The sequence below is a fragment of the Ceratotherium simum genome, chromosome 5 (genome assembly GCF_057802395.1).
Source record: "Ceratotherium simum simum isolate JZ-2026a chromosome 5, ASM5780239v1, whole genome shotgun sequence".
NCBI lineage: Eukaryota > Metazoa > Chordata > Mammalia > Perissodactyla > Rhinocerotidae > Ceratotherium > Ceratotherium simum.
In genome coordinates, this window is record NC_141904.1 from 7,764,250 (window position 1) to 7,836,338 (window position 72,089).

A 72,089-nucleotide genomic window follows, 5' to 3' on the forward strand; every position below is an offset into this window, starting at 1 on the left:
CATTCTTTTTATTTTCAGATTTTTCCAGTCACCATTCTTTATTTTAATAATTTTTTTACCTTATGTTCTTCCTTTTTCCTGCTTATTTTTTATTCTCTGGTGATCTGAAAGGTAAATAGCTTGTTTTAATTCTCCTGGAGTTTTCATTTACAATTTTAAAACCCAGATCATTCTCCAACTATATTATCTCAAGCTACTCTGCTCTCCATAAATGAGGAAATTTTATTATTTTTCACTACTGCCTTTCCAACTTTTGGATTTTGGTTCATATTAACTGGTATTTTGAGCCAGATTATTTTTTCCACTGATAAGATTTTTTTCCTGGAAGTACTTCACTTTTATTATAAAGTTCCATTAGAATTCCCACTACAAACTTGACCTTCTTCAGTCTTTTGACTTTTCTAATAAACAAAACATAAAGATGATAACAGATAATGGATAAATAAATTAGAAAGTGTTTTCTGATTTTTTCCAGCGTTCTGTGGGTGAAAAAAATTGACCACATATTTCAAATCATTTGTCTCTACCTTTTGGGTCATTCACGCTTTTCATTATCTTGTTCCAGATTTGTAGAACCTGTTGGTACTGCTCACAGAGGTCTTTGGGAGTTATTTGTGGTACTTTTTACTAAAATATACAGAAAAGATAGCAAAAAGAGTGAACAACCATTGACAGTTTTGATGTCAACAAGAATTTAAATCACAGACTACCTGCGTTTTTAATAATATACATTTTATCATGGAAAAGATCAATTTTTAGGAAAGTTGCTCAGGCTGTTTTTGTCGCAAACAGCTTCAGTAATTAAATTACATCTGAAATTTGTAGATGCAATGTCATCATTCTGCAAATTGGCCAGGCTCACTAAAAAGAAATATGAACTTGAAGCCATTAGATGCAATTTTGGTTCCACGAGCCCTTGTAACTATGGTGCCATAATATTTCTTATGGTGAACATAGACTCACTTTGTACCAATCTTGCCGAAGAAAAGACCAACCACTTTCTTTTTGGCTTCCTTTTTGCCACCTTTACTAAGGTGCTTCTTCTTAATGACCATTATGGTGCCACCCCAAGAGCCAAGGATCCCTCATTATTTTTGTTAAATTTATTTTAGAGAATGTATTTTCCTCTTCAAGAGTAATTTTTAAAAAATTTTTATGAGTGTACTTTTATTTCATTTTATATTCATCTACTTAAGTCTTTATTTTTCATGAAGGCAGAGACGGCAGATGCCTTATATTTATAATTTTTTTTTCTTTAAAATACAGTCAGTTTCTTTCCAAGCAAACTTTCCCTTCGACGGGTAATGTAATTAATTTCAATTTTGAAGATGGTGCTGTGGTCCACAATTCTTGGCCATCTGTTCTTCTAAGGGCTATAAGAACTGCTAAGAAAGTAACTAAAGTTCAATGAGATCTTCTGATGCGGGATTCTCACAAAACATAAAGCTGAGAGGAATGCAAAGGGATGACTTGCGTTTTACTTGAGAATTATATTTGCTTTGGAATTGTATTCTTTTATAACCCAGACCTCCTATTCTTTATTTTGGTTTATCTCCAGTACTACAGCAATGTGGTTTTTATTAACTTTTTCCATTGGGTAACAGAGTGGCATACGTTTTGTGTTCCTATATATGTAAAGTTGTCTTTCACTTAATTTCTCATGTGACTGAAGACTTAGATGTATGGAATTTTGAGTTATGCCATTTTCTTCACCATGAATTCTATAGACTTTGCTGAATCTTCTGGAGTTTTGGTTATAGAATAGATATTTGAGGCAAATTTGATCTGTGATTTCTATGAAGGCAAATTTTTATTTTATTCAGATGCCTATAGGATGTTTTTCCTAATAGGTTAAATCAAAAATTTAGCCAGGGTAAGCCCAACACTTCTCTAGGATTGTTAAAAGTTAGGTTCACTCAAGAGCACTGTGTGCTATGCAGGTTATTTATGTCATTAATCTATTACACTGAATTATAACTTCCTGCTTACTAGTGTCCCTGCTCACTAGCCTTTATCTCCTTGGCCACATTGACAGTGTCATTTTTCTTGTTGCATCTTTAGCGTGTTGCACAGTACTTGGTACAACATAGCTCTTTATAAATATGTGTTGAGGGAATGAGTAAACAAGCAAAAGAAATCTCCCTTCAAATTCCAGAACTCAACAAAATTTCTCTAACTGAAGTTCACTGCAAGCCAACAAACAGACATAAGTAGGAACGAGAATTGAGTCTACACATTTTTAAAGAAATTTTGAGAAAAAATTAAAATATTGGAGCAAATATTAAAACATTGTTGCAAATAAAACATTGAATATCAACTATTATGACTGAGTTCCAGTTGCCTTATCTTTGTTGCCTCTATTGACTCTTTCATGGATGTTTACATCATTATGTGGTTGGTAGTTTTTGATGGTATGATTATTTCCAGTGGGCATTGTCTTTCCTGGCTGTACCCTGTTTTTTAGATGTAAGCATACCCATAACTTTCAAGTTTGCCTCTGAGAGGGGCAAAATTCACTCTCAAAACACTGAGAATAGGGGCCGGCCCAGAGGCATAGTGGTTAAGCTAGCGCGCTCTGCTTCAGTGGCCCGGGATTCGCGAGTTCAGATCCCGGGCAGGGACCTGCGCACCGCTCATCAAGCCAGGCTGTGGCAGTGTCCCATATAAAGTAGAGGAGGATGGGCGTGGATGTTAGCTCAGGGCTAATCTTCCTCAAAAAAAAAAAAAAAAAACACTGAGAATAAAAATTCGAATCTCCTAGCTGCACGTAGGTAGGTTTGGGTTCCAATTTCTCCCAGGTCACTCTCTCCCACCAGAGCTATGGGTAGACAGAAAGCTTCCATGCCATATTCCAGGAGAATAAGCAGAGTATACCTCTTGGTTTCTGAGTTTATGTAGAGGCTTCATGACTTCCAAGGCATGAGGGCCTCATCTTGCATCCTTATTTGGGCATCAAAACCAGTGATCCAACACCATAAAGTTTAAATCTATAAACTTGGAAAACCCTGGGCCTACCTTGACTTCAGCTTTGCATTGACTTTGTGTTCTTGCTTCATTAATAGCATCTGACAACATTATTAAATGTGAATAAAGCATACATGTATATGCCCTAAGTGCTGATGTTCATTGGAAGGGCGGAGAATAAGCATCAAAATAGCCTATATTATATGAACAGGGAAAAAAATAATAGGAAGGATAATAGAAAGTAAGAGAGTATAAAAAAAGCAGACAACAGAGCACTATGGAATAACTTCTGTGATTTGCAAAATTTGCCTGAGACCTGACTTCTCAAGGCAATAAAACAAAAGCCACCATTATGACTCTAGTTTCTAGTCTAGGATCATCATTAGGACCCTAGTTTTGCCACGTTTACACTTATTTTATTATGTTAAGCTTCTGTAGCTCTTCGCAAAATACACACTATACAAATTCTGCCAAAAACGAAGGAAGATGTCATTGAAAATAAATAGTGAAAACGCTATCTAATGCAAATTTCTGATAGCAAATTCCTCTCCATGACACCCCCAGCTTGACAAATTTGGATCATGCTGCAGATGTATAATTTTTTTTGGCAATAATGCCAGTTTTCTCCCAAACAGAAACTATGTGTTCACTGCTTTCCAGATGTACAACTCCCTCTGGTTAATTCTTACAAAGATGGCTTTCATTGTTCAAAAAAAACCAAAAAACAATTTGAACAAGTTTCTTTGTGTCTTTATTGTTTCATTTGCTAGAAGGCAGTTTATCTACCCAGCACATACACTGCCTTCTCAGAGCGCCTTGTGGCAACCTAACTTTTTTTTTTTTTTATTTGCATTTGCTATATTTAGTACGAATGGTAGGATAATCCTGGCTAGGAAAGTGGATTATAAAGATAAAAGAAAGAAGCATTAAGTTCTTTCCCCAACCAGTTCCAAATGCGCCTTTCTGCCTATAATATCCCATAAACACCAGGGCAATTGCGCCAGCTGCTCTGGACTCTCAGAGGGCATGCTATTTCCTCTCATTCTGGCACCAGCCGCCACCCCAAAGGAAAGAAGCTCTCACAAGCCAGAAGTAGACAGGCGGAGCTTTCACCAGGGCTATAGATAAACACTAGGACCTGATAGCTCTCTGCTGACAGAGTTCCTATAAAAATAAAAAATTAAAATACAGTATAAAAAGACACTAAATCCAGACATAAAAACAGGCTTTTGGATATTTTTTCATTATATTCTTCTGATATTTTATAAGGGTGATATCCAGAATGCCTGGCAACGATGCATTAAACGAGAGTGAGGCAAAGAAAAAGAGGGATTTAATTCCCTGAATGGATAGATTAATACACGGCTTACTCACTTCCATTAGTATGGGCACTTTCTTTTGTGTTATTGCATTTTTGTACAGCTAAAAACTGATGTACCAGCTTATGTTAAAGCCAGAAACATTATTCAAGTACCGTAAAATATGAGGTGAACATCTTGCTTTATTTTATGGTTTTACTTCTTTCTATGAAATGGTGAAATTGGATATTTTCTTACTCTTAAAACAAACACAAAACAGAACTACACTCCCAAGAAAGATTGGGAAGTGTCGTCCTGAGCACTATTATGCCAACACTCTTCAACACTGGCCACAAATTACTATGTTGCTGTCTAATATTAAAAAAAGCAAAAATAGCAAATACAGGAGTACATCATCCCAAGCTTACTGAGCTACTAGTTGATGATTGTCCAAAGGGGCGTCCATATATTGTGGCAATACTTATCTTTTCACATATATTCTGTTCAACTCTTTGCTAAATTTCTGTCACACTCCCCACCTTGTTCTGCAGTGGAAAGACTGAGCCCGGCTGTGTGCTGATGAAGAGCAGGAAAATCACAACCCATGAGTCCCCATCCATACTGTATGACCCTCTGTTGGCCCCTGTTAACCTCTCTAAAGCAGAAAGAAGAAGCTTCAGGAACATTTTCAGAAGAAAACCCAGATTCAAATCTGAGCCCTGTCATTATGAGATTTGACCTGTTTATCTTAATTTTTTTAGACCTTTGTTTCTTCATCTGTAAAGTGAACACAATAGCCCCTGCCGTTTCTTCCTCAACGTTTTTTGCCACAATCATGTGAGATAATGTGTGTGAAAACCTTTTGGAGAAAGAAGTGAGATTTTCCTATTTTTGGAAGGTTTATATTTGTGTATACAGCTGACACTCAGAACTTCCTATGTGCCAGATACTGTTCTAAGTGATTTCAGAATTTAACTCATTTAATCCTCAAGCAACCATGAAGTAGAGATGATTATTATCCCCATTTGACAGATCAGTAAACACTGAGAGACGAAGTCACTGAGACACTGAGATACTAAGTCACTCATCCATGTTGTTAATCCTTACACCATACCAAAGTTTATGAATACCACTGATTGAACTGGTACCATACTTATGCTATGAGAACAGTAAACTGATGTCTAATTGGTTTAGCTAAAACATTTTGAGGTATAAGCCTTCAAAATACAGTACAAGCCGATCTCAGGATAAAGTTAGAATAGAGTCACCAAAGTGTCTGCATTGTCCACATGGAAACAATGGAGTCTAGCCATGGAGGGACAAAGGTTAATGACAGAGACCTGCTCCTGAATGGCTCATCATTGCATAAGGTTGGACACTTCAGTCATCATCACTTTGTTAGTACTATCATCATCCATGTAAGCAACAGTAGGAAAAAAGTGTGGCAAAGTGAATTTGGGAAATCCTATCCCACATCCGACTCCCACCACATCCTATTGGTAGGAGTAGGATGATAATGTGCGAAGATGTTACTAAATAAAATTGTCTGAGCGGAGGAAGGCTGGGAATAGGAAGAAATATCATTAAATTGCTCATATAATCCAGAAAGAGGACTCAAAGAGTGCATTAGAGTCATTCTACCCATTATGTGCTGTTTAACTAGAACACCAAATCCTTAGGAGCTGACCATAAGTAGTAATGGCACCAACACTTATGGGGAAGGGAGAAAGTTAGATGCATTCATGGGGTGTATCATGGGTGTATGTTACTCCCTTCAGCTATTTTCTCTCCTTTTATCTGACTACTTTTAAGAGGCTCTATTGTTGCCTCCTACTTAACAACTACCTAATTGCAAAATATTAGTTTCCAGCATTCATGTTAGTTTACAAAGAAATGAATGACTTTTATTTCCTTGGCCATAGATACTGCATTTGTTATCTACTGCTGAATAACAAACTGCACCAAAGCTTAGTGGCTCAAAAAACAACTTTTATTATCTCACAGTTTCTGTGGGTCAGGAATCTGGGCACATTTAGCTGGGTACCTCTGGCTCAGGGCTTCTCATAAGAGTGCAATCGAGGTGTTAGCCAGGGTTAGCATTTCAAGGCTCAGCTGGCAAAATATCCGCTTCACGCTCCCGTGAATGTTGGCAGGATTTACTTCCTTGTGGGTTATTGGGCTCAGAGCCTTAGTTCTTCACTGGCTACTGGCTAAGAGGCTTTCATCAGTTTTTGCCACATGGCCTCTTCACATTGCAGCTCAAATATGACAGCCAGCTTTCTGGGAAACAGCTTGGACATGAGGGTCTTCTAGATTTGGGCCTCTACTCGTGACATATAGAGGCAACGGAGTTTAAGGTATTGGTAAAATAAAAAGTTAAGATAAAAACACTGGAAGACAAAGGCTGAACTCAAGTCTAAGGGAAGGTCTTTGGGAACTAGAAGGTCCAGGAACTGAAAGTCCACATGTTTTTTGAGTCCTTCGTGTGAATGTTGAAGTCATTATAATTGTTGGCAGGATCTGGAGTGCACAGAAAGATTGTGAGACAAAGGGAAGCAGTCATAAATTTAGGATAGGGCAACTTAACGTGACACAGAAAGCAAGGAGAATCCTTGATCGCGCTGGAGCCGTCGAATGCGTGGAGTGTGAGGGATTGAGCTGCCTCTATTTAGGTGGACTGCACAAGAAGTAGTGACCTCTAGGGAGGGCCCAGGTTATTTCCCTCAATGAGGTGAAAGGCTGTATTCATTGAAGGTGTTGTGGATATAGAGGAGTTTCTTTATCATAAAATATTAACTCCAGAATTGCCCAAACAAGTGGCCAACTTGATAAAAAGTCATGGTAAATATCCCTTTTCCATTCTTGGCTCTCTCTCTATCTCATATCCCCTAGTGAGGTCTCACACATGGTCGTTTATCTCAGGCTTTCTTTTCTGGGGAACCTAAGCTAAGACAGAGGGGAAGGGAAACACATTTTTATCCAAAAGGCATATATATGTTATATCTATTTGAACATACATATATGTGTGTATGTGTATAACATATCAGAAAATGTTAACAAATTCTTGTCAAACTGAAAAGATTTAAGATATGAATTATCCTGTTTCTAGTAGTAACCACCACCACCACCCTCCTCCTCTGTCTCTCCCTGAGACTCACATGATTTAATTCTGGGATGCCTGCAGGAGGCGGCCACGGCCAGACTGCAGGTGGGAATGAGGATGTTCATCTTCTCATTACTGACATTGATTCCTTAAGGTGATGGAATGTTTATTTCCCTTTAAATTTGCATATTCTGTTCAGAAGTCCCAAAGGTTACTAGAAGTCTTTTAAGGTATGTCAATATTGTCTATAAGAAAAAATTGGGAACTGAATTTTTTTAACAGTGAGAAAATTAAAAGATTCTAACAATGAGTAGATAATTAATAATCAGAGAAAAATTATAGTTCAGAGTATGTATTAGTTTCCTAGGGCTGCTGTAAAAATTTTCACAAACTGGATGGCTTAAAATAACAGAAATGTACTCTCTCACAGTTCTGGAAGCTAGAATTCTGAAATCAAGATGTTGCCAGGGCCATGCTTCTCAGAAGGTTCTAGAGAAGAATTCTTCCTTGCTTCTTCTTAGCTTCTGGTGGCTGCTGGCAATCATTGGCATTCCTTGACTTGTAACTGCATCACTCCAATATCTACCTATGCCTTCACATGGCTCTCTTCCCTCTGTGTGTGTCTTTGTCCCCAAAACTCCCTTTCTTTATAAAGAACCCAGTCATCCAGTCATATGCTTTAGGGTCCAGTCAATCCAGTATGACCTTATCTTAACTTGATTACATCTTCAAGACCCTTTTTCCAAATAAGGTCACATTCATAGGTACCTAGGGTTAGGATTTCAACATAGCCTTTTTAGGGAACATAATTCAACAACCACTACAGAGTATTATCAAATAATTCTTGGAATTTCAACACTGATTTCCAAAGCATGTACTAAAGGAAGGGTTGAGGTAATGAACCTTAGATATTTTTTAGTCAGGTAAACTGCCAAATCTCATGACCTTGGAGCAGTCACTTAAAAGAAGTTATTTCCCCGACCCCAATTGAGCTAGTTCTTTTTCACGATGTTGCCCAGCCTTTAATTGTGATATACTCCCTTTTCAGAAAGTGTTGTACAATTATGACTGAATGCACATGGACAAATTTAGATTAGACATATCCTTAGCCCTGGTGATGTTTTTGCTTTGCTTTGCTTTGCTGTTCACACTTCTAGGGTTGAAAACACTGTAGGGGGCTGAGCAATTGAGGAAAACAGAGAGAAGAGGGGCAATACATCAGAGTTGTTTTCCCACTTCAAATGACTTGATTCTGAGCTTGCCCACTGCTCAAGGTCCTCCGAGGTGGAATGCTTAGCATCCAAACAACAGACAAGTGCATACTGGGAAACAGTACGCCGCCTCCTGACCATAAACACCACTGTGAAGAAAGAAAAGGGAGTTTTTCCATGTTGGCAAATGACTTTGGTACAAATGACGTGTGAAAGCAAAGAGATTTTTTTCCCTGGCCTTCATCACTGCAAATAGGTGCTGTCATGTAGACTGGCTCTTAGGTCTAAAATATAAGACCCTCTGAGTAGAGCTGCTATTCACAGCAAGTACAAAAGGCTGGGTCTTTTTACATGGCCAATTTAAACACATATTAGTTTTTGTCAAAAAAAAAAAAAAAGAAGAAGCTACCACTTTTATTATTTTTTTAAACCATTTGTGAGCAATAATTCTTGAGGAAATATGAATGTGGAGTTAATTCATTTAGTCTACAAAAAAATTAATTAAGACCAAATTTTACGTTTTTGTCCTTAACCTACTTTGTCGTCTTTGATGACAACTTTTTCCTTCTTTCTTTATTAAGGATTTGTTTTTCTTTTTGAAATTTTGACATGACTAGTTTCAATGCCGTGAGGCTATCCTTAGAACTTACTATGTGAATGTGTGATGCAATTCCAGTTGTGCTTTTCTTCAGCACATTTCCATCACCATAGTCTTTCTCCACATCGCAGTTAATTTACAAATGGATCAAATCCGGTCATATTCTCACAGATGTCCTCATCCCCATTTCTCCTGCCATTAGCCCATTTTGTCAGCCAGCACTGTCAGAAACTGTGTTAATTAAGCCGTATTGAACTTCCCCTAAGCCATTTCTCAGCTGACCTCTTTCTTCCAACACACAAAACTCCATCTCCCATTGACTTTAAAATCTACCACTAGTACCTCAACACTCCCCCTATTGAATTAATTATTTTTGGTGCATGCTTGTTTATCTGCAAGCACTCTTATATGTCCCTCAATGGTCCTGTCCAGAACACTTTTCTCAAACAATTTCTGAACCCAAAAATGAACCTATTAAATTTGAATTTCAAGTTAAAAAAAGTCAGTGATTTTTGCTAGTAATAATTGATGAATGATGGGCTATTTTACTTTTATAGAGTCAAGTGGAAAATAATCATCTGATTAGGCAGAATCTTGACAAGAATGTTGATGGTATAGTGTAATGTGCAAAAGAAGAAAATCTACAAAATTAGTGTTTCTTTTCCTTTTGTTGCTATGTGAAGAAGAGAAATCAGGAAATCTTAGAGCAGAGGAGACAAGGGGAAAATTCCTGATCTTCTAGCTGATAAGGAGATGTATAATGTTAAAAATGCAATAAATAAATGATAATACAACAGAGACTATCCATTATTAGCATAATGGTTTAAATACTTAAAGTATATATGCGTGATGCAGAGACCTTTTCTGCAGCTGAACTGAATGAGATGTTTTTACTTCAAGATAACCTGAAACTAGAAAGCCAGTCCAAAGATGATTTAGTGTTAATACAGGATTAAGGGTAATAAATATCCAATTCTTTTCTGGGTATGTGAACTAGGTCTGATTACAGCTAATAATAAAGAAGTGAGAAAAATACTCGATTCTAGATATTTACTAAAAAGAAAGAGACCTCGCTATATAAGAGTTATCTACTTAGATTGTAACATTTCTTAAGATCAAGTGTTTAATTAAAATATTCACTTTTAAATAATAAAGAGCGAGTGATTTATCAACTTGTATCTCAGCTACATCTCTAACTAACCCTTAAGTTTTGTTATTCAGATAGTATGATGATGACCATCCAAGATAGTAAACAAATTTATTCCTTCATTCAATCAATCGTATTGATTCCGTAAATGTTTATTGTTTGCCTAGATGGTGTCAGAATTGAATTTTGAATTATGAAGAAATAAATGAAATACTATCATCCATTAATGTGTATGGCATTCTGGTAGCCATTATGGGGATATTTGCTCATGTGAGAGTTTACAGTTCTCTAGATCCATGGTGTTATGGGCTGAATTGTTTCTCCCCAAAATTCATATGTTGAAATTTAACCCCCAGTCCCTTAGAATGTGACTGTATTTGGAGCAGAGCCTTTAAAGAGTGATTAAGTTAAAAGAAGGCCATTAGACTGGACCTTAATCCAATCTGGCTGGTGTGCTTATAAGAAGAGGAGATTTGGACACACACTGGGACACCAGCGATGCATGTGCACAGAGAGAAGACTGTATGAGGACACAGCGAGAAGGCAGCCATCTGCAAGCCAAGGAGAGAGGCCTCGCAAGAGACCAGACCTGCTGATACCTTGCCCTTCGACATCTTGTCTCCAGTACTCTGAGAAAGATTTCTGCTGTTTAAGCCATCCAGTCTGTAGTATTTTGTAATGACAGCCCAAGAAGACTGATACACATGGGTAAAAGCCTGCAACAACTCACAGGAGTGGCTTCAGAAACCTTTCATTTTGTAACATCGCAGCGCCAGGGTTTAACTCCAGGAAGTGAGTGCATCGAAAGGTATCTGCTCAGTTCCTTTGTTTCGGCTCTGCTGGTGACTCATTCTTCTACTAGAAGGATGTGCTAGCAGGGAGATCCTCCCACCCTGGCTGACCTCTGCTCTGTCTTCCTGGACTCCAGTTTGGTTCCACCAGTTTGATTCTCCAGGAGCTACAGAGGGTCTCACTGTGCAGCCCAACTTCAGTGGGGATCACTGCTGAGAACTAATCTTGCTGAACTCCAGAGGATCCCCATAAACTACCATCCACCAGCTGTGTGGTGCTGCCCGGGGCAGGGACTGGGGTGAGGTGACTCTGCACTGGCAGGACCCCTGGAGTGAGTGCCTCCTGAGATTTTGCACCTTAGGTACCTCACTCTCGTCCCCTGAATTCCAGGCCGGTGGTGCCACACACTTCCCAAGCATTCCTTGGCCCAGGTCCTTGGCATTCCTCCAGAGCATATACAATTTGGTAGGTACCCAGGAGATGTTTACAGGACATTTAAAAAATATATAAGTCTGAAAATCAGTGCTAAATGAATGATATAAGTAAGTGCTTCAGGAATTCAGGGGAGAATAGCCTTGATGTTATAAATATAGCTTTATAACACGAGGAGCTTGAAGGATAGGATTTTTGCAATGCCTGGAAGGTGGAATCTTCAAAGCAAACAATATAAGGAGATGGATAATAAATACCATCATATCTAATTTAGCATCTTCAGAGAAAACATGGTTTACAAGTCTGGCTGTGCCTCCTACCAGCTGTGTAACATGGAACAAATTATAGCCTCTTGGAACCTCTATGTCCTCATGGGTTTATTTAGATGATCAGAAATAACCGATATAAAATGACTGACTTTGTGCCAGGCGAATGGCCTTGACTCACTAAATGGTTCTACACTTATTACCATTGTTTCTTGATTAATGCAAATCTAACCACCATCATCTCAGCAGGCCTCATTTTAGCACTCACATGGCAGACATCAGAAATCAAAATTGACCTTAGCAATGATTTAGTCCAGTCTCCTCTTTCCAGAGAAAATTAGTGCCCAGAGAAATTAAATGGCTTGCCCCAGGTTACAGAACCAGTTGGTGGCAGTGACAGTGTCAGCCACAGAACATATGATTTCTTACTCACGTTCAGAATACTTTTCATTTCAAAGAACTTCATGAATAGCAGTACACATATCTTAATAAACACGCATTTGTAAATGTATACTAATTACATGTAGACAGTCAGTGAACCGAAGTAAATGGAATAATTATTAAATCTAAGTATTGTGGTCGTGCTTCACATTTACACTCAGGACATCTCCAGTGTACAGAGTAATTGAAGGTTCTTGATTGTCTCTAACAAATCTAATCTTCCTTATCAGCCCTGACCCTGTCAAACAGGGACGGGGTTCATGGTGGTGGTTTTAACTGGCTAATCTCAGACTCTGGCTTAACGGTTCTTTCAGGAAAGTGCTTTGTTTTAGACTGCCACCTTCAAGTCTCAAGATGGCAAATGGGAATGTGGGGAGGGAACATGCGGGGGCTTTTTTTGTTGTTGTTCTGCTGTTTTTACTTGTACACCCCTATTCATAGCAGCATCATTCACAATAGCCAAAAGACAGAAACAACCCACAAATGTCCATCCACAAATGAATGGACAAGCAAAATATGGCATATACACACAATGGAACATCACGCAGCCCCAAAAAGGAACCAAATTCTGATACATGCCACAACATGGATGAACCTCAAAAACAACACGCCAAATGAAACAAGCCAGATGCAAAAGGACAAATATTGTATGATTCCACTTACATGATGTATTAGAATAGGCAAATTCCTAGAGACGAAAAGTAGAAAAGAGGCTACCAGGGGCTGAGGAGAGAGGGAATGTGGAATTATTGTTTAATGGGCACAGAGTTTCTGTTTGGGATGCTGAAAAAGTTCTGGAAATGGATAGTGGTGATGGTTGCACTACATGTGAATGTACTTAAAGCCACTGAACTATACTCTTAAAAATGATTAAAATGGTAAATTTTATATTATGTATATTTTACCATAATAAAAAACACAAAATTTATACCTTTATTTTTCAATGAATCTGTATTAGTAGTATTTCAATTTCAGTAAACACATAGCTACCTCAATCTTTTAAATATAATGTTTAAAATTTTATAATGGAAATTTCAAACATATTCAGAAGTAAAGGGAATAATATATTAAATCCCTACTCATCGCCTAGCTTCAATTGTTATCAATACATGGTCAATCTTGTTTCTTCTATTCTCTCTCTCATCCACTTCTTTCCCCTTCTACCCCGTGTTATTTTGAAACAAAATCCAGAAGTCATAATATTTAAATTATGAATGTTTAAGTATGAATCTCTATAAGGACTCTTTTCTGAAAACCGTTAACTGCAATACCGTTATCACACCTAAAATATTTGACAAAATTCCTTAATATCATCAAACATGCAGCCAGTGTTCAGGTATCCCTGATTGTCTCATAATATTATTTTCACAGTTGGTTTGTTGAAATTAAGAATCTGTACAAGTTCTACACATTGTAATTACCTATATGTCTTTTAAGTCTCTTTTAGCCTATAGATTTTCCTTCACTCTTCTTTCAAATTTATTTATTTATTTATTTATTTATTTATTTATTTATTTTCTGTGTGAGGAAGGTTAGCCCTGAACTAACACCTGGTGCCAATCCTCCTCTTTTTGCTGAGGAAGATTGGCCCTGGGCTAACATCCGTGTCCAACTTGCTCTACTTTATATGTGGGACACTACCACAGCATGGCTTGATCAGCAGTGCATAGGTCCACGCCTGGGATCCAAACCCACAAACCCTGGGCCACCGAAGCAGAGCACGCAAACTTAACTGCTGCACCACTGGGCCAGCCCCTCAAATTTATTAGTTGAAGAAACTTGGTGGTTTGTCATGTAGAGTTTATCACATTCTGGATTTTTTTATTGAGGTAAAAGTGACATACAACATTATATTAGTTTCAGGCATACAACATAATTCGATATTTGTATACACTGCAAAATCATCACCACAATAAGTCTCGTTGCTGTCTGTCTCTATACAAAGTTGCAAATTTTCTTTTTCTTATGATGAGAACTTTTTAACATTTACTCTCTTGGCAACTTTCTAATATGCACTACAATATTACTCACTGCAGTCACCATGCTGTACATTACATCTCCATGGTTTATTTATTTTATAACTGGAAGTTTGTACTTCTTGACCCCCTTCACCCATTTGGCTCACCCTCCAACCTACAAGGGGACCTCTTGCCTTTGCAGAAGTGGAAGAGAGATCTGGGGCTCCCGAGGTGACCTCTAGGCTCTCTGGATCCTCCCAGGTCTCAGCTGCATGATGGCAGGTCTATCCCTGGGATGGATCTTGCACTGTGTTCTGAGGTGCAGCATAAACTTTGTGACTTGTTCTCTTGGAGGCTTCAGAGTTTGGCTGTCCTCCCCTCCTATTTTCACTCTCCATCTGGTGCCTGATTAGGCTGTTTGTGCTGTGGCTTCTGCACCATGGCCACTGTGCCTCTTGGCTGTGTAAGCAGGCCTCCTACCTCTGGGCTCAGCTATCTTCCATCTCCTCCGTGGGGCATACAGGCACTCTCAAGTCCTGTCCATGCCCCACAAAACAAGGGCAGCTCTGAGTATTCTCTCAGGTCCTCTCTCTGCTTAATGCTGCTGTTTCATTCCTGTGCCATGGCTGACCCCTGTTGCTACAACCGCACACTGTGAGGTTGCCTTTTCAAAGTTCAAAATAGAATGAGCAAAACCCCTTCTGATTTGGCTTTCCCATCAATTAGCTCCACACCTCTGACTGGGATTTCGGAAGAGCTGGGGAAAGCTACCCCCCTTACGCCTCACTCTGCTTTTTCCTCCACGTTGGTGTCTGCCTTTCTTCCCAGCCTTCACTGGATCATAAGGAACTCTCACTACCCTTCCTCTTCAGTCTACCCCAAACTCCTCTTCCGACATAATTTCTTGTGCTTTCTCTGCACTTTGGATAATAATAAATATCTATGATTTGAGTTAGATAGGCTAGGTTCTTGATATCAGAGTCTCAGGCATCCAGGAACTAGTGTTTAATTAGGACAAATAATATCTACGTCCAAAAATTGCTTAAAACTCTTCAAAGATTTTCCTTTTCACTTGGAATAAAATACAAACTTCCTACCACAACTTGTATGGCCTGGTCCCTCCCTCATCTCCACCTTTCAACCTCATCTAAACCCTCTCCCTTGGCATTGCATCCTAAACACACATGTCATATCCAGGAAGCTGATACCCCTGAGGGTCTTTCTTCCTCATTCTCTTTTTCTAGGTCTTTGCAGACTCAGCTTCTTCTTACCCTTTAGGTCTCAGGTTAAAAATCACCTGTCCAAAGAGGAATTCCCTGAGCTTCTTATTGAAAGATTTAACCACTCATTCCTCTCAGCCATTTGTTTCTCGCACAGCACCTTGCTTATATCCCTCGGAGTACTTAAGACAATTTGAAACTATTTTGCTCAATAGTATGTTTGTTCATTATCTGTTTCTCAATAGAAAAGAAAATGCATGGGATCGAAGACTGTGTTTATCTTGTTTACCATTTTATGCGTAGAAATAAATAGTGTCTAGAGCATAGTCAATGCTCAGCAAGTAAAGAAAGAAAGAAGTAATGAATGAATGAATTATGTTGATGTGCTAAGAGTCATCATAAAGTTGATGTTTCCTTACGTACCTAGATTATTTATACTTTTGAGAATATTATAAATTCCATAATTTCTATAGAATTATGACACATAAGAACTGTCAAAGTCCTGTGATGTTTTTACCTGACTAAGGATATAGTCTTCAAAAAAGGACTAAATAACATGTATTAAAAAAAGAAAGAAAGAAAGAAAAAATTTTAGAACTTGACTATATTTCAAACTGGCATCTTATTACCCAATTACTTTATCCATTTTATTACTACTTAACTTGAAATATTTCTATTCTTCATGGGACTTTCTTTTATATAAAACATCTATCTCTGTTGCACAAAACTTCTGAACATTCTCTTAATAAATGATAGTTAACAAAATGTTCTGTTTCTCTTCTATATAAACATATGCATATGCATACACATTTATGGAATTTTTACCAAAAGCTAAGTTTATACTAAAATGGCATAAGACTGACTATTCTGTCGAGGTATGCTGAGGCTGTAATAGAGGGTAATTGCCACCTGATGCTGTTGGTACCCTGTACTGACTCACATCCAAGCAGCTCTCCTTTCAGGTAAAGCTGACAGAAAAGTGACGGAACAATGGCTGTTTCTTCGTTATCTTCTAGGACAAAAATAGAAATCATGTTATTAAAATACCAATTACATTACTCAACTGGAATATACATAAAGATAAACTCACAAGGAGTAAGATTTAATAGAATTTTGTAGGCTTGCATTGTAATTTTCATTTAATTGTCCCTTATTCAGAATTAAACTTCTGTTTTTCTCCTATAGCTCAATTACCTATTTAGAAAGTCATTTTACTATAAGGCAGAAACTATTCATTTTTGTAGTTTTTTTCTTTTAATTAACCATTGCTTCATATGGTTTCTAGATTTATAATTTGAATCTTGAAACAATAGATTTTACATGTGTCAGCTTGCGTTGGAGGTTAATGACTTTAATTACCCAGTTATAATTTAGCTTTCTCAGTGTTTAACTTTTTACGGTGTTTTCTACTGGTGTTTTTCTGTCCCCGTATCCTCCCCTCCCCTTCTAAAAAATATCCCAATCTATCTTTTTTCCCTACATGATTCAACAGAGCTGAAATTTAAACAAGAAAAAATAACCATATAGAGACAGAGACTTGTCCTATTCTGTAACAATATTTATTCATTAAGGAAAATGTATCACATCTCTGCTTTTTATTTCTAGGTGTCTGATAGCTCCTCATTCATTTCCCACAATGTTGTTTGAAAACAGAACCTAAAGATATTAAATTTTTGATGATAAACATCATTGATAATTTAAATTGTCTTTCCAAACCATACTGATTAAAAAGAAAAAAAAGAACTTTGCTCTCTATTTCCTTTCAAACTGTATAAACATGTTTATTTTATGAATAACACATCAAATCCTAATTTTTTCACAACCTTCCATAGTCAGTTTTACTGGGAGATGCGTCATATTACCTGCCCTCAGTGAATGTCCGGACTATGGTATTTATAGGCTAATTCTCTAGGTTTTTGTTTTATACATGCCTTTTGTATATTATAAATTTTATAAATTGTAAAAAAATAGGTTTACTAGTTTTCTCTTCATGATTTCTTTAACTCTAGCCAAACACTGACGCATAATAGGAAAACAGGCAAAATCCATGGTAGATTGCTTTGTACTTGGAAGATTTTCTTAAAAGAAGTTGAAATTACTGAATATACTAAAGCTCTAATGCTATATGCTATTATATTAGTAAAGTTCCATATTTTATAAAAGTTTTCACTTGATTGATAAAACCTTTAATCCCATCAAGAACACACGTAGTCATTTTGTTCACTAACTGAATAATTGATACACTGGCCACTGAGGTTCACCATTTTATTCTCAAATAATCTCTATCTGAGATTAGTAAAAATCTGATTATCTGTTATTCCTCATCCCTATTTTTTCACTCCTCCTCGTTCCTCCTTCTCTTCCTTCTCCTTCGTCTTCTTCCTCCCACTTTTCCTTTGTGCTCTTCACAACAAGGAAGGCAGCACCTGTGCACCCTGGCTTACAGTTTGTCAGTGCACCCCGACCATCACCTGCTCTAGTCTTACTCCTGCTCTCTTGAGTATGGAGTAATCCCTGATGGCTTACTCATTATTGCTTTGATGCTCTGTATATAGGGTTTGTTTGTTTGTTTCATTCAGCTATATTTTAACCAGATAAAAGTTAATGACAAATTTAAATAATTAAAGTGCATTTAGTTGTATTTATGTCCCCCAATTTTGGATATTTTATTGCTGTTTTTGATGGGCTCATATAAAATTGTTAAAGAAAATTTTACAAAGATTACAAAAGTTTTAAATTTGCATTGAAAAATTCAATTAATACAGGAGTATAGAAAGAAAAAAGTCAAAGTTCTTCCCTTATCATCTTTAATTGTTCTCCCAGAGGGTATTACTGAGAAGTGTGTACTTCCATAATGACTTTATTTGAATATACTTGGAAACATCCACACAAATATACACAAACACATAAATATACGTTTTTAAACAAAAACTGGATCACAGAATACATATTGTTCTAAAGCTAGATTTTTTAAATCGATAAATTTTCATGGATATATATATTCTTAAATTATTTTAAAGTTAAATTCTTAGAACAAGTAATATAGATATAACAAGTAATATGAATATGATATTCATATTATTAACATTGTATGCTTTTTATCTTTAACTACAGAATGGAGAAGCAAAGCAAAACAGAAACCTAAGCCCTGTTCAGGTGAAATTACATTAAATTGCAAGTTAGGAGATTTATTTAAAATCCCAGATTGAATAGTTTTGGGACTTAGTTTCTTCATTTGACAAATACGGGATGGGGACAGGACGACACTGGTCTGGTTGATAATCTGTAGATGGCACTTTCTGGTTCTATAATAAATGTTATACACACAAAAGTAGCAGTGGTGATAGAGATAGTAAATAAGTCAATTGTATTGTGCTTTATTAAAATATCATCTTAACTGCTGTTACCCACATCAGCAGTATTCTAAATAAGACGGAACTTTTTCTTTCCTATACAATTCTAAGCTGGTGTGGTGGCTCTAATCCTCAAAGTTGTCAGAGATCTAGGCTCTTTCTATTTTGTTGCTCCACCACCCTCAACAGGCAGCTTCCATCTCATGGTCCAAGAAGGCTGCTCCAGCTCCTGCTATCATGACCACATTCGAGCCAGCCAGGTGAATAAAATGGGAAAGGGAATGCTAGCTCGCTCCCTTTAAAAGCACTGTCCAGAAGTTGCATATACTTCTTCTGATCTATTCCGTTAGCCAGGCCTTTTCCCGTGGTTATACCTAACTTCAGGCAAAGATGGGATGTGAACTATTTCTCTGTGTTTAGTGAAGAATTCTACTGCATAAAAACAGAAGAGAATGGGTATGGGGGACAGCTAACACTTCTGTCACATATTAACATGATCATAAACAGTTTTTAAAAGATTTTGAAATGCTTTATCTTATTTGATGCAGAGAAATGCTAGACAGCCATATACGGATACCTTTTAAAACTCATGAAATCTATGATGTTATAAAGAAAAATGATGTGTCTAAGAAATTCTTGGATTAAATACTAGCTCATCCTCTTTCACCCTGTCAATTCATCTCTTATGTCAATTAGAATTTGACTCTTTCAGGCTTTGTGTATATCAGCACCCCCCATTAATAGAAAGAGTGTAGTTGTGATAGAATTGTAGCCCTGTCTTTCCTACTCTTCTTGGTTAAACACTTACCTTCATTTTTTCTGAGTTTTCCCACCTGTTAAACGCTGAGCACAATGCCTGTGCTATTTCTGTAGATAATGCATAGAAAACTACTACATTGAAAAAATAAAAGATAATTACAAATATTAATTAATTTGATAGATATGCTTAAAGTAAATAACTATAGCCCCTAATTATTTATCGCCTGCTATGAGCCAGGTACTTTATTAGATGCTTTAAATATATCTCATTTAATTTAATCTTCACAACTATATGGTGCATTTCATAGTTTCTCTATTTGAGAGTTGAGGAAACCAAGGCTCAGGAGAAGTCCGATGATTTACCCAATGCCACTTCCACCGTGCTCAGACTTGGCTATTCCCAGCTTCTGGGGTTTTTATCCTTTTGCGCTTGTAAGTAAAAGACTAGAATATCCATCTGAATTGTTTTAGTGCCATGGGTAACTGTATGAAATTGTCAGATATTCATGAAAAGAAATAACTAAATAGGGACCTTTTCTAAGACTAATGATGTTAAAATCAAATACTTTGGTTCCTTTTCCTGAAGGTCATCTTTGTTGCACTATTTCTGTCCTCATTTAATGACTGACGGGGGATGTTGCTTCAAGGCCACTGCACTCATCTTTAACTTGAACTGTCATCCATCTTAGTTCGCCCCTCTGTGAAGTAAGCTTTGAAACCTAGGGATAGCTCGGCATGCTCTTGGTCTGGTTGGGTGAATGCTGGGGCCTATAAAGACAGGGAGGTTGAATTCTCATTTCTGTGGAGTATTACCTTGTAAAGTGGGCAGTGTGCACTGACATGGAAACCCGGAGATGGTTTCATCACGGCTAATGACGGTGTAGCTAGCTGGTGCGTAATTACAGGCCTTCAATCTTCAGTACTTCACTCTTCATGAGATTAATGTTTATTCAGAACAATAAATATAAGGTCTATGACACCTTTAAAGTTATGCTTAAATGTAACTTGATGACGACCAATGAATGACTGTAGCTGTTTCATGCCTTGCTAAGCATATTTGGCTTTTCGCAAGCAATAGACTCTGAAAGAAGGAGCATTCAGGTGGGTGCTAGGAAGGTACACATGTTAATTCTGTAAAATCTAGCTAAGACTTGCGTCCAGTTCTTCGGGGGCTCACATTAACAGAGTTTTGACTCTCATAAGTGCTGAGCAGCTGGGGGGACGGTGTTTCTTCCATGGCAACCTCTGCACGATGGCTGGGCTTTGTTTCTGACAAGAAAGCTAAAGAATGTGGCTCTCTGGTCCTTTAGGAGATTCTGGGAGATACTTTTAAAAATTCTTTTTCTGTCTAAATTAATCACAGTAGATTCTATTATTTGCAACTAAGAACGCTGAAGATATAGCTATGAAACCTGCTGAAAAAGCTTAGAGAGAAAGTGAAATCCATTCGTTCAGTGGATCATTTGTTTACTGTTTCCATTTATTCATTTTCTCTGCTGTTCTTGAATAAATAATTAACTCATTTAAAATGTTCATTGTGCAACAACTGCATGCATGCCATTTTACTAGTTTTTGTGGGAAGTGAAAAAATAAATAAATTACACAGGGACCCTGCCCTCAAGGAATTTGTGTAAAGTTGATTCAACCATGTTAGAAAACAGAAAGTGGTCAGTGCTATGAGAGAGGTACAGAGGTACTTTTCTATGAAGGTTCAAAGGAGAGAGAGCAATTGGGTACAGCAGACAAGAGTCACCTCTTTCAGAGAAGAGATGGCATAGGAGATGGGACTAAAAGTCAGGGAATATTTGGACAGAAAAATGGAGAGATAGGTGTCTCTTGGGTAGAGAAGGCATAAAGGGGAGAAAATATGTGGCATATAACAGGCACACTTAGTTTTTATGCAGCATGAATAGACCCAGAAAGGGACAGAATGGGAAAGGCCAGATCACAGTTCATGCATAGTTATTTTGACTTAAATTTGTAGCCTTTGAAGGATTCTGAAAAGGGAGAATTTCAAGAAGGGTATTCCTTCATATATTTATCAGCTTTATTGAGATACAATTCACATATCATAACATTCACCAATTTGAAGTGTAAAATTCAATGTCATTGTTTTTTTGTATCCACAATATTTTGTAGTTCTCAGACTATAGGTTCTGCACTTTTTGTTAAATTTCTCCTAAGTACTTTTTTCTTTTTGATGGTACCATTAATGGAATTGTTTTTCTTAATTTCACTTTCAGATTGTTTATTGCAAGTATATAGAAATGCAATGAACTTTTGTGTATTGACCTTGTATCTTGAAACTCTGCTGAACTCATTTATTAGTTAATAGCTTTTTAGTGGTTTCCTTAGGATTTTCTATAGACAAGATAATGTCATCTACAAATAGAGATATATTTATTTCTCCCTTTCTAGGATAGATGCCTTTGATTTCATTTTCTTGCCGAATTGCCCTGGCTAAACTTCCAGAAAAATATTGAAGTAGCAAGAGAAAACCTCCTGTCATGTTTTCCACCATTAGGTATGATGTTAGCTGTTGGGTTTTCATAGATCCATTTATCAGGTTGAGAAGGTTCCTTCTATTCCTAGTTTGTTGATTATTTTGATTATAGTGCAAGTCAGGAAGGTTATTCTGATGTCTGTTTATAAAAGGAATCGAAAATTGAAGATACTGAAGATGTTATGCAAATATCAAGGCAAAATGTGATGACAGTCTAAATGAGAGCATAGAATACAGCATAGCTATAGATGAGAGAGATATTGAGGACGTGCAAATGACAAGTACTGGTGACAGAGCTGACAAGGGAGAAAATGTAGAGGGAGGTGCCCGCCTGGGTACCTGAGGGTGTTAAACGTAAGAGAACATGGCTAAGAGCCTGGGTTAAAATCTCAGCTTGACTTTTTCATAGTTATGGGTCCTTGCCCAAGCAACTCAGCCCCTTTGTGGCCTCATCTCCTTAGCTACAAAATGTGGATATAATAATAACTATCTCACAGATTTTCTGTGACTATTAAAGGTATTACTATATGTGAAGCCCTTAAAAGAGTGTCTGGCTCTTAGTGTTACCTGTAATTATTATTATTTCAAAAGAACCTATTTTTTTCTTAGTTTATGAACAAATACAAACGTATTGTCATCAAACTGGTATTTTCCAGCCAAAGAGAAGACATAGAAATAATTTTCTACTAACAGTGAAATGGGCAATGAACTGATTCTGTTGGTGCAAAATATTATTTATTATAGGTGAGGTAAAGAACACATTTTTTCAAATGATGGGTTCACATTTTCAGGGAAACAGCTTGTAATTTTATTGGAAACCATGACTATTAATGAGTAGACAATAGAAAATAAAGGCTTAGAAGTTTTTAGAAACAGGTATCCAATTAATATACAATCAAATATAACATAAAATCTGTCTTTATAGAGTAAAAATGCATATTAAGTAAATCTAATCAAACAACCATAGCTAAATTGTCTCACACTTGCCTAAGACATGCACACACCTGCCAAACAAAAGGAATAAACGTCTCGTCTCCAGGAAACAACTGCAGTTAATCAGCTTCAACAATGTTTTATTTTTGAACTTTTCTTTTATCCAAATCCAGGGTAGCATCTAATTATAACATAGAATATAGTGATGCCGTGGACTATTTTACTTAAGATGGCTATATCTGGTCTTTATCTCAACCTTTGTGTTCACATATATAACTGCTTAATAATGTAGAATAGCTCTTTAATAAATATATTTAAATATTATTCTGAAATAATTCTTTATGAAATGAACTAAATAAAGCCAATAATTCCCCAAAGAAATGGAGTAGTATAAAATAGAATAAAGCTCAGTTCATTTATCTACATATTTTACTTTACATTATATACCCAAATTTTTACAAATCATTGATATTACAAGTCTAAAAGTCTCATGTACTCTATGCATTAATAAGTATAACTTGCTTTTATCTCAAATTAATAGAGATTAAAACCTTAATAATGTTTGCATCAATAGGTCAAAGTTTTCCCATCATAGTTTAAGATTTTCTTAAATTTTGTCAATTTTAGTCCAGTTTGGAATACTTAAATAAATAAAAATAGCATGCTAAATGAATTTGTTTATTTGTTATGCACCACACTGTTTATCTAATTGTATTGCATCTTAATGGAATACATGATACCATATAATATATGATGCAGTTCTAGTGTTTCCAATTTCAAATTATATGTAATAAACTTTTATAACAGAAATGTTGAGAATGAAGAATGATCAAGTGGGCGCTGCTATTGGAAATAGCAAGAATAAAGTGGTTCAACTTTCTATAAGCAATTTAGATCTAGGTTTCAAAAACTTTAAAAAGGATATATTATTTGACCCAAGACCTCTATATTTAGGAATCCATATCATAAAAATAATCGGAGACATTGACAATGATATATGTGCAAAATTGCCTAGTAGAAATTATAATAGATAAAATATTTTATGTATTTGTACTACATCTGCTTTAAATATACTCATATATAAATATCTATATTATATAAAAGTTGAAATTAGCCTATATATCCAAAAATAAGGACTTTAGAGTGCAATCGTAAGATGAAATATTTAGCAACCACTCAATAATGTTGCATTTCAAGAGATTTCACTGACTTATGAAAATGTTCACAATATAAAGGTAAGTGAAAAAAGAAACACAAACCTATAAAAATTTTCTTGTTTTATTACATTCATATATTTCTATCTGCATATGGTTTCTCGATTATGGTTGGCTATAACGAATCTTGTTCTCTGAAGCCTAGGGCTCCTCAAGCAAATGTCATGTTATAATGCAAATTTTTTGGTCACTAGACAATTAAAGAAGTTTAAGCCTAGAAGACTTAGATATTAAATTGGTTTAAGCAACTTGGTTACCGTACCACCAGTTGAATTTAAAGAGCAGTGCAAGTTTAGAAACCTGTGTGTGTGTGACTGGCTCTAGCTTTACGTGCTAGGAGGCCTGGGAGACTACTGTTGCTCTGGAATACATAGTTCCTGGACCACCTCTGATGTGACCAGGGAGTCTATTTCCTGTACCTTGCCACTTTTGATGAGTGTAAGAACTAAACCTAGTTGTCTCCATAAAACGGAAGACTCCATGACCAACTTGCTGTGACAATCAAAATCAAGAGGAGCTGGGACGGGCCCCGTGGCTTAGCGGTTGAGTGCATGTGCTCTGCTACTGGCGGCCAGGTTCAGACTCCGGGCATGCACAGACACACCACTTGTCTGGCCATGCTGAGGCGGCGTCCCACATGCAACAACTAGAAGGATGTGCAACTATGGCATACAACTATCTACTGGAGTTTTGGGGAGAAAAAGGGAAAAAAAAAGAAGGAGGATTGGCAATTGATGTTAGCTCAGGGCGGGTCTTCCTCAGCAAAAAGAGGAGGATTGGCATGGATGTTAGCTCAGGGCTGATCTTCCTCACACACAAAAAAAAGAAGTAAGAGGATCTGCACTGGCCACTGGACTCAAAACACCATCTTTGTACCCAGACCTGCTGATGGCAATGCAGCTCCTCCTTCAGTCAAACAAGAACAGAGAAATGTGGGGGTCCCTCCACTCACTCTTCTCTGCCAGTAGTAAATTGGGCTGGAATAGTAGGATATTGCAATTGCTAACTCTCTTCTTCGACTAGATGTCTTAGTCAGTTCGGGCTACTATAATAAAAGACCATAGACTAGGTGGCTTAAACAATATACATTAATTTCTCTTAGTTCTGGAGACTGGAAAGCCCAAGATCTGGGTGCCAGCCTGGCTGGGTTCTTAGTGAGGGCTCTCCTCCCAGCTTGCAGACAGCCACCTTCTCATTGTGTCCTCACTTGGGTGAGAGTTCTAGTCTCTTCCTCTTCTTATAAGGACACTAATCCTATCATGAGGTCCCCACTCTCATGACCTCATCTAAACCTAATTACTTCCCAAAGACCACACCTCCAAGTACCATCACATTGGGGTTTAGGGTTTCAACATATACATTTGGGGGAGGACACATTTGGTCCATATTACCAGGGATCTTCTTTTTCTTCCCTACTCCGTCTCAAAAAGATGGGAGCTGTCAATAAAGCTTGTACATGTTTCAATAATAGTCTGTGAGATCAGTGTGAAGGCTCAGGAATTTTGAGAAAAAGAATCTGCTTCTGATTATACTTCTAGGCCTATAAATCATACACTTAATCAGATAATACATACACACATATAGATGGATGTGGAAACAACAGGAAGAAATAATCGAGCTTGAAGTCAAGATGGCGGCGTAAGCAGACTCTGAACTCATCTCCTCCCGTGGACACAGCCAATTTACAGCTACTCGTGGAAAAATTACCCCTGAGACAGAACTGAAAACTGGATAAGTGGAACTCCTGCAACAAAAGACAATCCTAATCGAGGTGGAAGAGGCAGAAACTCCCTTCTGGAGAGGAAAAACGCCGCCTTCACAAGCCACCAGCTTCACAGCCGCCCGGGAGCAGCCCAAAGGTCCGCAGCCCTCCCTGGAGGAGCGGGGCCCGGAGCCGGGAGCGCTCCCGCTGCAGACATTTTGTGGACCCAGCACAATCGAGACAAGTGGCATAATATCTGACTTTGCCTGCTACTAAAACATTGGGAAGTACCCCCAGAAAAGCTGGTTCACAAAGAAATTAAAACCGGCTCTTAAAGGGCCCACGTGCAAACTCACCCGGTTCAGAAAGCAACATAAAATCACCAGAAAGAAAGGTGCACAATGCTTTGGTGAAAAGAGACTCACTTGATAGGCTCTGAATGCATTGCAGTGAGAGGTGAGACCTCTTCAGGGACTGGGACATTGGCGGGAGCCATTGTTGTGGCCTGGTGCCTGCTGACACAGTTGCCACTGGAGTTCTCCCTGGGGCCTGCTAACCCAGGTCTGCCCCACCCACTAGAGCACCAATTTAATCCAGCTCAGCCAGGGCAGGCAGCCCACCCTAGACACTGGCCCCACCCAACAACAAGCCCTCAGGCAACTTGTGGGCCTGCATAGATTGGTGACTGGATTCTCTGCGGCCTGGCAACTGAGTCCACTTCAGTGGGGCAGGGCGTGCACAAGGAGCAGGTGGAGAGTGTGGGGCAGTGGTGGAGTGTGTGGGGCTCCCACCATGGAGAGACTGGGTCCACATCAGAAGGTTGGGGCGTGCACACGGGGCAGGACTGTGTTGACTGTGTATGTGGACCTGTGGGTGGCAGGGTTTGTCAGCTGCAGAAGACTTGTGCTTCTCAAAGACCCACATAGGGGGTTTGCCACACCTTCCAAAGCCTGAAACAATTGGGTGCTCCTGTGTCTGAGGCCAGCCCCACCCAGCTGCTATCCTTAGAGAGCTGACAAGAGACCTAAAGGCTGGATGCTTATAGCAATTGTAAAGCTCTGAGCCTAACAACCTGCCACGCTGGGGGCCTACGCACTTAAAAGAAATACTACAACACAAATGTGGTATTAGAACTTGCAGCCAACTGTGCTGAGGCTCCCCACACATGGTAAAGAGACTGAAGGGCCCACAACAACTACAAGCAGCTGAACATTACAACAGCTGGCCAGGAGCATAACACAGCCTCCCTGGGCGCTGACAGGGAGAGCAAACAGGCCACAACAGAAGAACACACATAGCCCACATAGGGGTCACCCCTGGAACATTGAGAACTGAGGGAAGCACACTGCAGGCCGCCTAAGGCATCAGTTACATAAGGTCACCTCTCCAAGAGCAGGAGACGTAGCTGACCTACCTAATGCGCAGACACAAACACAGGGAAAGAGGCAAAATGAAGAGGCAAAAGAATACATTCCAAGTAAGGGAACAGGACAAAACCCCAGAAAAGGAACTAAGTGAAACAGAAATGATCAACGTACCTGACAGAGAGTTCAAACTAAGAGTGTTAAGGATGCTCACTGATCTGGGGAGAAGAATAGATGAATTCAGTGAGAATGTCAACAAAGAAATGGAAGATATAACAAGGAACCAATCAGAAATGAAGAATACAATACTGGAAATGAAAAATTCACTAGAGGGACTCAAAAGCAGAGTAGAGAATACAGAAGAATGGATCTGCAAGCTGGACGAAAAACTAGAAGAAATTACCCAGCTGAACAGGTAAAAGAGAAAAGAATTAAAAAGAGTGAGGACAGTCTAAGGGACCTATGGGATAACATCAAGTGCACTAATATCCATGTTATAGGTGTCCTGGAAGGAGAAGAATGAGACAAAGGGGCAGAGAATCTATTTCAAGAAATAATATGGGCTGGCCCTGTGGCTTAGCAGTTAAGTGCTCGCTCCGCTACTGGCGGCCTGGGTTCGGATCCCAGGCGTGCACCTACGCACCGCTTCTCCGGCCGTGCTGAGGCCATGTCCCACATACAGCAACTAGAAGGATGTGCAACTATGACATACAACTATCTACTGAGGCTTTGGGGGGAAGAAGAAAAGGGAGGAGGATTGGCAACAGATGTTAGCTCAGAGGCGGTCTTCCTCAGTAAAATGAGGAGGATTAGCATGGATGTTAGCTCAGGGCTGATCTTCCTCACAAAAAAAAAAAAAAGAAAGAAAGAAATAATAGATGAAAACTTCCCTAACCTAAGGAAAGAAACAGACATCCAGGTACAGGAAGCACAGAGAGCCCCAAACAAGATAAACCCAAAGAGGCCCACACCAAGACACATCATAATCAAAATGTCCAGAATTAAAGATAAAGAGAGAATCCTAAAAGCTGCAAGAGAAAGACAAGTTACTTACAGAGGAAGCCCCATAAGGCTATCAGCTGACTTCTCAGCAGAAACCTTACAGGCTAGAAGAGAGTGGCATGATATATTTAAAGTGCTAAAAGGAAAAAACTTACAGCCAAGAATACTCTACCCAACAAGGTTATCATTCAAAATGGAAGGAGAGATCAAAAATTTCCCAGACAAGCAAAAATTAAAGGAGTTTGTCACCAAGAAACCAGTGCTACAAGAAATGTTAAAGGGACTGATTTAAGGGGAAAAGAAAAGACCACAAATAGGAAAAATTATCTATTTCCATGATAAGAACGTAATGGATACAAATGCACAAAAAAGAGGTTAGATGTGATATCAAAAACATAAAATGAGAGAGGAGGGGAGTTAAAGAGTAGAGTTTTCAGACAGAGGTCAAACTAAAGGGACCATCAATTCTGTATGGAAGGAGAAAGGAACAGAGAAGGACTACTAAAACACTGAGAAAAAAAAGTTAAAAAATGGCAGTAAGTACATATTTATCAATAGCTACTTTAAATGTCAGTGGACTAAATGCTCCAATTAAACGGCATAGGGTGGCTGATTGGATAAAACAACAAGACCCAGATATATGCTGCATACAAGAGACACACTTCAGACCTAAAGACACTCACAAGCTGAAAGTGAAGGGATGGAAAAGATACTCCATGCAAATGGCAATGAAAAGAAAGTTGGGGTAGCAGTACTCATATCAGACAAAATAGACTTTAAAACAAAAACTGTAAAAAGAGACAAAGAAGGGCATTACATAGTGATCAAGGGAACAATCCAACAAGAGGATATAACACTTGTAAATATCTATGCACCCAATGTAGGTGCACCTAAATATATAAAGCAATTATTAACAGACATAAAAACAGAAATAGACAGTAACACAATAATAGTAGGGGACTTTAACACTCCACTTACACCAACGGATAGATCATCCAAACAGAAGGTCAATAAGGAAACATTGGTCTTAAATGACACACTAGAACAGATGGACCTAGTAGATATATACAGAGCATTCCATCCAAAAACCGAAGAATACGCGTTCTTTTCAAATGCACATGGAACATTCTCCAGGATTGATCACATATTAGGCCACAAAACAAGTCTCCATAAATTTAGGAAGATTGAAATAGTACCAAGTATCTTTTCTGACCACAATGGTATGAAATTAGAAATCAACAATAGGAAGAAAACCAGAAAAGCCTCAAATACGTGGAGATTAAACAAAATACTACTTAACAACGATTGGGTCAATGAAGAAATCAAAAGAGAAATCAAAAAATACCAGGAGACAAATGAAAATGAAAATACGTCATGCCAGAATTTATGGGATACAGCAAAAGTGGTTCTAAGAGGGAAGTTTATAGCAACACAGGCCTATCTCAACAAACAAGAAAAATCTCAAATAAACAATCTAACAATGCACCTAAAGGAACTGGAAAAAGAAGAACAAACAAAGCCCAAAATCAGTAGAAGAAGGGAAATAATAAAAATCAGATCAGAAATAAATGAAATAGAGGCTAAAAAAACAATAGAAAAAATTAATAAAACCAAGAGCTGCTTCTTTGAAAAGATCAACAAAATTGACAAACCTTTAGCTAGACTCACCAAGAAAAAAAGAGAGAAGGCACAAATAAGTAAAATCAGAAATGAAAGAGGAGAAGTTACAACAGACACCTCAGAAATACAAAAGATTATAAGAGAATACAATGAAAAGCTATATGCCAACCAATTCGACAATCCGGAAGAAATGGATAAATTTTTAGAATCATACAACCTTTCAAAACCAGATCAAGAAGAAATACAGAATTTGAATAGACCAATCACCAGCAAGGAGATTGAAACAGTAATCAGAAACCTCCCCAAAAATAAAAGTCCAGGACCAGACGGCTTCCCTGGCGAATTCTACCAAACATTCAAAGAAGACTTAATACCTATCCTTCTCAAACTCTTCCAAACAGTTGAGGAAGGGGGAAGCTCCCTAACTCATTCTACGAAGCCGACATTACCCTGATATCAAAACCTGACAAGGACAACACAAAAAAAAAAAATTACAGGCCAATATCACTGATTAACATCGATGCAAAAATCCTCAACAAAATACTAGCAAATCACATACAACAATACGTTAAAAAGATTATACACCATGATCAAGTGGGATTTATTCCAGGTATGCAGGGATGGTTCAACATTCGCAAATCAATCAACGTAATACACCACATTAACAAAATGAAGAATAAAAATCACATGATATCTCAATAGATGCAGAGAAAGCATTTGACAAGATACAGCAGCCATTTATGATAAAAACTTTGAATAAAATGGGTATAGAAGGAAAGTACTTCAGCATAATAAAGGCCATATATGACAAAACCACAGCTAATATTATCCTCAATGGTGAAAAACTGAAAGCTATCCCTCTAAGAACAGGAACCAGACAAGGATGCCCACTGTCACCACTCCTATTTAACATAGTACTGGAAGTCCTAGCCAGAGCAATTAGGCAAGAAAAAGAAATAAAAGGAATCCAAATTAGAAAGGAAAAAGTGAAACTGTCACTATTTGCAGATGACATGATTTTATATGTAGAAAACCCCAAAGAATCCACCAAAAAACTTTTAGAAGCAATAAACGAATACGGTAAAGTTGCAGGATACAAAATCAACATACAAAAATCAGTTGCATTTCTATACACTAACAACGAAGTAGCAGAAAGAGAAATTAAGAATACAATCCCGTTTACAATTGCAACAAAAAGAATAAAATACCTAGGAATAAACTTAACCAAAGAGGTGAAAGATCTGTACACTGAAAACTATAAAATATTGCTGAAAGAAATTGAAGAAGTCACAAAGAAATGGAAAGATATTCCGTGCTCATGGATTGGAAGAATTAACATAGTCAAGATGTCCATACTTCCCAAAGCAATCTATAGATTCAATGCAATCCCTATCAAAGTTCCAAAAACATTTTTTCACAGAAATAGAACAAAGAATCCTAAAATTTATATGGAACAACAAAAGACCCCAAATAGCTAAAGGAATCCTGAGAAAAAAGAGCAAAGCTGGAGGTATCACACTCCCTGATTTCAAAATATACTACAAAGCTATAGTAACCAAAACAGCATGGTACTGGCACAAAAACGGACAAACAGATCAATGGAATAGAATCAAAAGCCCAGAAATAAACCCACACATCTATGGACAGCTAATCTTCGACAAAGGAGCCAAGAACATACAATGGAGAAAAAAAAGTCTCTTCAACAAATAGTATTGGGAAAACTGGATAGCCACATGCAAAAAAATGAAAATAGACCCTTACCTTACACCATACACAAAAATTAACTCCAAATGGATTAAAGACTTGAATGTAAGACCTGAAACTATGAAACTTCTAGAAGAAAACATAGGCAGTACGCTTGTGGACATCGGTCTTAACAACATATTTTCAAGCACCGTGTCTGACCGGGCAAGAGAAACAATAGAAAAAATAAACAAATGGGACTACATCAAACTAAAAATCTTCTGCACAGCAAAGGAAACAATCAACAAAATGAAAAGACAACCTAACAATTGGGAGAAGATATTTGCAAACCATCCATCTGATAAGGGCTTAATCTCCAAAATATATAAAGAACTCATGCATCTCAACAACATAAAAACTACCAACCCAATTAAAAAATGGACAAAAGACCTGAACAGACATTTCTCCAAAGAAGATAGACAGATGGCCAACAGACACATGAAAAGATGTTCAAAATCATTAACTATCAGGTAAATGCAAATCAAAACTATAATGAGATACCACCTCACGCCCATCAGAATGGCTATAATTAACAAAACAGGAAACAACATGTGTTGGAGAGGATGTGGAGAGAAGGGAACTCTCATCCACTGCTTGTGGGAGTGCAAACTGGTGCAACCACTATGGAAAACAGTATGGAGATTCCTCAAAAAATCAAGGATAGAACTACCATATGATCCAGGTATTCCACTGCTGGGTATTTATCCAAAGAATTTGAAAACACCAATGCGTAAAGATACATGCACCCCTGTGTTCATTGCAGCGTTATTCACAATAGCCAAGACTTGGAAGCAACCTAAGTGCCCATCAACGGACGAATGGATAAAGAAGCTGTGGTATATATACACAATGGAATACTATTCAGGTATAAGAAACGATGAAATCCAGCCATTTGTGACAACATGGATGGACATCGAGGGTATTATGCAAAGTGAAATAAGTCAGAGGGAGAAGGTCAAATACCGTATGATTTCCCTCATTAAGTAGTAGATAATAACAACAATAAACAAACACATAGAGACAGAGATTGGATTGGTGGTTACCAGAGGGGAAGGGGGGAGGGAGGAGGGTGAAAGGGATAGTTCGGCACATGTGTGTGGTGATGGGTTGTAATTAGTATTTGGATGGTGAACATGATGTAATCTATGCAGAAATAGAAGTATAATGATGTACACCTGAAATTTATACAATGTTATAAACCAATATTACTGCAATAAACAAAAAATTAAAAAAAACAATAAAATAAAATAAATAAAATAAAATAAAAAAAGAAATAATCAACATGTCTCCTGGAAGTGGAATTGCAAGTAAAAAAAAAATTCCTTCTTACACTTTTAAATATTATTCTGTGGGGTTTTTTTGCAAAAATTTAATCATAAAATATATGTCATTCTAAAGATGTGGTGTCTACTACATCCATGGAGGTCTAGAGATATGGATCTAAGTCAATGGTAAAATCGACCACGTTAAAGAAGTCATCCTTAAATAGATTGTAATCCTATTATCTCCTTGGGTCTCAGGTTCTGGGGACTTTACACGCAGAACCTACCAAAGGGCACACTAGTTTACATCATGCTAATGCTAATGCAACTCAGAATTCTGTCACTGACAGTGTCAATGAGGGTCACTCCCCACATCATTGTAGTACCCCTAGCTTCACTTTGGGAGACCAAGTGCCACCGAAGTGAGACACGGTAAAAGATGTGAGATGTGTCCATATGTGACAGGTATTTACGTGTCATCATCTTCAATTCAATATTATTCCATACTTAAATACAAAAGCTTAAATTTACTTACACTATGCTGAGATGGATAAAGAAAAATAGCTTCTTCAGTACGTCTTTAAGTTACTTGACCTTCCTCTTGAGTCTCCTGAACCTCGGGAGAGGGAAAAATTGTACTCAGTAAATCAAATAGTTGTAGCTTCAGTGCAACAATGGAAATAGACGCTTTATGAGAAACTAACACAAAATGCTCAATTTTCTCATTTCACTTCTCTCCTCCTTTTCTTACCCAAGATGGCATCTCACATATGAGAGGGACTTGGTACTAGTGGAGAAAGTTTCTGCTGTTGTTAATCAGTGTGGCATTTTCTGACTACTTTAGGCACCTCCCTCCTCCTATTTATCCCGAAGCCCTGCCTGGTGAGTGGCCCACCTTGTTGCTGTTTTTGGCTCTGGTGTAATGTGTGGTCCCTCCCCACCCCTCCAGGCGTTGTCAGAGTTTGGTCTTTATCCTCAGGTAACCCAGCCTTCTCAGCATTCATAGGTGACACAGACCTCTCTAATGCTCCACCACACCTTCTGTCTAGACTGTGACCTACATGTCCTCTCCTCAGCCTCTTCTCCAGTGCCCTTGGAAGGCTCCAACTGCTTACTGTGTGCCAGTCCCCAAGGGGCCCATGAGAACCTCTGAGTCCCATCCATATGAGACAGGAACGAGGCACAGGTTAAGACGGCTCAACATTAATTCTTCCTTTCCTTAACGAGGCTGCGATGCCAGGTGTACTTGCCATGGAGCTGCTCTCCAAGTTCATGTGGGAACAGGGTTTGGGGGTAAGAATTTGGGGAAAGGAGAAACTAACACTGAAAGAAATGTCCCCAAATCCCAAATCTCATTCTGAGCAAAGTCTCCTTCCCTTTTTGTTTCTCTCAACTTCATTTTAATACCCCTTCCATTCTCTGGGCTAAAACCCCCCAAAAAGGGGAAGATCAGGATCTACCTGTCTCATCCTCTCCCTCTCCTGTGGCTATTTTTCCTATTCCTATGATTTTTTAGTACCAAAAGGAGCAGGAATCTCTTTTATATGTTTTATGTCATATCCTCCTACCATTTTCTGCCCCTGTTCTGGTCATAATCCAGAATCCTGTATCTCAGTGATGGTAGCAATATCTACCAACTAGCCATGCCAGAAATCCAGGAATCAGCCTTGACATCGCTTTTTTCCTCATTCCTTCTATCCAACTGTACCAAGTAATTTTAATTCTTCCTTTTAAGTATCTCTCGGTTTTATACACTTCTCCATTTCCACTGTCATCAACATCCTACTCTAAGTAATGATCACCACCTTCTGCTGGTGCTATTGCAATAGTCTTTTAATTGTTCTTCCTGCATCAACTTTTGCCTGCCACTAATTCATTCTGGGTTCTGCAGTTGGAATACTCTTTAAAAACCTCCTGCTCAGTGAGGCTCTCCTTACCTAATTCCTGTCTCACCTCATACTCTTTCCCTCTTCACCCTCTGTACTGACCCAGGGCTTAGAGTGATTTCCTTCGTTGTTCCTGACTTACTCCATCTCATTCTTCAGATCTGAGCTCAAATATAACTACTTCGAGGAAATCTTCCTTGAATGTATCAGACTAGATAAGATTCCTTTATTATAAATCACTACCACTTCTTCACAGCACAAAATATAGTTTGTAATTATATTTATGTAATTTCTTTCTTTTATGTTCGATATACTGTAAGTCCTATGAGGGTAAGGATCATACCTATTTGGGTTTTTATTATTATATTTATTACCATATTTTTATTAGTCCTAGCATCTATTAGAGAAACTGAAATACAGTAAGATGTTTAATAGCTACTTTTTAAATAAATCAATGATATTGACATGATTTTGAATTTGATTGGGTGTGGAATATAAATAATATGGAGAAGTCAAAGATGATTGTAAGGTCTAGAAGGCTTGTATGCATGATGCTCCTGCGTCAGATATTAAATTAAATATTTTGCTTTGCCAGTCATAAATATTGAAGAAGAGGATGAATTTCTTAAAATATTCTTATGTTGATCTTCACTGAATTGTAATTGGCATTACACAAGGTATTTGAGCTTCATCATGAACTTTAAATCATGAAAACTGAAATTAAGCACTTTCATGTGAATATGCGTGTATATACACACATATATAGTGGCTGGGTCACGAATATTTAAATATCTGTAGGTACTTCAAATGTTATGACATAAATAAATACAGAATCAATCCCAGATTCCATGTAATACTAAAACAATCTGAAATTTTCTGTATTTTCTAATTTTTATATTATCAGTGAACCTCATAAATAAAGAAAAATGATTATATACAGTAATTAAATTGATTTATTATTACTCATTGGTTCAGTGATAACTTCAAAGTACTTGAAGAGGTATTCAAATTGTTATATCAAATCCCAATTAAAATAGATTTGACAATAGATAATAAACCCCTCTTTGATTAACTTCCCCAAATTTTGTGATAAATTGACATTTTTTAAATGGTAAGACTGGGAAAAGATTGATTGGGTAAAAACAATTTTTGTAAATGATTCTAGAATTTTATTACGGTATTATTTCCAATTTCATAAGACTGTTAGTCTTAATTTGGTCTGAGATTAAAACATACAATAAGCAATTTTTTTGAAGACTTTCCCAAGTAACTGCAATCAAGAAGTATTCACATTTTACAAGGATATTAAAATGTTGATCTGCTAATTTAAAAAAATATGAATAACTATTTTTTTAAGCCTCAAGAAGGAAAGATCATGTCACAGCATAAATGTCAGTTTTATCACTACTAAAACACATGATTTGAAAACTTTCCAAATTACTGTTAAAATTTATATTTAGGACGTTAAAATCAGCCTGAAACAACTTGGTCATATTTTTATTATTTCACTCACACACACAAACCCCCCAAAATAAACAGATTGCATGATATTAAAATTGACCTGAGTATATTTTCCAGTTTCCAGATTAGATTCAGATGAACCTTTTTTTTTTTTCAGGAGTGCTCCCTTTAATATATTTTAAAGGGTTACACATAACTCTTACATAAGTAAGGTTATGAAGTTTGCCTTCTTAGAAAAGTGTTTGTTTCATTAAAAAGCAAACCAAAAAACAGATGCGCCATTGCCTGTTTCACAGTCAGATCCCATCTGAAATGGCTGATGCTTGCTCAGGGAAGTCATAAAGAGATCAAATGACTTCTGGGCCAGTGGAAAGCCTTACCGTCTAAATGCTTTTCAGGCCAATTTGAAGAAGTAATTAGACTTACTGGAAGCGTGTGTGAATAATGCTGCAAGTACAATTATGAACTGGCCAGACATATTGCTTCCAGTATAGAAGAGCTTGTCTACTGATTCTGATGGGATGTATGCAAAATTCAAGGATGGCTTAAATGATGGCAACATCATGATATATCAAAAATCGTGGTTCATTTCTGGAATTAGTTGTTACTAGGTAAAAAGCCAGTTATTAAACAACTAAAATATAATCATGCTCTCCTCCTATCTTTAGCTCTCGGCATTTCTTGTTCTAATATAGACAAATGACTGTAAATCTAAGGAGTTTACAGATGATAATAGAAAAGGCTTCTAAGAACTGAAAATCAATAAACACATGGCAATAGCAGGCCACCGTGATGCAATTAGGGGATGCTGTGTGGATGCCTCTGAAGTGCCTATAAATGAATGTAACTTCAGTACTGCTGCCAAATGAGTCCAGTGTCCCACAAATGAACTGAAAACAAAGTCCCTGGAATATTGTGTCTGCAGTGTCACTTTAAGATGACTGCCGTGCTGTATTACTGCAGTGATTTGCTGGAAATAGCAAGGCACACACACACCAAGATACTGTATTTAAACCTCATCTTATTCTAATGAAAAACGTGTTCGCCATTCATGAGAGTGTGTATGTCACCAGAGTTAGTATTTAGCATGACTGAAAAAGATTGAAAGGATGTTTTTTTCAGAGTATGACTGGAAGCTGATCTGATAATATTAAAAATATTTATTTATTATAAAGTTGTAATAATAAAGAAAGCAAAAACAATATGGAACGCAACTTTGGTTTCTATTAATTTCAAACATGGAATAATAGTTAGTGTTATAGTCTGTATTTGGATGTTTTCTAGGGAGATTTGTTTTTCTTTTACTAGTAGAAACCTTGTATGTGTTAACTCTGATCCGGCAGTCCCAATAAACACGTGTATTATTTTTTTAATCCTTTTACAAACTCCTATTTTATTAGTGCTTACTATGTGCCAGGTACTAATTGATTTACAAATGTTAATTCATTTAATCTTCATAACAATCCTGTGATGTAGATAGATAAGCCTCATTAACAGTTGAGGAAACTAAGACATGAGCCTAGAGTCACAGAATGGTGCAGAAAGGAGACCAATTTAAACCCACGCAATCTGCTTCAGATACTGGATTTGAAGGTTGACCTGCAACATATGTATCATCACACATATATATGAGGGCACAATGAGAATCATCGCAGAGTTTTTTAATGTTTTGATACACAGATTCTAGCCCCACAGATTTTAACTTAGTGAATCTGGGACAGGGCCCAGGCATCTCCATTTTTAATATGATTTATAGTGTTTTTGGCTCCGTGTTTTGTTGGCCACTGTTTGAGACATACTGATTTAGAAATACCAGGTGATATCCATAATATTGAATTTCCTATTCTTGTTCCATTGTATGTTCATCCACAGTAATTTTTGTAACTAACTGATTAAGGCTACAACAGCACTCATTCTTCTCCTAGATAGAGCAAGTACAGAGACAAAAAGCCCATATGGCTCACGCTGCCATTTTTAATTATTACTGAGGTCTGACCCTTCACAGATCAAACACTTTTAGGGATATTATTTATTAATCTAGAGTAATTAGTGGGCCAACAACTATATAAATTTTTGTTAACAGAAACAATCATGAGCATCTTTACTTAATATGACTGAGAAGCATGCTTCCTGAGTCTTCATATTCTCTTATAATTAAACTTTTTTTTTACTTCATCCATGATGATCTAGGCTGAAAGTTTCTTTTTGTTTTTCAAATGAATACTCCCTACTAGCACTACAATAGTTAACTGAGTATTTCCATTTTATAAAATATCTTCACGTGTAATGATTGCAAGTACTTTGTTGAATATTCATTAACTATCCTTTTCTCACAGGGCATATAAATCCTCTGAAATGCAATACATATACACTTTAAACTTTGACACAAAATACTCATATTTCTAAGATAAAGGAGTTTTTCTTCTTTAAGCACTCTCTCAAATCATATATAATCAGGAACACTGGCAACACTGCTGCTATGAGAAGGACAGAAAGAACATCAAGAAATCCAAATGAATTCAAACCCATTAAATGTAATGGTGTGGTAAATCTCAGCGTACCATCTGCTATAGAACACGGATACACTACTGGAATTCCACATCTTATTTACATAACAGATAAGAATGTGCTAGTAGATTTATATGGTAAATAAATACCCGGAGACAAAACTAAGTTTTTCCTATATTCACATCTGGGGATATCCACATCTGTATAAAATTTAATCTATTTCTGGTTAGCTATTCTACAGTAAATTTTAAAATGCCACCTAACCCAAATGTTGTCAGCAATATTGTCAGTAAAAACTAAATAATCAATAAAAGAAACAAAGAGTTCACACACAATGCTGTGTAAAATGTGAAATTTACCCAAAGAGTTCTATCTTTTCTATGCTGACATGCATATTTGAGGAATAGGACTATCAGACTACAGTAGATGCCTAAGATATCTGGGCTGACATTTAACAAATAAACTGATAGCAATTCTTCCTGAAAGATGTTTGACTCATATTTACTTAAAAACACTTTAGGAATTATGATCATAATTAAAATTAGATTAAATTTATAGAAATAATTAATTCCAAACACTTTGAAATCTCTAATATTTAAGTCAGATACTAAAAACTAAAACAAGTTTTGAATGAAATATAAAATCAAATTTTAAAGTGGAATATTCTCTTGTGCTGAAATCCAAGTTAATCTCCCTCTTTCTTCTTTGGATTTTACTTAAGGATATACCATAAATACACATGAATCACAAAACCTGTAGATGTTTTCATGAAGCATATCTTATGCATAATTATAAGACCACATTATCTATTTCTATATGTCTTTTTCAGCAGCTGGAATTAGTCAGCAAGGTATTTTATGATTTGTGCATACTTTCATTTGCATTATTTTAAAATTATTTTTTTTATTTAAAAGAGGTAAAGATGAGGTTGATATTTTTCAGGATTGTATCTCAAAGCCCATGAGATACCAGATTTCTTCTCGATCCTCTTCTGTGACTCTCCTCACCAGCAATGTTGAATAATTAAGCACTTTCCCATTTACATTCAGCAACCAGGATCTAATTACACACAGTTCCCGTCTCTTCAACTGCTCTTACCAAACCTCCAGAAGTTGAAGAGTGTGGCTGTTGACAATGGCAGGCCACCAAGTGGAAAATTATGCAAAGAAAATTGAGAAAGTAGGAAAAATGCCAGGGCTGGTGCCTTAGGGAAGGTAGAGAATATGAAAGTAAATACAGTACAGAGTATTTTGGTTATTGCTGTTGGCACTCTTCTTGATTATGTAATTGACTTTGTAAATTGATATATTACATGTTTATTACTTATTATCAAATCACGGGAATAGGAAACAATTTTGTTCTTGAAAGAATGATGGCCCATTACACAAGTCCCATCAAGAATGTATTGGGCTATGTAATTGATCATGGGGGTAAATTGAGCTAATTTCAACATAAGCTATGTAAAGCAATATTTATCTGTGATTACCAATAGTTAGAGCCAATTTTGTATTATATTCACATATTTCACATCATACACAGGCCCATTTCTTTTTCATAAATTAGAATTTTGCTAACAGGGAAAATTAATTATTCTGTAAGTAGAATCCGGATCCACATTTTAACTGCTGTGAAACCAGGATATTCTACTGATGTAACATTTGTTAAATTTAAAAATTAGTTTAACTTCATTATTTAACAAACTTTTAGAAAAACTTTAATTGTTGGTCACAAATGCATTTCTAATTCTTGCAATAATTATTAAGTACCTATTGTGTGCAGACATGCTGCAAAGTACACGACACAAAGATGAAGAGGACATAGTCTTTGCCCTTAATATGCCCCCAAATTTAAATGTGTTTAATTGATAAACACATGTGTAGTGAGTTGAACGGTGATTCCTCCCCCCAAGAAATATGTCTATGCTCTGAAACCTGTGAATGTGACATTATTTAGGAAAGCAGTCTTTGCAGACGAAGGATTTTAATGTGAGATCATCCTGCTTTAGGGTAGGCCCTAAATCCATTGACATACCCTTATAAGAGAAGACATGGAGTCTTCTAGGAAGAAGATACTGAGTCCTTATAAGGAAAGACACATACATTATGCTAAGTGAAATAAGCTAGACACAGAAAGACAAATAGTGTACCATCTCACTTACAGGTGGAATCTAAAATAGTCAAATTCATAGAAGCAGAGAGTAGAATGGTGATTGCTGTGGGCAAAGGGGAGGAAGAAATGGAGAGTTGATGGTCAAAGGGTACTGAGTCTCAGATATGCAACATAACTTCTGGAGATCTGCTACACAGCATAGCACCTATAGCTAACGATACTCTATTGTATACTTAAAATTTTCTAAAAATGGAGGTCTTATGTTAGGTGTTCTTAACACACATACACAAATAATAATAATGATAATAACAATAATAATGCTAAAGGGAGTGAGAGGAAACTTTGGGAGGTGATGGATACGTCTATGACCTTGATTTTTGGTGACAGTTTCACCAAAGTTTCCACAAGTGTAAACCACAAGTTTCACAGGTGTATACTTATCCCCAAACGCATTAAGTTGTATACATTAAATATGTACAGCTTTTTACATGTCAATCGTACCTTGGTGACGTGTTGTAAAGAGGAAAGAGAGGGAGCAGACACAGAGACACAGGGGAGAAGGCCATACGAGATGGAGACAAAGACTGGAGTCATGCAGTCCCAAATCAGGGGACTCCTGGGGCCACCAGACGCTGGAAGAGGCAAGAAAGGATTCTACCCCAGAGTCTTCATAGGGAGCATGGCCCTGCCAACACCTTGATTTCACACTCCTCGCCTCCAGAACTGTGAGAGAATCAATTTCTACTGTTTTAAGCCACAAAGTTTGTGGTAATTTGTTATCAGAACCCTGAAAAGCCAATACAACACATTTAACATAAAACATATACCATTGTGTGTAGAAAGGTAAGGGCTTTGGAGTTAGAAAGATTAAAGTTTTAACCAACTATTTATTATTTGTGATCTTAGGCAAGTTATATGACTTTCCCAAGCCTGAGTTTCCTAAACCATAAAATGGAAATGGTAAAGTTCAATTACTGCAAGGATTAAATGAAATCAGGCTGTGGCATGCCTGGCACAATTGTTAAGGTCTCAGAACATTCTTCCTCCTTCCTCTTCCTTCTCTCTCTTCCTTTTCTTTTTTTTTTTTTTTCCTTCTTCCCTCTCCTTTCCTCCCATCCAGCTAATTAGTTAAAATACTAATTCGTTACCAGTTTGTGGGAAAATGATAAGAAAGAAAACATAATCTAACATTAAAAAAAAATAGAAGGACTTTTAAAATTCTTGTTTTAATGTAGATTTAAGTTTTTATAATATTTTAAATTTTGTAATAAAAAACTAAACTTAACTAAACTAAAAAAAAAACTTTTGTAATATTTAAATTTTATAAAATTTCTGTAATAAAATTTGGAAAGATCCATATTTATCTAGCCCTTCATGACCAAAATCCATTGACTTCAGTCACCCCTTTGCTTAATTTAACATTTTCTAATGTATGTTTTCTTGGAACATTAGCCCTGGGGTAAGGAGTCAGGGGTCAGACATATCTGAGGAATTCTATGTATCTCCTTTTTCCCTAGGAGGTTCTCAGGGAATTTTCCTGTAAACTTTCATAGATATGAAAGATTCTGTTCACCCCTGCTCACCCTGATGGCCATCTAATCTGACTTATACCCCTGCCACTCTACTGAAATTGTTCTTGTGGTCTTTAAAGAAGTCCATGCTGTCAAATCCAAGGATCATTTTTATTTCCCTCTGATGTTCCTCAGGTTCTCGGGAGCAAAGGACTTAACTGATGACTCCCTCCACCGATTCAATAATTTATACTATATTTACATATATTTATCTAAAGAACAGAGTTGACTTAAGATAGTCGTCTATTCATGGCACCTGATTACCATCAATCTATGCGAAGCTCTTCTCTTGTTTTATTATATTTATTTTAGGCATCATCCCTGAACCCATTCCTATTTTTATTTCCACAATAGGCACCCACTCTAATATATCTGGTATGTGCTCTTGAATGTACGTGTAATTTTGAGAACTATATACTGTTTTTGTGTATGCTCTTCAAATGTACCTAAACTGTGCTGTGCTATAGATTCATTCTATAGCATTCATTCTGTTCCTTACTTTTTTCTCCCAACATTTGGTTTTAAAATCTATCGATGTCATTGAGCACATTTTTAATTCATTGTTTGCAAATGATGCACATTTTTGTTTCTAAAGAATTCATCCACCAGTTTGCACTTATTTGTTCCCTTTGTAACTGCACCTTGGCTTCTTCCAAATCCTCACCGCCACAAATACTGCTGTGATAAATATCTTCACTCCCCTTCCCCTAAGAACTGTACACAGGTGTCTCTGGAGTATACATGCAAGAGTGGGATGGCTGGGAATGAGGGTAAATGCAGAGATTTTTGACTGACAGTGTAGTGAATCTATAAATAAATTTGTTAAGAATTTAAATCTTAAAAATATTGAGTTTTCCAATCCACAAACATGTTATGTCTCTCTTATTTTTTAAATTTTCTTTAATTTATCTCAATAATAACTTGTAGTTTTTTCGCAAGAAGTCTTGTAAATCCTTATCAGATCTATACCTAGGGAGTGGATAATTTGTACGCTTATGTCAATGTTATATATTTTTATTTCACTTTTGAATTTTTTTTGCTGTTATAGAGAAATGAAATCAGAGCTGGTCTCCACTGTTCCCACTTCACTGTAAGTCTTTTGGGAGAAGGACTAGCTTCTAATGCCCTATTGTATCCACAGGAAGGAACACAGTGTATGTGCTAAACAAAATCTTGTTGAATAAATAAATGAAGATTTTGCAGGAGCATAGATACACGTGTAGTCAGGAAGCTCACCCCTGAGTTGTTGGTGTTCTTCTTGTGGTTTTAATCAATAAGTCCTTAGCAACAGCTTCCTCTCATCCTAAAATGGATACGATTTGGCCCCAATGCATAGTGTTAAATTATTTCACCATAAATCATAAGTCTCCACTCTCAATACCGAAGACGAGCATTATCTCCAATACTAAAACCACAGACGAATGTAATGACCAGAAGCTGCACAAAAATCATGGCCTGGTCTGCTGACTGTCAAATGCTGCCAAAAGGACGTTTCCGAAAATTTTTAGACCAAAAGTACAACTAAGGCAACAATTCTCAAAATTTAATTCTCTCAACAAAGCACTTTTTTTTTTACTGAAAGAAATGAACTGTTATAGTCTACATCTGTGAGAATTTTTGATTCCCTTCATTCAGAACCTAATAACACCTCCAAAGTTCCAATTGTTTTCCATGAACGTTTTCACATAACCCAAAAATTAGAAAATGAAAACAAGTTGGTCATGGGCATTAAAGTGAGAAAGTGAGACAGTTTCTGTGTGATGATTCACATCAAATATTTGGCTCTGTCTGTTGGGATGAGGTATTTGCCAACCATGAAATGTCAGGCTAGATGAGGTTGGAGGCGAGAGAGGAAGAGCAGACTGGGAGAGAGGGATTCCTTCTGTTTACAGCGTCATGTTTCAGCCCCATCCATGCACTGCTGTCATGAAGCATCAGTGTCTTTTGTCCAATATGCAGTCCAATCCACCATCTGGACAATTCAGCCCACTTCTGCAGATTAAAATCCTGATGTAGTCAGGGGGTTTTTGCCGTTGTTTAATAAAACGGGGTATCATTGTTAGTCTTATTTCTACTATTCTTGATTTCTACATCAAAATAGAAAGCAATAGTTACTTGCTTGCCTCTCAGAGACCATGAAGAAAAGACAACTTTTGGCATTTCATTAGATGAAATATTTTTCTAATGAGAGATGAGTTTTACCTCCTTATTAGTGCAATTGCATTGACTTAAAACATTGGAGCATGTTACCATTTACCGTTTTATAAATTGTATTTTCTCTGAAAATTCCTAACCCCCAAAAGTTCTAATCCGTCCAGACATCGTTTCAGTAACAAGCGTGCTGGATACGTGGCAAACGTTTCTGAAATGAGGTACATTGTTTAATCTTTCCCAGGATTCAGAGATTTTGTAAAATAAATCTAAAAACAAACAAGATAAACTAAACTTTAAATATAAACCCTATGTAAGTGTCTGGCAAAATTTATACGCATTATCAAAAGTGTGTTCCAAAAATAGCAAATGGGCTCATCTCACTACACTCAATCACAAGATACTGCGTAAGCAAAAAGGGTCATTTCTATTTTAATACAAGCTTCATCAGTAAAGAAAGATAGTGAAATCCTCCTCAAAAGTTCAGCATCAAATTTCATCTTTACAATACACACAGAAAAGACCTGAAATCCATTATTTTGGTTAGAAAAAAATTTAGTAAGGAAAAATGGATTTGCCATATGAAATGGTTCAGAACTTTTCAAATGCATGAAATATATTGACACCCAAGATAGTAAACCTCTAACTTATTATAAATCCATTTGCTACTTCTTGAGAAGCTGGCACGCAGTCCTACAAAAATATTTACTCTTAAAAATATTTTGTCATTGTGATGTAGACAAATACACCAAATTTGATTATCATAAATTATATTAACTAATAGCTTGCTAAAGATACAATCCGAATACAATGTAGAAGAGCTTGAATAATAAAATTATATAATATGTACAATATTATGTATTATTATTTATTGTATATTCATATTAAATATTATTATATATTCAATATTTATTGAAGGTGAAAACTAATTTATCTATGAAAACTTTTTACTTTATCATGAAATAGCATTCACTTTGCTATATGCTATGTATTAACATATAGACATTCAATCATTATTTTTATGGCTTTACATTATGAAAATCCCATGAAGTTTTGTTCATTTTGAATGTAAAAATTCATCTTCTTTAAAGAAGACATTATTGGCAGCACTCTCAAATGCATTTGTGAATCCCTGGTAGGGGCTGAGGCAGAGCAGGAAGGGAGCATCAATTCAAGATCTTGAGGAGAGTGCCTGGAACAGGTAGCCCTGGCACGAAGAGCGTCCAGAGAATCGGGGAGAGGAGTTTGGCAAGGCCAATAAAGCAAGAGAAATGCTCTTCTGGATTTGGAATAGTAAGACAAGAGTCTAAACTTCATGGAGCTTGACAGTGGTAGGCTGAACATAAGCATGAAACAAACTCCGAGAGTAAGATATATATAGTCAAGAAGAAAATCAAGAACCAGAGAATCAAAGCAGACAGGCAAACAAAGTGCTAGATATGGTGCAAGGGGGCTCAGAGAGGATTCCTATTACTCCTAGGCCTTACAGACACTGGACATAATTTCTTGTGTGTGTGTGTGTGTGTGTGTGTGTGTGTGTGAGGAAGATCAGCCCTGAGCTAACATCTGATGCCAATCCTCCTCTTTTTGCTGAGGAAGACTGGCCCTGGGCTAACATCTGTGCCCATCTTCCTCTACTTTATATGGGACGCCACCACAGCATGGCTTGACAAGCAGTGCATCGGTGCGTACCTGGGATCCGAACCTGCGAACCCCACGCCGACGAAGCGGAGAGCACGCACTTAACCACTGCGCCACCAGGCCGGCCCCAGCTGGGCATAATTTCTGATGGGTATTTTTATTTATTACAAAATCCTTACTTGTATTTTATTGTTTCTAAAATGACATGCTACTTAAGTAATTAGATAATATTTTGAATATTCTCATTTTTTTATATACATATCTTTTAGAGAGCCACAAAGGAAGCTGGAAGGGAGGTAATGTCCACTCAGCCAGCCATATATGTCCAACGTCTCATAGAAAGTTAGTGATATATGACAGCTAATTCACCCTCACTTTAAAAATAAAACCGTAGATTTCATCCTTTTAAATTATTTTCTCATCCGTGTTTCTCCAAATTTTTCTCAACAGTACACATTATGGGGATATGTTCCAATCAAAATCTATATACTTTATATTAGGTAGATGTTATATACAATAACATATTTTGAAAACCATTTATTTAATTTTTATCTGGGTTCACAAGTAACAAAGTTCAAAGTCATGTGTGTACAGCTTTGAACTTGATAGTTGTATAAATATTGTCTCCTATGTGTTTTTTTCCTGTTTGCAAACAAATGCTGGTAATTCAAACAAAATCTCAATACTACTGAACTTTACATAAATCATTTACACTTTAAGAGTCTCAAAATCAGTAATAGATCAGACATTTCAGAGTTAGGAATATCGGCAGAAGCAATTTAGAAGCAGCAGCATCCAAAATTTAGGAATTACACAATAGAATGGATCATGAGAAAAGACCATAACAGGAAAAAAATAATAAAGGTATCCAATCAAAAGGAAGTTTGTGTTGTGATCGTGTTGGAAATTTTTCTATTTATTTTTTTCTCCACACCTTTAGGCAAGATACTTGTCTTCTGACCTAGATGTCTATCTGAAAAGTATCTCAGTCTTTCTTGGAAAACTGTTCAGTATTTTTCAAGTCTCACCACCTAAACATTGGCTTTTAATAACTGGTCTTTCTTTTCGTGACTTAGTTTCCTTTTCTTATGTTTGGTTTCAGTGGATAAGTAAAACTTCTAGGGATTCCCTCACAGGTGATCCACCACATTTGCTGCTGATTAACTGCCAGGAATGTGGATAGATACAAGGTGCTTTTCTTCTCTATGTGTCTGTGATGTAATTATTCTACCATCTCTATTAGAACAAGGTCTTTTCATGAGAATGTAAACTCGAGACTTCTGGCGTGAGCTATGAACACAGTCTTACCCAGCTACTTTGCAGCATGCAAGTTACTACATAAAGAATCTTGTCATATAAACAATTACTGACCAAGTCCAGTTTCATCTGACTTCTCAATTCCAGGATTAGTCCCCCTTAGATAGCTACATGGTATCTCTTCCAGTTGCCTCCAAATTTTTCTGGATGTATTTCATCACAGCTTCTTAGTTCAAGTCAGAACTTATCGCTTTTCTCCAAAATCACGCAACATAAGTGTCCTTGACCACAAACATACCTAACCAGTTGCCCTTGTTAACATGTACCTAGCAGTGTTCTTATATGAATTAAGAAATAATCCAGGGGCCGGCCCGGTGGCGCAAGCGGTTAAGTGTGAGTGCTTTGCTGCGGCGGCCAGGGGTTCGGCAGTTCGGATCCCAGGCACGCACCAACGCACTGCTTGGCAAGCCAGGCTGTGGCTGCGTCCCATATAAAGTGGAGGAAGATGGGCACGGATGTTAGCCCAGGGCCAGTCTTCCTCAGCAAAAAAAAAAAAAAAGGAGGAGGAGGATTGGCAGATGTTAGCACAGGGCTGATCTTCCTCACACACGCACAAAAAAGAAATAATCCATGTAACACAGCATAATTTCTATGGATAAGCATTTAGTAAACTGTAGCTGTTATTATTTTCAGTGTGACAGTGTGAATAGTGTCTTCTTCAAGTCACTTCTACCTTTCCTTTCAAAAGTTTGTTTCTTGGTCTATACTTATTTCCCATAACAACCTCAGGCACAAAATGCCTTTGGTTTTGTTGTTCTGTTTGCTTTTTGGTTGGGTTCAATCAAATAAGAATTTAAGTGCCCATGTTTCCAGTTTTTAAGAACCAATATTTCCAGTAAAAATGTTACAGTTAATTATGGCTGGAGATAAAATATGATATCTTCATATACCAAATTCCAAATTGAAATAAAAAGTATTTTTTAAATCAATAAAATTATCTTAAAGCTCATAGAGGTATAAAAATGTGAGAATTTCCAAGAAAGTATTGACAAATAAGAATGACAGGCAAATACTTGGCCTATTAGATATTAAAACTTAGTAAAAAACTAGTGTAATTATGACATCCCAGGGCTGGCACAGGAATAGAAATATTTATCAATGGAACAGAGTTAAATCTAGAAACAAATTCAAGTTTATACAGGAACTTAATAAGGTCAATGGGATATAGACACATTATTCAATAAATTGTGCTAAGCACAATTTACATTGGGAAAAAATTAGATCAGACCCTACTATACATTATATATAGAAATAATTTCTTAATGAATTAAAAACATATATGTGAAAAAATAAAGATACTAGAAGAAAATAGAAAAATTAAAAATATGAGGAGATTAATTCACATTAAGAACCCAGAAACCATGAACGGAAAAATATACATATTTGATTACACAAATACGAAAAACTTATTTGCCAAAAAGTCATAACAAAATCTAAAGATGATTCCTAGATAAGGAGAAAATGATTGCAAACAGATATTAGAGAAAGAGTTAATGTCCCTGGTGTACATAGTGCCTCTAGAAATTACTAAGAAAGTCAGGTAATCCAGTTTTGTTTTTTTAAGGCAAAGGATTTATAGATCTGTATTTACAGATTAAAAATATGAAGGAAGATTATTATTAGTTCTCAGGGAGATGAAATTAAAATAATAGATACTACATCCATTGGGTTGGCAAAAATTTTTTAAATGCTAGTAGCATCTAAAGTTGCTAGAGTTGCTGGCGCTATTAGGAATGTGAATTACTACAAGAAGGTTTTTGGAAAGTAATCTCGTATTTAAATAATTGTTATTGAATATTTACTTTATTTGAATTTAGCATTTACATTTAATTTACATTTTATCTATGAAAAACTTGATTTACAGAAAAACTTGATTTACAGAACAGTTAAACTACTTATCCAACGAAGCATACTAGAAAATACTAGTGCCAAGACTCAAAAACAGGTATTTCTGTGTCCAAATCCATGTACTTTTTAAATCATCTGATTGTCTCTTGATTCTGTGTGTGTTGAATTTTTCAGACGGGCACAGTTGGCTGATTTCAATTAGATATATGTTGATCCACTTCATGTTTCTTGGATGTGTAGACCCAGAAACAGGGTGAAAGTCTCAGGTATCTCAGAGAACCACAAAGCTGGGAACAATCTTAGTGGTTTAATGTCTTTCCCTTTTAGTCAAGAAAACCTGGCACATGTGGGGACAATTTGCAGCATGATGCAATAGCTAAGAGCAAGGGCTTTGGAGTTGGGGAGATCTAGCATTAATTCCCAACTAAGTCATTTATCAACAAAGTGACTTTCACTACTGAACATCTCCAAATCTCCCACCATTATCAACTATTTAGGCCAAAAACCTAAGGTTTAGTCTCAGTTTCTCTCTTCCTTAACACTTCACATCCAATTCATCAAGTCCTGCTGATTTGACTTCCAGAATATCTCTAATCAACTTATGCCTTCCCTAGCCACTGTAAATCCAAGCCTCTACTATATTTTGCTTCATCTATTGCCATAGCCTCCCAAAAGTTTAACCTCTTTTCACTCTTGCTTTTTCAAATTCATTCTCTGTAATACTCCATACTTTTAAAGTATACATCAAATCAAGTCACTCCTCTGCTTAAAAGACCTCTGTGGTGGAGGATATGTCTTAGAAAAAATTACATGCTTTACCATAATTTACAAAGCCCTTCAAGATCTGATTCTTGCCTAATGCTCTGGTCTCATCCAGACCCACTCACTCATCCAAAGTCAGTGTGGTTTCATTTAAGTTCCTCAGGTGTGTCAAGTTCTTTCTTGGTTCAAGGCCTTTCCCCTCAATTTTTCCCACACCTGGAAGTCTTTCCTTCACTGTTCTCATAACTGGCAGTTTCTTACTCTTCAAGTCTTCGATTAAACTTTACTTTCACTCAGTTCTAGAGGTCACAAGTCTGCAATGGGTTTCAATGGGCTAAAATCAAGGAGCTGGCAAGGCTGCATTTCTCCTGGAGGCCCTAGCACAGAAGCCATTCTCTTGCTTTTTCTGGCTTCTAGCAGCTGCCTGCACTGTGGCTTGTGTCCCCTTGTTCCATCTGCAAAGCTAGCAGTTTAGCATCTTCCAATGTCTCCCTAACTTTGACCCTCCCACATTCCTCTTATAAGTACCCCTGTGATTACATGGGGCTCATCTAGATAATCCAGGATAATCTCCCATCTCATGATCTTTAACTTAATCACATCTACAAAGCCCTTTTTCCTATATAAGGTAACATTTTCACAGGTCTGGAGATTTTCACAGGTCTGGAGATTAGGAAGTAAACAACCTTAGGGGCCGTTATTCTGCCCACCACATATTTGACCCCTGACCTTATTTTCTGACTTTTCTGATCACCTGTAAAACCATCTGACATAATTTTTATTTCAGATATTGAATTTTATCTGCTAATATTCTTTGTTTATCTTTCCCTTTAAGTCCTTGAACATATTTTTAAGAGCTACTTAAAGTCCTTGTCTGCTAATTCCAATATCTGGATCATCCTGGGGTCTTTCACTGTTGATTGCTTATTTCTGTTGGCTATGAGGCATATTCCATTGTAAACCTGTAACATGCTTAGAGACCCTGCCTCTGAAGAGTGTTGGCACGTGTCCTAGCAGACAGTAAAATCACGGACTCGTCACACTGATCTGGTGGAGCCCCGATTTTATACTTTGTTAGGATAGACTGTTTGGGTTTTACTCTTATTCTAAGGATGAATCCTTTATTCCTTGCATAAAGATTTTCTTCCTAACTTGTGCCTGTCTGGGATTTCATAGAAGCCTGACATTTTTGTTTAACCTCTATAATTTGGTGAGACTCAAACTCCAACTCTTCTCTCCCCCGCAGTGGGAAGCAGCTGAAATTCTGCTCAGCTTTTTCTAACTTCCAGCTGTCGCTTTCTGCTTGACTTCTCTGAGTATTCCTCGAACATGTTCAGTTCAGAGGACAATTAAGGATTTGAGGCGAGTTTACACGTAGGTATGGCCTCCTTCCTGCTTTGCCTCTCTCCCTGCCTGGATCAATCCTTGTTCAATTCTCCAGCTATTTTATCAGTCCAAACCTCCATCTTTTGGCAGTTTGTATTGCTCTGTTACTTTAATGGCCTCAGTGAACCACATCCCCCTCTATTCATGCCCTTGTATAGTTTACTCCCCTTTTATGTATATTGGTCCCGTGACTGCTCTGACCAATAGAATGTGGAGGAAGTGATGTTTTAGCATCTCCAGGTCCAGGCATTAAGAAAATTTGCCAAGTTCTTCTATTTCTCTCTGGGGGATGCCAATTGCCACATGAGAAGTCAGCTACTCGAAGATTGTATTACTGTGATACAACAAAGCTTGTCAGATGGAAAGGTGACACGAGGAGAAACAAGACCCCAGGCCAACAGCTCTAGCTGAGCTCCCAGCTGAGAAAGAGCACCGACCTGACAGTAATGTAAAGGAGGCCGTTTTGAAAGTGGATCCTCCAGTCCGGTGAGAGTTGTCCCTGGTAACAGCACATGGAGCAAAGATAATCTGTTCCCTCAAAGCCTTGTCCAACTTGTAGAATTTATTTTCCCCTAAATATTTTTTTAAATAAACAATACATATTCATACTTCTGAAAATCAAACACTAAAATACATAAATAAAAGTTGAAATTGCTGATATGCTAGTCACACACAACCACTCCCCTGCCAAAATTAATTTACAGTGATACATTGGATTGGTGTATATCCTTTCAAATGATTTTACATATATGTATGCATTCATATAAGCTCATACATATTCATTTATGACATCAGTCATATTATATAAAAAGTACTACTACTCTCTCTTCCATATATATATGTATGTATATATATATAAAATCTTGATTATTTTTACACACTTTAATCAATATAAATACATTTATCTTATTTGATTTAACTATTATTATTTTGTACTACACTTTGTATTATGTATGTGCCAGTATTTAAGGATATGGGTTTTTAGGTTATTTTTAACTTTGAGGGGTCACCGATACTGCTCTAATTAACCTCCTGTATGGATATGTCTACACACACACAAACATATTCATACTTATGCAAATATTTCTGTTTGATGGATTCCTACAAATGGAACTCTTGAGGTAAGAAATTTTACTTTTTAAAGTTTAATTAGATACTGTAAGTTGCTGTGCATAAGGCAATCATGTCTAAGTCTTTAATATCCCAAATTCCTACCAACATTAGATATTGTGAATCTTACATCTATTTTTGCCACTATTATGAGCAAAAGTGACATCTCAGTGCCATTTCAGTTTACATATTCCTGACATTTGCATTTTTTTTGTATTTCATTGCATTTGTGTAGTTCTTCTGTAACTTGGTCATACTTGAATTTTGCTCAGTTTTTAAATTATGGTTGTAATTCTACTAACTTTAAAGAGCTTTTAGACAAATTATGTATGGCAATTACTTGTCTCATATTTTTCAAGTATTTTCTCCAAATTTGTTGCTTTTTGTTGATAGCGTCCTTTATCCAATGACATTGTAAGAGTTTTATAAAATCAGTGTTACAAAGTGTCATCTCTGCCCCATTCTATGTATCATGGCAGTTGAAATGTACTTTCCAGATCAAAGTCGTGGAGAACAGACGCCACCTCTTGATGGGGAAGGTTGAGGTTCTGCAACGAAATGTGGGACCAAAAATACTGCTCTGGATTTTTTTGGAAAATGCAATCTGCCACAGGTTCTATTTCAAAAACTGCTTCTAATAGATGAGTAGGGAGGCAGGTAGATAGACAGATAGACATTAAATAGATAGATAAAGATAGATATTGAAAGTAACTAAGTATAAAATAATTTTCCCGCTGAACTTTGAAATATTGCTTCATTGCTTTCTAAGTTCAGTTTTGCTGAGGGAAAATCTGACGCCAATTTGATTCTTGCTCCTTTGTAGATAACCTAAGTTTTGTGTATGTGTGTTTGCTTGCTTGCTTGCTTTTTTCTGCAGCATTATTTTTTATAATTGTACCATTATCTTCTTTGTTTTGAAAGTTCACCACATCGAGTCTCTTTGTCTGTTTTTTTATTGTATCTTGGTGGCCACTTTCAACACGAAGACATGTCTTTCTTCAACTCTGCTGCATTTTACCCCTCTCATTTGCTGGTCTTGCCTTTCAGAATGCACATTCAGAGGGTGTTGGGACTTCTAAACCTATCACCAAATCTTCATCCATCTCTTCGTGCTTTTGATCTGCATGTTGAGGTACACCTTCCATTTTAATATCAACATTCTATTCCTTTAAAAACTATCCTGCACAAAAATGTGAAACTGGAGGCTAACATTAATTTTTAGTAACCTAAGCTCATAGAGTAACCAGTATACTCATGCCCTTTGTTGACACAATGATGCTTTAAAAATGTCTGCACATGATCCTGATGAGATGCTGAATAGTAACTCAAAATCTACCCCACATCACTTTGTTAAAATGTTGTATTTAGTTTGGGGTAAGTAAATATACATTATTACTATATAAACACCACCAAAAACGGTAAACTCTATGAAGTTTAGATATCAAAGAGACATTCTGTCGAGTATGGCTCTATTTCCTTAGCGCAATCTTAAAGTTCACTAACGCTATCTTCTGCTTTGACGATTGGCTACTTTTTCCATAAATGAACTTTATATTTTGATGACCACCATTTCTTCTTTCTCATAGCTTATTTTTGTTACTGTTATTAATGAATGCTTTACTATACTGCCTCCCTCAAAAGTTACTGCTTGTTTTTATTTTAAAGTTTTTTATTTTCCCTTTTAACTTTGTTCATTGGTAACTATTTTCTATACTTGTTTGGCCCCTTTCTTTCATAGTGTTGTTTTTTTCTCAAATGGTAGATGATTTTAGATTATCTGTTCTTATTTTTTGTTGAGATTCTAATTTGAATAGTGCATTTCTTCAACCAAAACAGAAATTTCATTTTACCTTTTTAGAAGTTTTTTCTTGTATATATTCTTTGTTGTGGTTCATTCAGGTCTGTTTTTTCTAATAACCCAATTCCTTCTATTGACTATCTTATGGGAATTCCTTATCATTTCTGGTTTCTATATAATATATACATATATATATTAAAGAGAGAGATTAATTATATATATATATACATATATATACTAAGTATATCTATCTAACTATATATAGACATAATCTATACTTATGACATATATTGCCTTAGCTTTACAATTCTTTAAAACTTTTTTTATTATACACATGATATTTTCATTTTGAAGAGATGTAAATTTGTATGCAATCTGCCATTGTGGCCCAATTTCCACCTACCTTGCAACCTGTTAGTAAAATCATTAATATAAATTTTGTATCTTTCCGTTACACTAACCGTTATTTTTAAAAATTATGCATCCTTATTGATAATACAATGATCCCAAGGTAGCACTGTGGAAGTATTATTTGCCTTAGAAGGTGATTTTTAATCCAGATACAGTCATCATTTTAGCTGAAAGAATTGGATGTCATTTGACATTTTATTGTTTGTATTTGCAGGTTTAAAATACAGATGTAATCTATGATAGAAGCCCAGCCCTATTCTCCTCATTGGAAGAAATTACCTGCATGTTACATTAAATGACAGGAGTGAAATTCCACTACAGTGTAAACCGTATATATGAAAGATGTTATTTCATTCTTACTTGTGAAGTTTAAATCTCTTTGATGGAAAGGATCGTCTTTAATTTTTCCTATGCATCTTCTGTCTATACCACGGAAGAGTTACTCAGAGGTCATCCAACACAGTAAGCATTTCCCCACATCCGATGCTCGTGCATGGATGACCCCTCTGCTTAGACTTCTCACATTCTTCCCCTCCTGACCGACTCATGTTATTCTTCAAGACCCAGTCGAAGGCAGGCCTCCTCGTGGAATTGGTCCTCTGTAGCCCAACCTCCGCCAGCTGTGCTCTAGCCAGGGCATCGCTCTATTGCTTCCTTCACGGCACCGCAGTGTAAGTCTCCCACCCGTGTCTGCGAGCATCTGGAAGTGCACATCTCTGTGTCTCCAGTGACTGGTACATGCTAATACCTCAAAAACACTCAACTGTCTACTAAGCTAGTATGAGCTCTTTGTGAGCAGGGTCCCTGGCTCTTTTCCCTTTGTTTTCCTGGCACATAATAGTAATCACTGCAATATTTATACTGTGCCATTACTCTTTCAAGTAATATTTGCATATATTTTTTCTTCATCTACTCATTAGAACAAACCTGTGAGATAAGTATATTTTTCCATACATTTTAAAGAGAAAAAAAAATGAAGGCACAGAGAGATTAAGTAAACTCCCCAAGATCACACAGCTAGTCAGTGTCAGACCAAATATTCAAACCCAAGGAGATGTGTGCACTTAGTACCACACTGGAGTCCAGGCTTGATAACAGATTCAACGAATATGCATCAGAGGAGTACAGTGCACACTGTGAATTCCCAAATAGACCTCACGGCTTCTAAACTACCTTTTCGTGTGTATTCATTCCAACATTTAATATAAAAAGCTGCATTTATAAAAGTAAACAGGATGATTTCTTCAAAGATCTGCACCAATTTCCCTATGACATTTATGAACTAGTAAACAGGTGTTTTCAATAATTTTTGTCATTAAATTTAAGAAAGTATTTGCAACATGCCCCGCCTATTGAGAACAAATTTTACCTTACCACTGTCTTTCCAAACCAAAGTAAAGAATCAAACAGAGAGATTTGGATAGATAGTATCTCAACACAGAGAAATCCAGTTAATGCACTTGCAAATGTTTTCTTAAATTTCAGGGCAAAATTGGCTTGTTTTTTGCCTATTTATTTATAGACATAAATAACCAAATAGAGATTAAAATTCAAGCATCAATTTTGTACTACATTGGAAGAAATGCTTTTGTTTTAAACTCTGCATATAAATGCAAAATATCTAAATTTTAAAAAACTGATCTTTTATTCTCAAATTCTATATCTATGAATATTTGAGATTAATTTTTATATATTTTTTCAACCACGTCTTTCTTGAGAATTTCACATGTAGAAAAACATATAAATGCCTCTTTGTTCTGACAAAATTTCCATAGGATAAACTTTAAAAATATTGCAAAATACCAATTTAAATAAATGTTAAATTAGTTTTCTTGCATCAGAACTAAACTCATTAACTCAATAAACCAAGACCTGCGAAAATCACACCCTACACACACACTCACACACAAAGTTAAATACACCCTTCTCTGCTTGCTGAGGTATTTCATTCCAGCCTCCCTAACTCCCTGTGTATGCAAGGAATAATACTACATAGCCCTAGGTTTATTTCACTTCCTTTTTACTCTTCTCAAGCATTGTCGTAAAAATAAATGAATATTGTTCCACTGTGCATGCTTTTTACACTCCTCATGATGAGAATGGATTCACGACAACCCATTTATTTTCTTTTCTTCTAACAATCTTTGCGGCAAGAATGAGATGCCTGAATTTTAATGCCTAATATGATCTTTGGAAGACTATAAACTTTTAATAGACTTTAAACATAAAGTGAGGGAGAGGATAAATAGCAGGGAAGTCTGTGGCTTGTCCCAGGAAATCCTGATTAATAGCCTTGTGATTGTGTCAGACCACCCTGAATATTTTCTGAGAACAATTGGTTCATTTTATTGCCAAATAAATTGTAATTGAACTTACCAACTTCTAACCGAATAAAAATCTAAATGAAGAGGAAGGAACAGAAGAACACACATTTCTTTATGTGAGATAGCATCTAGGACATGTCTCATTTGATTTGCTTTTTGCACTATTTATTCCTGTTAATTTCATGTGATAAACACAACAGGTTTAAGACAATGAAGGTTTTCTTTTTAGACTTGGCCTCTCTGTGATTCTTTCTTGGGTAACCATAAATTAACAAAAGTCAGAAATATTCAACATTGTCTTTAAAATCGCAAGGGCAAAATATTGACTAATTTTAGTGTTATGCAAGCACAGAATTTAAAGCCCTCTTGGAAAAAAAAATCTCTTCTATAATATCACCCTACAAATACTTTCAAACACTACGTGATTTGAAATTTTGCTCTGGGTTGAAAATTTTTAAAAATAAAATTTAAGAATTATGATGTTCACAGTGCTTTAAATAAATTAGCCTTTCAAGGCTCAAATGTAACAAAATGCAAGCGAGCTTTATAATCAGAAAAAAAAATGAACTTAGACATTGAAATGTGCAAAAGGTTCAAATCACATATATTAGTTTTCTTGTATTGACTTCTTTATAAAATATAAAATGAAATTTGTTATTGCATAAAAGAAAGGCAAGAACATAATCTCTTGGAGTGATAAAATACTATAAATGATTCTTTCAAAATTGCATCTCCCTTTAAATGGAGGGAAGAAGAAAAGAAAACAGTTTAAAAAAAATTAGTTGGTATTGCTACAATATACACAACCCCCTGAGCTTTGCCTTTTAAATCAGCATTCTGCTGTTAAATAATAAAAGAAAAGTGCCATTATTTTCCCAGCTTCACTTTGCTTAAAGTGATTGATGTAGAATTTTACTGCCATCCAATGGCAGCCGCCTAATATAGCTCAAGTAAATGTCTAAAGCTTTTTGATCAAATTGCAGTCTAGGGAATTTAACTTATGTAGTACATTCAGAACTTACATCAATACATCTCTGTTTGTTACACAGTGAGAAAGAAATATGACTACAGTTTCAATTTATTGTGCGTTCTCCAAATTCAATTTAACAGTGAATTACTAATATTGCTGAACATAATTACCTAAATGAATAAATCAACCTAGGCTACTCACTAGAGAGAACATTAGAGCATAATATTAATTTTTACATGCACCTCATCATATTAGTTTAAAAGGTTTCTTTTTACAACTAACAATCTTTTCCTACCAGGCAAAATGGCCTTTATTAAAAGACAGTTCTCAGCTTTACTTCTGTTATTTGGAAGTCATTTGAATCTTTTTAGCTGTTACTGTACATCATATAATTTCTGATTAACATTAAATTGCATACTGTTTTAATTATAATCTCCATTTCTAAATGATTGAGTATTTAGATCATTTCTCAAAACGGCAAAATAAAAATTAAGTCTGATTGATATGAATGAGTTTGTGCTTTAAATATTCAAGCTTAGTTATTTAAAATTCTTGATTCGAGGTAAAAGAGTTGATGGGTAATAAACCAATTTTATTTTTCATTAACATCAGCTAAAATATATGTTTGATATTATAGGTAAATTGTTATTTATAAACTGATATCATTTGAATAAAACTTCATAAAAGATATATTTTATGATTCTTATATACGAATGACTGTTAAAATATAAAAAGTTTAGCTCAGTAATTAATCATTTTAAATAAAAGTCAAATTCAGTTAAATATCTGACTTGTAATTTAAAAAGTCTTGCCAATGTTATTTCATTCAACTAAATGTTTTAAAAGAGTGCGTGTGTGTGTGTGTGTGTGTGTATAAAAATAGCTTCAGGCTTTAAATATGTTTTGGTACTCTTGAACATCTGAGACCAAGGATGCAATGGAATTGAAACACAATAACATATTTATTTTAACTTATTTTGCATTAGAATATCTAATTGCAATTTTTCTTTCAGTTGAAACCTCACAATATTACTGTTTTTCTTCCAAATTAAGTCCAAAACATTTTTTAGAAAAATTCGGGCAGACTTCATGCTGAGAGAGATTTTGTAAAGAGCTTAAAACAATTCGAGGAATTTTGGATGGAAATAGATAAACTGATGAGCATTTTCTGATATTGGATGAAATTTGAAAATTCGGTGTTTACAGAGTAAAGGAAGAGGCTGCCAGCGCCACTCTGTGTGCCGGGCACCACAGCATACAGTACCTGACTTGTAGAGGTGCTACAAATCCCAAATCTAAAGAAAATCCCGTGATCTTGACTGATACCAACAATGAAATTGGACACTTAATCCTAGGAATATTAAGCTAGTAATTACTGGAAATAATTATTCTTTCTGTTTGATAGCTTTTTCAAATCTTTCATTTCCCTACAATGGTTTTAATTTTTGTTTTACACATTTAATAATTACACCATTATTTAAATCCTCCTTTCTAACTTAATGTTTCTGGTGTGATAGCTGAAAAACTGTTTTAATAATGTCTGTAAATGAAATCGAATGTTCACTCTGCCTCTGCCTTGTTATTTACGAGATTAGAAACTAACATCAAAAATAATATTGTCAATGGAAAAATCAGTTGCTTAGTGTATTCAGACATTTTAAGAAGTTTGAAATAAATTTAAACTAATTCTCATCAAAAGTTTCATTATATCTGTAGTATATTTTATATACTATATATTTATATAGTTTAATTTCTATACTATATACACAAACATATAAATACATTCCCATAGTATAAAATAATACTTTTAGAAAGTTTTATATTTGGCCCCCTATTATTAAATATTAGAAATCAGTTTCCATTTGTGAATGATGTTTTAAAGGCACCAAATATATTTTCTTCGTTTAAATGATATTTCTCCACGAATTCTCTTTATATGTGAAAGGTATTTTGCTGTGCCACCAAACAATACCCCTGTCCAATATGCACACGTGAGCATTGTCTCACCTGCATGTTCATTCAAACAATTAGACCAAAGGATAAACAGCATCTGCAGTTTGGCTACTTAAAACTCACTTGTGAATAAGAACATTCCGATTGATATGATTTCTCTACCTTCTCCGATCATTTTCTCCTCTAACACAACAAACAAGGGAGACAAATTAATTTCTTTATTCTGTGTAAAATATGGAGAGTTTCGAAATGTTTCAATTACTTGAAACATCTTGTTCTATAATGATCTTAATTTCCTTTTCATTAGCAAGAATACAAAGGAGTCTTTAAATATTATTTACAATGTGTTCATTCATTATAACTTGGAGAAATTCTGCTTGGTTTTTAATTTAACATATTAAGGGATATGACAATCAACCCACATCTATATCTTTTGTTTAATGTGATAAAATGACGGATATGAGAATTGGTATAGGAAAATATTCAATGAGTTTGTGATATTTTTAACTATCAATGGTGTACACTACTATTTCATATTAGGCCTTAAATTTAACTTTAGGAAACCTATATTTTAAGGTGAAATAGATAGTATCTCAATATATGAACATTTTCTTTTGTGTACTAATTTTTATGCCCACAATTATCAAGCATACCTATGGTGACTTTCTCAGATGTAGAGAGTGAAGTAGAAAAAGAAATGCACATACACGAAGAGACAGGGTTGGGTAACCTTCTAAGCTGTACATCTTTGATGACATAAACATTCCAAGGCATTTTTGTTTTTTTTGTCCAATAAGCACCTTGCTGCCAAACTCAGGCTCTTATCTTGGCATTGCATTTTTAAAAATTATTTGGAATAAAATCTGTTTACGTTAAAGCTATTATGAGTCACAACATTCTGTTTGCTTCCTTCCTTGAAAATAAAAATCTTACACGACGGGTAACACAATTCCTATGCCATGACACAGAAGTTCCCACAGCTTTCCAATTTCATCAGAAATGGAAAAGCCCATTATGTTTCTGCAAGACAGCATTGCTGAAGGCTTCTGCCAGCCATCTAAAAAAATGATAGCTATTTTGAGTTAGGCATGCTAATATCAGATCCTATAAAACCAAAGAATTTCAGAAGCACAGAGCCTGGTCTTTCTTCCTCCAAAGACAGCATCAAAATCTGATGGAGATAAAAGCAAAAACTTCTGATGAATATACACTACATGATTAAAACCCTACGTCCCTATGGTTTAAACCTTGAAGACATTTTAATTATCTATTTAACATCTTGCTATTTCTGGAATTCTGACTGAGAATGTTTCTGACATAGTATTTCATGGAATGTCCTTTCCTCATACTGAGCTGCTTTCATACTCCAGATGTAAACACCAAAGCTTGCCTTCGTCGTTTTAAACTCCATTACATAAAAGGAAAGGTAAAAACCCTAAAGACCACTTTTTCATCGAGTTTCATATATATAATATAGATTATAAAACTAATTTTCTCTTAAATATGGAAATCTAGTTATTTTCCTTAAATTTTTAAGCACCTCTCAAGCGTATATTTAAAAATTCTTTGATTGTCATGATTTAATTTTACTTCTTTGAGAAGGAAGAGAAAGATATTTTAGACATCATATGCACTGAGATGTTTGCTTCTTTCAGAGGAATTAAGTCATTACTCAAAACTCCACTAATTTTTTAATCTGATCAAAGTAAACAGATTATAATAAGAAAATTTCCCCTAAAATTTCGAAGTAATATTTACTAAATAAGTTTTCACTTAAAACAAAGTTGGCCTCAGCTAAGTTTAATTCTAGCTAAATTAAGTTCAATAAAAATCTTGGAAGAAAATTTGAAGTACTGTGTATTAAGTATCACATTCTCAGATACTCAAAAAGTAACATTTTTTACAAGGATAAAAGAAAAAGAAAACAGATATGAACCTTATTATATTGCTACAGTCTGTGATTTTTCTTCACATTTTTTTGTCATTTCTTTATATTCTTGCTATAAGATTTAATTATATGTCTCTGTATATCTCTGCATACCTCGGAAGGTTTAATTGTGTGGCTCTGTAATTGCATGTTCATTTTACTTTTGAAAAGATGAATACGTACCATGATACATTTTATATTGGCACACATACCCCAGAATACATATGGTCATGAACCTATAAACTTTTTGTATTTGGCTAAAAAAATAGGAAAGTTAAACAATATTTATTTCTAAAATGTGCCTAATTTATAACGGGATTTGGACAAGAAAATACGCTCTCGTTTGGGTTTATCGACCTTCTGGCCCTGATGGTTCCTCATAGGAGACAGATTTCATCCTAGAAGGGGGTATTTGCTAACTAGGATTGAAAGCAGCATTGTGGTGGCATGCTCCCAGATGACCACTTGCGATCCATTGCTGGCTGATCAACAGAGCAGCTTTGATTGCAATTGTACAAAGCCAGGTTCCTGCTGTCCTGGCTACAAGGTTTGTTTTCTTTTGTTTGTAGCAACAGGGGAAGTGATGCTTGATTATCTACTTACCTCTAAACCTTAAAGCTTAATTTTGGCCTAAAGAAAAAAGAGAATTTCTTAAAACTGAAGTGTTTCACTTAGTTTCCTGAAAGTGGACAATAAGAAACAGTCCTTGCTATTTTCTCGTTCATATTCCATCTACTAACGGCTGGATTGAACCTCCTTTTAATTTCAGAATAGCCTCTGAACAAAAGTCACAAGATAACCAAGGTTCCTAGACCTGGAAACAGAGACAGGGCTTTCACACAAAAAAGCAAGACTGAAAGAGAAAATACAGAGGCTCTGAGGTGTCCATCACATCAACTCTAAGTTCCTCTGCCTGGCAGTCAAGACCTTTTTGCACTCGGTTGGAGTTTCATTCTCCTTTTAGGATACAGTTTATGTCCCACTTCCTCTGTGATCTTTCCTTATATAACTTTACTTCCTCCAGCATGAATAACATCATGTGGAGGAGTCTAAAATATTGAGTAGATTGTGAAATAAAATCCTTAGTTGCAAAGTAATGTAGAAAATAATGGAAGATAGGATAAAAAACTCTGTGAGTGTTAGATTACTAAGAAATTTGAATGATAGTTGAAGGTGCGTTTAGATTTAAAGAACCATTAAAAGTATGCTTTGATATGATGCTTGTATGTCACACTTCGGTGTGGCTTGTTTTTCAGAATGGATTATATATTTGATGTTAGACATGATAATTTTCACGTATTTTGCATCAACATATTGATCTTTAACATTCCAAATGTGCAGTACATGCTCAACAAACTATTCTTGAACTGAATGATGAATGAATAAGATTAACTGTAATATTTAGTAAATTAGAGTATTCAGTGTAACATACATCATTCTCACAAATATTAATTGTTAATATTAAAATATTAATGAATTTTATTTATTCAAATAATTCGTTGCAAATGCAATCTCATTCATCTCAGATACTATAATTAGGTCAATGATAAAATTATTAAAAGGGTAGCATGTATTTTCTGTTCCCAAATATGTTATAGAAAGTATAAATAGATTCTGTCCAAGTTTGTCCTTGTGAGAGACTTAGTAGCAAATGCATTTCTTACATAAAGTTTGCTCTGTATGAATTTTCAAAGGGAGGACACATTAATATTACATATTGTAAACATTTGCCGGTGTAATTTTTAAAAGATTAAGAGCACGGAAAAATACATTAAAATTTTACAAACAAGTATTACTTATCCTTCGTTAGCCAGAGACAACTTTGATAAATTAATAAGCAGAGTTTTCACCAGATCACAAGATGCTTGAGTGTTTATCGGGATTGGTGATGTGAAACCACGCTCAACTAAACTCTGAGAAAACATACAAAAGCGTTTTATGTACATAGAAGATAGACAATGGCCCACTGGAGATTATTTGATATCTCAAGTGCACAGGTGTGGGGCAGGGCAGGTTCTCCTGGGCTGCTGGGTAGATCGTCTTTATGTCCAGATCAGTTCAATTTTTAGAATTGTCAGCTTCTAGGGTCACTCATATGAGACGGTCATTATATCTATCTGGAGCGGTCAGTCTGAAGCATCTGACTAAGGTTGTCTAGAATCATCAGAATGTTTACAGTGGTCAGTGTCTCTTGAACAGACAACGTGTCCAGGCCAGAGGAGCCCTTTCTGTTGGAAGTGGTCTAACAGTCTGCTGTAGGATCAGTCCGTTAAGACTGGTGGACATAAGTTGTACATTTGATTCATACACAGTGCTTGGTGGAGCAAATGACAGCTAGTTATCAAAATTCTCAGGAATGTGTCCCCAATTTCCCAGCTGGGTGTGGGTTTATACGATCACAGTATTCCTATAAGAGTACTATGCTCAGTTGACCTTTGGGAAAACATACATCACTGCTATATATGACAAGGGTAATTATAGTACATTGTCTATTCAATGTCTCAGAGTTTTGCCAAGGCCACCAGAACACTTGCAGCTTAAAAGTTTACTATAGAGAATGCATACGTGGATCTATATAAATATTTACATACTATGAAAATATCTGCCATCATAATGACAAACAGCAAGAGTTTATTGAGCACTTACTAGAAATCACATGTCAAAGGTAGACTTAGAGACAAAAGCATTTAGAAAAGAAGTTCACTTGCAGAAAAGTTTTCTTTGGAGTATAGATTTCAGCAGAATTAGTTCTTAAAATTTAAAAAAAAGAAAATCAACCAGGCATTTATCAAATCTGTAGTGAATGTTCATGGTAGAAAATCAGTAACTTTCTTACATGATTATTGTGTTAACAAAGATTGTCACATATCTCCAGCCATCACATTGCAAAGGTCAGGATAAAATCATTTTCATTAGGGAGTCAGTAACTTACAAGAAAAGTACAAGATTTGGTTTAATTTGGGGACAGAATAATCGGTTTTGTATTGTTGTCATTGTTATTTATTTGCTGTGTTTTTGTTTACCTCAGGGTGTAAAGTATTTTTTTCTCTTTCCTTGATATAGAATATGACTTGCACTCTCATTCTTTAACTAGAGCAGGGCAATGTGTCAGATTATTTCTTCACAGACATTATGCCGGGCACTTTATTTCACTTAATTCCAGCAATAAGCCTATGATGTTCATAGGGTGCTATTTACTCATCAAATTTAAAATTATACTGGAGGTGAAGTTTAATTTGGATTAGTAACACATTAAGCTTAGTAAATAATTTGGTGAGCCCCCTTGAGAATGATCTAAAATGCCAGCACCCACTTGTACCATATGTATGGTCAATATTATTTTCTGTTAGAGACTCATGACGAGATTACAGAGAAATTAGAAACTAATTAAGCATATAGAACCAAACTTTTCACTCCCTAGCCCATTATATGCAGCCTATTACTCCTCCAGGAGCTCCTTAATCTTCACTTAACAAGCTGAAAAGACATTATGGAGATGAATGTATCAACAGTTCTAATACATATTTGCATATGATTAACAATGCAAGAATAAAACACTCAGAACTATCCTTGGTAGGATTCAGTCCTTTTCCTTCTGAGATGTATCTTCTATGCCTATTTATTGGTGAATGATAAAATTTTATACCTTAAATTATCTTCAATATTGAAAAATTAGCTTAAGAAACAGTCTGAAACAGAAAACTGTCTGCATTGAGTAAATTTTACATTTTTAAGAGATGAAATTTATTTTTCCTTCAAATACATTCAAGAATAAATCCGATAACAAAGTGTCTTCAAGTAAGACCTCCTTCTGAGCCTGTGCCAATGAATGGATCAAATTCGTGTAATTGGCATCTATTTGTTCATCAATAATTAAAGTGCTAACATTCTTAAAAATAGTTTGTAAGTTACATGAGGTCTAGTGGAACCAGGACTGCGTTGATTATAAAATAAAAAATTAACTTTAATTTTGCTCAGGTTTAATTACCACATCTTTCTTTTTCATTCCATGTGGTGAAAGATCACAAAGACAGGGCAGGAATCTGGACCTGGATGTTAAGATTGGAGGGGGGAACACGGAAAGAGAGCAGGCTAAACCAGGTTGCCCCTAAGTCCTGGAATTGCCACTCCCTTCTGGGATGTGTCAAATTCATCCCTCTTCTCCACCCTCTCAATCTCTACTAGGGTTCCAAAGTGCTATGGCTCACCTAAAGTATTATAATCATCTCTTCTCTTTCTAACTGATCTCTCTGTCTCTCGGTTCTCCTCATCACTATCTCTTTTCCACATTAAAAATCAGAGTTTGTTTCTAAAAAGAGATAAAATCAAATTTCACTTCCCTCTCTAAAAACTACACATTGATTGAATAATAAGTACCTAATTTCAAAGTATCTAATCTGAATTTCCACTTCCATCTTTCACCACCAGTCTCCCCCTCCACTCTCCACCTCCACAACCATACACCCCTGGCTTGGTCCACATGTGCTCTAATCTCCTTTCTATTCTTCACACCTTCCCCACGTTCTCCAGTGGGCCCCAGTACGCCATAGCTTTGAACACTCTCTTTCCTCTGCTTAGGATGTGACTCAACCTCTTCCCTCCTCCATATCATTAAATTTTAATGTCTTTAAAATGCAGAAACAATCCCAAGTTTTTGAAGATTCCTTAACTCTAGGTAAAATTAGTCATTTATTTCTCTGTCTTTGTTTCTTCTCTGTCTCTCGCTCCCTCTCACTAGCAGATGGATAGATGGAATTACCTCTGCCTTCCTATAATACTAAAGCAAATTGTGTTACTTGCTAGTGAAAGGATGAAACAATATATTCTCCAAGGTCATCTGCCTGTTTGAAGAGTTAAGGACTGCCCGACCAAAATAATAAATGGTGATAAGAGAGTCACAGAGGCAGAGTGACAGAGCATCAGTGATAAGGAGATACGTCTTTGTTGTTAACTTCTAGTTCACACAGGAAACCAAATTTTTCCTACAAACACAGGATTTACACACATGTCTACAGTGCAAGCAGTTCAATCACGATAAAGAGGTTGTGAGTGAACTGCTTGCACTTTATAATTGCAAGATATGGGTCCAATAAGCCTTTACAGCCAAGACATGATTCTCTTTGACGTGAAAATAAGTTAGGAGAGGGTTGGAGGAGTGGAGAAGAACAGTCACAAGAAGCAACTGCTAAACCGATTTGAGTGGGAAATGCAGGGTCCAAGTTATATGCAAATATGACATTTCAAAATTAGTAAAGCTGAGGTTTTAAGCATTCCAATTGTGAGAATTGTATCTTTGATACAAAATGAAGCAAGGCAGGTAGAACACTTCTGTTTTCATTTTGGCTATTACCACGGTCATCATCCCTGTTCTTATTAATGTTACTTACTTTGGATTCCCCGTATAGACTCGGTCTAATGCTTTCTGCACCAAATGTTGGTTTGGCAAAACTAATCTATTTGTTGAGTTAAAGAATGTATCAGTTAAGCTATTGTCACAACAATGCTGTATAATCATCCACACCAGAACATGGTAGCATTTACAGAAAGCATGTATTTCTTGCCCTTGCGTCTGCAGATCGGCTGGGGTTTGACTCATCTAAGCTGGGCTTACTGGGCTTGGTTTTAGCTCAGTCTACTCCAATGTGTCCTCTTTAAACCAACAGCTAACCAAGTTATTTTCCTCTCATGATGAAAGATGGGAAGGCAAGAGGACAAGTCCAGATGCCCAGCACATTCCAAGTCTCTGCTGTCTCCCATGTGCTAATAGCCCATTGGACCCTGCCAAGCGGCAAGACGCTGGGGAGTATAATGCTACCATGGAAAGGGTGAATATTTGCTAAGCAATAGAACTATCACTGTAATGTCTGACTACAGTCAGACAGCCTTTATTTTGTGAACACTCAGATGCGAGTGACTTGCGCATATTTCCTCTCCAGGAATCCACACCCACAGAGTTTTTCCCTTGCGTCTGATTTTAGAGATGTTCAGTTGCTAGATCTTCTCACCTCCCATGACTGCTCTTCTCCATTCCTCCAACCCTCTCCTAACTTATTTTCAGGTCAAAGTGAATTATGTCTTGGCTGTAAAGGCTTATTGGTACCATATCTTGCTATGTATATTTCTAGTACTTGTGACATTATTTTTATGGGAAAATGTAGTAATGTTTTCAAACAATTGATTTGCAGCTAATTTTGTAGCACAATATATTTTACATGAGGGACCATATAAATATTATTTACTTAACTAATACTCTCCATGGCTAATTTGTTACCAAGTACTATAATTCAAATAAACCGTGAAAAATTGGAGAAGTTAATAACATAAGTAGCAAGGATTTCTGGTTAAATGCAAGGTAAATAGATCCTTAACTTCAGATTTTTTTCTTATTGTAGCAATTAATTTATTACCTACTTATGGGGAATTTTATCTCTCAATGACCAAAAACAGTTGTCAAAAGGGTCAATATGTAATATTATGCGGATTCCATATGACAGACTTTGACATTATTTTGTCTTCTGATTCTAAAATTCCTTCCTATTGTACTAAAGAAACACATGGCAACCTAATCTGTTTTATGCCTGTTTTAGGACTCCTTTTAATAATGGCCCAAAAAATTAAATTAAATTTATATATTTAATAATGTTATCATAGTCTCATTTTTATAAGTAGGCTTAGTGTCCTTTAAGTGATGATACATGATACTCAAGCAAGAGAATATTCTTGAGCCTTTACTAATTTTGTTTAGATGTTGTATATAGTTCATTGTAGCTAAAGAGCCAGGAATTAAACAACACATCATAGATTTGGAGAATTAAATATCCCAAATGAGAGGAATATATTTCCCAGATCTGAGATCAAGTAAGTTACCATGGAAAATTATGAACAAAGGCCTCATTCAAGAGGATTTCAGACACTAAACTATGCTTAGCAGGATTAGTAGCATAATGTGGTACAAGGACACTGAATAAGATTTTATGATTAATGTTTTAATTAATGTGATTAATGTGGCTGCAGGTAGGCTGTCGTTCCTCATATCGAGAACTGTGCCCCACTCCGATGTGAACTGCAGTGAGGCACTGAGGTTTTGGAGGAGGACCTGACAAGGAAGATCAGAGCACAGGGGCAGAATCCTAGGCTTGCCTGTAATGTGCTATGATCTTTCACAAGGTGACTAGAAATTGATGAGACCAGACAGCACATCTTCTGCTTTAAATTTATATTTCAAATAAAAACATTTCCTTAAATTTAGCTGGTAATTCTCTAAATGGTTAAATCCACTGTTATTCAAGATTTACAATTTAATCCAAAGATTCTTTAACGTTACAAAGAAATAAAGTTACCCTAAGTTAAAATTGATCAATGGACATTGAAATAACTACAAACATCTCCAAAATTCTTCTTAATGTTGACATAAATAAAATTATTTCAGGATTTCATTGTGATTTGTGCTTCAATAATGAATTCCCCATTAGGCGCCCCTACGAGTAAGTGAATCAATGAATTCCAACCGCACTGAAATGTTTCAGGAGACAGGTTTACTTTTGCTTTTAAAAGTGTGCTCTTTAACACTTTTCGTTGGAGGTAATGAATCTCTGAGAGAAAAGAACAAATTTTTTAATTCCTAAATACTAGTAGTATCATTTTTTATATATGCCATTGTCATTCATCATGAATTATGCATGAACCTACCTTAATTTTAATTAACCCAACAAAGTTAAAAATCACACTGTACCTAAAAATATAAACACTATCACACTGAAGTTGAGAATGCATTATTCTTTATACATAATTGCTATCATGCTGAGGTCGGGTTGCCACCTTTTCCTGTGAAACCACAAAGAGGTTTGTATGTATGACTTCAACACATGCACATGTTAGTTTCTTTTACCCTTGTTAAAAACAGCCTCTATTGGCAATCTTCTTTTTTCTAATACTTTCCATCTGAGAAGGTTTATTAGTTTTACTTTACAGAACCATTCAGCACGAATTGCCACTAAATAGAAGACTTCTCCTCAAATAATTGACTCAGTAATTCACAGGAAGGACAGAAATCAGGGCTCCAAGAATCCCAAATTAGAGGTCCTTCCAGGAGTCATAGAGTCATAGCAGCTCTAAAGTTCTGGCATAGTTTGCTAGGAATGAAGCAGATCCATAAGATTGACTCTAGCAAGGGCAAGGGCTATTCAAGATGGATACCAGTTTCATTATTCCATTTACATACCCATGGGTCAGTATCATAACTCTTTCAAATGGCTTAGATCACCTTTCCATGAAACAGGGAAAACATGACTGCATATTGCATTCCAAACATCGTGCATTATCTCTTCCAAACACATCAAAATGAATGCAATTGAAATAGTGGTTATCCATTTCTTGGTAATAGAAAATATGTTTTAAACCTTAAATTTCTAGTTAAAATGCAAGTATAGTATTAATCATTAAGTAAATGCCTTCTTTATTGACAGTGTTTCAAAAAATATATAAATTGTTAGCTCTAGGTATGTCAGTAACTATCAGAACTTAAAGTACACAATATTAAACTAAGTTAGAATAATCATTTCAGCATTGTTCATAATAAGACATTTTTGGAAAAATTTGTGTCAAACATATAATTGGGAAGTTCTTACAAAGAATCAGGCTGGAAGGTGAAATAAACTATATGACTAAGTCAGAAAAGCAAATTTCAGAAGAGTATTTTTAGTATGGTATTATTTTTTTTTAAATATATGCATTAACTCATTTAATCTTCCGAACAACCACATGGAGTAGATACTATTATAACAACACTTGTTTACAGGTGTGGTAAATAAGGTACAAACAATTTTTAAAAAAACTATCCCGGAAACTGGGATTTCAACCCAGGTAATCTGGTTTCAGACTACAATTTTCCTAATCCAGCCACTCAGAAGAGGGTTGATTTCACTGAGTTAATGACAAGAAAAAAGGAACATTTATATATATATATATATATACACACACACACACACACACACACACAAATAACGAGTTTATCAAAATGCAAAATATTTCAATATTCAGTTTATGAAACTCATTTCAAAAATTTCTCAAACTGATTTATGCCAAAATATATTTCTGTTGCTTTACTATGACTTCAAATCAATCTCCTAAAACTCCTCTAAGTCACATTTTTGGGGGCTGTTTCTGATTGTATGCTATACCTTCAAATAATAAAATAAGCCCTTATTCTTAAAACACAGAAAGGTGAGACATGGCATGAGAAAGTAAAATCTACCTATCGCTGCCTCTCAAAACTACATACATCTCTTTTGAGTCTTTTTTTTATATAAGGGTTGTACTCTTGGAAAACAGGTCCCAAATTTGTCAGCACAACATGACAATATTAAAAATACTGTTTTTTGGTTTTTTTGCTTACCAATTACACAGACGATAATTTTCATGGAACTTTAGTAAGGAGGAAGATGAAACACCAATAACTTCCATAATCAGACTCTTCTGTTACATTCTAAAGAATGCGAAAACTTTCAGGTACTTTATAATTTGTACCTCTTGTCAATTCTTACATTCCTTTTGGCGGTCAGACGACAACAGCTCCAAATGTGCATAGCTACCTACGCATTTATTCCTAAATTCCATTGCAAGTAGAAACATTGCCAATAAGATGAATAGTTGAATTTAGAGGGACGGAGATTTACTTAAATGGTGAGATTACCTAGTGTCCTACTATAATTTTTGTATATTAAGAATACTCAGTGCATTTTTACCTTGCATTGTTGACTAAAACTAACCACCACCACTATGTTCCAATTTTGCCTAAGTATTTTACGCTATCCTAAAAAACTGAAATTGTATAGGAAAACTCCTATGCAACATAATCCAACAATGTTCTTACTAGTTTGTGAAAAGCAATAAAAAGCCTTTGAACCAAACCCCTTTTGCTTGTTTGCAAAACCATTCCAGGGAATGTCATGCTTATTGTATGTATTAGATTCCTTCCCATCATGACTTTGTAAGAAACTCATTCCATCTCAAAACTTACACCTGCTATAAACCATGACTGGGCCAGTTATTTGCAACATGTCCAGAGGTGAG